This window comes from Brassica napus, chromosome C1 (assembly GCF_020379485.1).
Source record: "Brassica napus cultivar Da-Ae chromosome C1, Da-Ae, whole genome shotgun sequence".
NCBI lineage: Eukaryota > Viridiplantae > Streptophyta > Magnoliopsida > Brassicales > Brassicaceae > Brassica > Brassica napus.
This window is the reverse complement of record NC_063444.1, coordinates 42,678,040-42,748,359: the sequence shown is the minus strand read 5'-3', so window position 1 is coordinate 42,748,359 and position 70,320 is coordinate 42,678,040. Positions and strand designations below refer to the sequence as shown.

The window sequence follows — 70,320 nt, the reverse complement described above, 5'->3', positions numbered from 1 at the left end:
GCCAAAGGAGAGGAAACATCACCAAAAGAAATGAGATGCCTCAAAACCCAATTCTAGAAGTGGAGGTGTTTGATGTGTGGGGTATTGACTTCATGGGACCATTCCCATCATCTTTTGGCAACAAATACATCCTTGTAGCTGTTGACTACGTCTCCAAGTGGGTAGAAGCTGTGGCAAGTCCCACCAATGATTCTAGGGTGGTGATTAAGATGTTCAAAAGCACCATCTTTCCAAGGTTTGGAGTTCCAAGAGCTGTCATCAGTGATGGGGGTTCTCACTTCATCAACAAGCTGTTTGAAAGTCTTCTCAAGAAGAATGGTGTGAAGCATAAGGTTGCTACACCATACCATCCTCAGACAAGTGGACAAGTTGAGATCTCCAACAGAGAAATCAAGTCTATTTTGGAGAAAACAGTGGGGATTACAAGGAAAGATTGGTCCATCAAGCTAGATGATGCACTATGGGCTTATAGGACTGCTTACAAAACTCCCTTAGGAACCACACCTTTCAACCTTGTGTATGGGAAGGCTTGTCATCTACCGGTTGAACTTGAGTACAAAGCATTGTGGGCTGTTAAGTTGCTGAACTTTGACATCAAGAGCGCAAAGGAGAAGAGACTTCTCCAACTCAATGAACTGGAGGAGATCCGACTTGATGCTTTTGAGAACTCAAGGATTTACAAGGAGAAAACCAAAGCTTTTCATGACAAGAAGATCTTGAAGAGAGAGTTCAGTGCTGGAGATCAAGTGCTTCTCTACAACTCTAGACTGAAGTTGTTCCCCGGGAAGCTCAAGTCAAGATGGTCCGGTCCTTTCAAGATCAAAGAAGTTAGGCCACATGGGGCAATTGTGTTATGGAACAAGGATGGTGGAGACTTTATAGTCAATGGACAGAGGGTTAAGCTCTACATGGGAGCCACAACAGAAGAGGAAAGAACTTCGGTTCCACTCTCCGACCCCATTCCCACCTAGCTAAAAAGAAAGGAAGTCAAGCTAGAGACTTAAAACAAGCTCACTTGGGAGGAAGTCCCATGTCTATCCTTGTACATACTTCATTAGAAAAAAAAAAAAAAAAAAAAAAAAAAAAAAAAAAAAAATTTCAGCGCGGGGTGTTCTCGCGGGGTCTGGACGTCGCGCGACGACTCGAGTTTTGGATGGTGTTTGGAGCGGGGTGTGACCGCGAGGTCTTAAGGTCGCGCGTCAATTTGAGAAACGGACACAAAATGTTTAGCGCGGGGTGTGGCCGCGAGGTACCAACGTCGCTCCCGTAACCCAGGTATGATTTTTTGACCCAAAACCCGATGACCCGACCCGACCTACGCCTACCCTACCCCGCGCCCGTTTCTCTCTCTCTCGTTCTCTTCTCTTCTTCCCCAAAACACAAACACACTCTCTCAATTTTCCCAACTCTAAAAACCCCATAACTCACTCAAATCTTCTTCAAATCAACCCATTCTTGTTTCCAAATCCAAGCTTTCGCCCCTGTAGTCTGATTTCTTGAATCAATTCATCTTTTTTCATTCTAATCCAAGCAAGGTATGGTAATTCAAAGATGAATTTCGTGGGTTCATGAACCCTAGAAATTCAAACTCAAATTTAGCTTGGTTTCTTCTTGATTCTTGTGAATTTGGCTAGGGAAAGCATATATATCATGTTGGGTTGTTTATTTTGTGGTAGAAGTGAGTTGAATCCGAAATTGAAAAGCTAGGGTTCTTGCGAATTGGAAATTTTCGAAATTGTCCACATTGGGTTTGAATATTGTTTGGAATGAAGTGCTTGGATGGTTTTAGACTGTGCTAGCTTTACTTAGACCTGATTATTCATTGTAACTCATCTCTTGTGATTCTTGCTAATACTCTACCAAGATTTGACTGCTGTAGGTACAATGGCAAAGACAAACAAGACGGACATGGAAGCTAAGAAGGCAGCAGCTGCAAAACGCGAATTTGAACTGAGGGGAAAGCCTCTAAAACCTGCTGAGCCAGACCAACAAGGAGTGGAAAGGACATCTAGGCAACGAGTTCTGGATGCAAGGAAGGCAGCGGAAAGGGAGAAAAGAGCAGGCAAGGCTGTAGCATCTTCTTATAGAGATGAGGAAGAAGAAGAACCAGCTCCACCAAAGAAAGCCAAGATGTCCAAAGGGAAAGGGATAGCTCTTGAAAGGGACAGAAGTAAGACACCAACAGTTGAAGAGCTACACCATCACTTGGTTAAAGGTGTTTCTTGGGTTCCTACACGCTTTGCTGACCCCAAGATGATGGAGGAGTTAGGAATCGAAAACGATGTTAGGACAATGCTGCAGCACATGAAAATGGAGAGCTTCTACTCCATGGCCTATCCTACTTACGAGGAACCTTCTTCTCAGTTCCTTGCAACTCTTGAAGCATCTTTCTATGAGGCTAACCATGTGAGACAGGGATGGGGCAAAATCAAATTTAAGGTCAATGGAAAGACCTATTTCATGAGTTTCAAGGAAATTGGAGCAATGATGGGGCTTGAGGATAATGAAGATCAAACCCTCCCAAGGTTCAAGAAGCTTCCTACTGGTGTTTGGAGAGTGATAAGTGGAAATCAGCATGCTACTGGTCATGACAAGAACTCAGCCATCAGACATCCCGCAGTGCGTTATCTCCATAGGATACTTGTCCACACACTCTACCCTCGCAAGGAGCCAGGGACAGTCAATGAAGAAGAGCTGCGACTACTCTACCGGGCTGTTAGAGATAATGTCACACCAGAACAGCTTGAGGAGTTTGAGGAGACTGATAAGATGAAGTTTCCCACAACTGACATCTTCGAACGCTTTGGAATGGTTGGTCTCTTTGTGGAACGTCTCATGTACTACAAGGATTGGGTTTGGACTACAGCAGATTCATCGCCTCAGCTTGGTATTGGTGGTATGATAACTCCACTGCTGATAGCAAATGGTGTGAACTTGGGGAATGATCCCAAAGGACCAGCATTCATTGATGCCCCTTATTTGAGGATTGCTACTTACATTAGTGGAAGGTATCAAGAGAAAGTTGTCTACACCTACTTCCGCAAGGGAAAGATGGCTAAGTTGCTACTCCCCAATAGAAGACTCACAAACATAGAAAGGGCGGGGATCACCCACTTCGACATAGATGAATCAGAGCTCTTTGGACCTCTCGGCCCTATAGATCCTGTGACTGTTCCTAAGAGAAGGAGAGGTGGAGCGAGAGGTAATGTAATGACTGGAACAAGTGATGCTACACAAGAAGGATTTGCTACCCCCCTCTATGGTCCACCTCGCTACCACTTTACTCAGAGCTCAACAGCCTTACCCCATGGCCCTCTCCGTGAAGCTCATGAGCACATTGACAAGCTTCAAAGATGGAACAAGGCTCAGGACAGGACAATCTTCAAACTAAAGACCAAGTACAAGGAACTTAAAAAGACAGTAAAGAAGCAAGCTGAAGCTTCAGCTCAATTCATGAAGAAGGTGGCTGATCTTTTGGTTAGAGGAGGAGTAGGAGGATGTAGTTCTGAAGACTTTGTTACTAGAGATACCTCAGTTCCTCAACCTCAGCCCTATGACCCTGTCACTAACCCTTCCTTGGACCTTGGACCTCCCCTTACTACCCGCCAGCTCTTGCGTCTGGCACGAAACCCCCAAGCTCATAAATCCAACTCCGGGAATAAGTCTCCTTCCCTTGCCTCAACCGATGCTGAAACCGACAACGAGGAAGTTGCCAGCGAGCCCCAAGAATACTACACTACCTTCCCGAATGACTCCGGATATGGGGACTCGGGTTTCTTCCCGAACGCTTAGACAGGTACTCCACTACCTTTCCATTGTATATACCAGTTTTTCTTCGCAATTGTTTTCGGTATCTCCTCCAACTTCCTAACACAGAGACTGTGTGAACTAAGTTTGGGGGAGGCATCAAGTATTTAATATGTTTTCTTTGATGATTTGAGTCTCATGCATTGCATTGTACATATATATATGCATAAAAAAAAAAAAAAAAAAAAAATAAAAACACAAAAAGAAACATGTAGTTGCATCACTTGCACTTTTAAGATTGAGTCTAGAGCATATAGGTTGCATTCACTTGCATTGGGAACAATGATTTAAAATGCCTTGCAAAGAACCCTTGTCTAGAACTCAAAATGACACCCTAGTTAAACATATCAAGTAGCTTAAGCGTCTCTTGAAAACCTTGCACGCTTCGAGCCTTGAAAACTCTTCTTGAAACTTGTTTGCTTGCTTGATGTTAGCATTGTTCTTAAGATCAGCTCCAATCTAAACTTGGCTTGAATGAACTTAATTTCTCTTGCATATGGGCATTTGCGTACTTGATCATGGATCTCATACACATTTGGGTTATCTTATTCCTTCATACCTATCTTTGTTAACCCAAATGGCACTCCTTACCCTAAAACCCTAACCATTCCTTGAGACCAAACATTTAATTGCATGAGTGAGGCCTCTTTTGATAGCTTGTCATGTGCAAAATCTTGAGAGTATTGGAGGCGACATAGGTTTATTCTCATCTCTTGCTAGCACAATGAGTTAGCATTTGGGGATGTGAGAGGGGTTTGTGTGTTTTAAATTTCAATATCTTGGGTTTGGAGAGTGAGAAAGATGAGATATATGAAAATGAAGCTCCTAGGGATATATATAAAAAAAAAAAAAAAAAAAAAAAAAGAGATCAAAAAGAAGTTGGGGAAGGAAATGAAAAAAGGGTTAGAGCTTGTGGAAAGTGAAATAAAATCCCTAGCGAGTGGGTCAAATGAAAAGAAAAGAGAGTTGTACATTGGGTGAGTGATGTGAGGGGGTTTAGATTGATTTTGAGATGATGATAAAGAGGGTAGAACTTGTGATCATTTACAACAAAATGGGGTAGAATGATGAGAATGAATCTATGTATGCATGAGTTGCTTCTAATCTTAGATAAATTTTGCATAATGATCAAGCTCCTTGTTTTGAGTGATAACCACCATTAAATAAAAACATTTGAACCCATCTCTTCATTCATATTAAACCATTGCATACCTAGCCAAATGATTGAGATCATGTGCCCATTTGTGAGACTCCACCTTGTGTGTGTGTGTGCGAATCAATGTGAGAGCTGATTGAAAGGACTTGTTGGTAAAGAGTATTGCAACTTGAGAAGAGGAAAAAGAGTATGGATAGGCCTAGAGAAGCTAGAGTATAATAAGGAGAATGCTCATGCTATTTGTTATGTTTCTTTAGGATGTTAAGTTGAGTGCTAGGAAGTGTTACTTTTGGCTATGAGTTCCCACCTTCAACCTCTCTCTCTTATGAGTTCTTACAAGGTCACTTGAGGACAAGTAAGATACAAGTTTGGGGGAGTTGATATCTTGCATAATTACATTGTTTTAACTTTCTATTTCTTGCATGTTTTGATCATCTAGATTAGGTATCACGCGTTTTAGTCTCCTTTTGCATTGCATAAGTCTTTATCAGGTTGTGGAGTTTCCATTGGAGTTCTTAGAGGTACTTAGAAGCATTTGGGATCAAAAAGGGAGTGGGAAATGCTGTTTAGACGAGCAAAGCACCAGAGCGGGGTACGGGAGCGACATGCGACACCCGCTCCAGAAGAGTCGAAGCTGGCGCGACGTCTTGCACCGAGGTGATACACCCGCTCCAAGCCAAACTTCTTGTCGACGACTTTCATGATTTGGAGCGACCTCTTGGAGCGACGTCACGCACCCGCGCGGGGTTTTGGAGAGGTGAAGCAAGTTCTGCGGAGCGACCTATGGGAGCGACCTAGTGTACCCGCGCCAGATGCAGAGCGACCTCTGGAGCGACGTCATCAACCCGCGCGGGGTTTTGGAGAGGTGAAGCAAGTTCTGCGGAGCGACCTATGGGAGCGACCTAGTGTACCCGCGCCGCGTTTTATCTTATGTCGAAAACTTATGTTTTATTTGGGCTTTTGAAGTGATTAAGCAAGCCCATTAGGTTTTAGAAGTCACATAAATACTCTCTAAACCTAATGTCACCAGGATATCTTGTTTTCTATCAAATCACAAAAGGACTTTTAGGAAAGAGATCTTATCTTGATCATTTCTCTCTTGTGATTGCTTGATTTTCTTGATCTCTTATCATGTTGAGCACCAAATCATCTTTGATTCTTGGGCTCATCATGGAGAGTAGTGAATAGTCATTTTTGGATTCATGGGTTAGGGAGATTAAGGGTGATTAAGCTAGATCTAAGGTGTTTAGGGATAGATCAATCTTATTCCTTGCTAGTAGAGGGCTTTTAATGCAATTTTAGAGTTGGCCTCTCTAAAGTTGAGCTCTAGGCATTTCATACCCGGAAGGTGTTTGATGAAATGCCTGAACCAACTCTCCTAAGCTTTTAACATCCTTTGCCAAAGGGATTTGTTGTTAAAGGTGTTAAGATGGCTAGTAGACTTGAGATTAATGATTACTTAGGTAACATTCAACCAAAGGAATTTGATGCTTGAGTTATCTAGGTAAATGAGCATTCATCTAGGGATAGAGTTTGTCTAGTACTGTGTCTAAGCCTAAGGAAGATATAGATTGGTTAAAAGTTGACACCTTTAGGTTGAATCTTGATCACCCAAGATCAATTCCCATAGCCCATGAGTTCTCTCTTCTTATAAGAAAGAAAGTTTTGTCCTTTATTGCAATTTTAGGTAGTAATCTAGTTTACAAACATCTCAAAAACTGGTAGCACTTAGATTAAGCATGGTCTTGCATTCTCTTTGCTTTAGAATCACTTAGAAATGGTTTGACATCCTTTATACTATAACATTTGATTAGGAGCCTTGAAACTCCTATCATCAAGAATAACCGTTTGAAGAAAAAAAAACCATTATCATCAATAGAAATCGTTCTGAGAGCTAGAAATGTTCTAGTGAACTACTTCTAGTGAACTACTTCTTAGATAGTGTTTTGAAAAACGCACTACATATAACTTATGTAGTCATATAGAATATAGATATTCAAAAGTTTAGTTTTCGTATATAGTATACTATATACCTAACAATTGTTTTACATGGCATATTATTAATAACAGTTACAAGGTTTTGTGACATAAATTGTAAATACTTATGAATTGTAAACATCTCACAGCTAACCTTAAAATGTTCATAAGATATCGTGCGACGTTAACAAGCTTTATTTCGCAAGTTATATGTCAACTTCAATGAATTTTAAAAGGAGAGATAACTGTATAGTCAGTGCCGGCCCTGATGAGAAGCACACCAAGCACCAGCTTCCAGCCCATCTAAAAAACTCGAAAAAACCAGCCTTTTAAAACAAATTATTGATGTATATATATGGTACTTTAGTAAATACTATACAAAATAGGCCAAATTTTAGAAAAATGCTCGTGGTCTTTCCAATGACAGGACCGCTACTGTGTATAGTCTGTATGTATGATAACACAATCAGCGGACAGCGGGTGTGATACACACAAATGGCCTGCTATAAACCACGTCTCTTTCTTGTAGTTTTTTTCGTCTTTATCATGTTTACACTATTGTATTGTTATTAATACGTTTCTATTATTTAGTTTAGAGAAAAATGAGATTGTAGATAGTCATCAATGTCGACTAACAACAACAATACCTCAAATCTCAGAGTTGCTTTTGAGTTTCATATCGGATATTGATCACGAACATCACCATACATGTTTAGTCTTGCCGGTAGCTTTATCTATTTGATATTTTTAATGGATTGTAATTGCATTTTTTTTTTTGAAAATATTGAAATTGCACATTATACAGGTAATTATCGGTAACTTTTTTGTGTGAAAGGAAAATGAGTCGACTAGATTATCTTATTGTCGACAAGAATTGATCAGTAATCCCAATTAATAGAATAAGACCCCTATTTATACATCCCCTATATATTAAAAGATAATCATTACAACATTTTTTGTATACACGTATCATCACCAAAATCATTCTTAGAATCCTCAGAAAAATATGTTGGTTCATCTAAATATATAATAAGCTTTTTATTAAACAAAACATAAATTAATTATTAATATTCTTCATTGTTTCTTTAAATAAAAATTACGAAATTGCCTAATATAGCTAAAATATATATGACAATTAATGATTATGAATAATAAAGATTTGATAAAAGTTAGTCTATCCTCTATCATTTTTAATTTTTTTTTTAACTTATTATAATAAATTAAACAAACTCACTAACTATATATAAAAATTTAAATTTTTCCGTTTATATTATATTTTATATTTTTAAAAATGACTATAAATGACTAAAGTTTTTAAAAATCTCACATTGAAATTTTTGTGATCCATTGTTTAAAATTTTTGTTATGACAAGATAAAATTATTACAAAATTATATAAGTACGAAATCTCATTTAATAAATATTAATATATATATATATATATATATAATATAATATATTTATATATATATATATAAAAAAATATATATATATATATATATTAGTATCGTTTAATATAAATTATATACCATATAAAATATATAAATATTTTATTTTCAAAATTTTCTTTGAATTTGTTTTATAAAAGCTTTGAACAAATATTGACAATTTAATATTTAGATTTTAAATTTTGCATTTTTTATCAAAATTATAAATTACTAAAACTATTAAACATTCACAAAAAAAATTGTTATCAGTGAATTAAATTTTTTTTATAAACAAAATACAAATGATCAAAAACAATATAAGCATAAAATATTATTTAACAGATACCAATATTAAAAATGCACTATATATCTATGTTAATACTCCATTCGTTTCAATATACTTGATGTTTTAGAGAAGTTTTGTTGTTTCATAATAGATGAAGTTTGCACAAATCTATGTAATTTTAACTTTATCAAAAACTGTGTAACCAATTAGATTTATTTTTATTTTTATTTATAATTAAATAAACTAATTTTATATTGTAATATAGTGATACTTTTGATAAAAATTTGTTTTTCTTAATATTTGTGCAATAAAGTAAAACATCAAGTAATAAGAAACAGAGAGAATATCATTTATATACCATATAAAATAGAAAAATATTTGTTTGGATTAATAAATTTTATTTATGTGTTCGCACCAATTTATATATATACGTAATAGTTACTGAATATTTTTTATTATTTAATATATATTTATTATTTTATAATAAGTAAAAAATATATAATATGTAAATGTAATTTATATATAATTTTATCCTGGTGCGGGTCTTAAGAGCAGGATTATCGGTAAACTTGTTTTTGGGTTTTTTAATTTTTTTTTTTTATCTGATTAAAAAAAATTAAAAAAAGCAGCCAATAATCGCGGACCGCTACATATATATGGGGTCCGCAAACAGTACAAGAAACATGCAAAAGTCGATCATTCTTTTACAATTTTATTATCGGTTTTTTCTAAAATGGTGGGATCCGCGCACTACTTTTCTTTCTAAAACCATCTTAGAAATCTGCTATAATGTTGGTCTAAGCTAGTCGGTTATTATATCACATTCACTTGGTTATTCTAAATTAAAAATATTAAAACCTCCCAAATCCTCACGTTTAAATAAAAATAAAAATATATATCATTATCGCATATATTGATTTTTCTCTCATCGATTAATGGGCCTACAATAGAGCAGGTATAAATTAAGCCCACCAAGCTCAAACCTTATAATTTTCTTGGCGGGTCGTATCCACATCCGTGAGATAAAACCGCGGCCGTTCGATTCAGATTTAGCAGATTAACCTATTAATTTCCACCGTTCCTTTTCTAATTATTTTAAAATAAAATAATCAATTTCAGGTTCCAAGCCCTCTTCTCAAGCTAAAACTACTGTAGCTCTCACACTTCGTCTACGTTCTTTCCATCAGGAAAAATCTTCTTCATCTCTGTTTCGTTGATTCTCATAGAATCTCTGATCACTAATACGTCGTCGTTGCGTTCGTCTCTCATCGTCAGATTCCGTTTCGAGCTTTCTGAATCTTTCTTATACGATAGTGGTCTCTGATCTATTGCTTCGCCACGTTGAGCTTATATGATCTCGAGGTAGTAATCTCTCTCTCTCTTCTCATCTTCCTTCTCGGATCTGATCGAATTCGCGTTTTCCTCGATCGTGATCTGTGAATTTAGGTTTTGGAGTTTTTGATTTTGGTTTCTCATGGCGTATACTGTCGAATTCGTTGATAGAGTTAGGGTTTTCTCTCAACTGTGGATTTGATGGTTTGATTGATTTGGTCGATTTGGCTCAGTTATATATATATATCTGCAATGGCTGATACTGCTGGAGCAGTGAGAAGAAACTGACTATCAAAGAACTTCGGCGTGAAGAGATTCTCTGATTTTGCACTGAGGGGAGGAAGATGATAAACACGACGCTTGTACTGACTTATATCTACTTACTCATCTACATCATACTCTCTTCAGGTGTCATACTCTACAACAAGGTGAGTGATTCAGTTTCTATTAAGACTTTATTAACGTATCTACGGCGCAGTTGATAGAGATGAAACTGTTGGCAGAGAGAGACCTTTTTATGTAGCAATGTGTGATGAATTGGATTCTTTATTGTTATCTGTCTCTGCATAGGAATGATAGTGTTGTGATGTTGGCTAAACTGTAGGCTATAGATGTATCTTGTTTTAGCTTTTTGTTTCAGTAAAAGGTTAATTGTAAATCATGTTTCTTTTATTGTTTTTAATTTGCAGTGGGTTTTATCCCCAAAGTACTTCAATTTTCCACTTCCTATAACGCTGACGATGATCCATATGGGGTTTTCTGGATTCGTGGCCTTCCTTCTTATTCGCGTCTTCAAGGTATATTCTATACTCAAAAGATTATTACTTTCAGTTGAGGTTATGTTTACTTTGCATTGCATTTGTATGTGTTTTTCTCTTTTAAGATGTGGAGTCTTCCTCGGACTCCTTTTTACTTGTGCGGTGATAAGTTTTGCCTTTGTGTTTTAGGTTGTAGCTCCGGTTAAAATGACATTTGAAATGTAAGCCAGCTTATTCGGTATCTTTTCATTTTCTATTTATCCCGTACGCTAGTTTCCCCACCTCTCATTTTGACACACTTTTTGTGTCCACCAGATACGCAACATGTGTGGTACCTATAAGCGCATTCTTTGCATCGAGCCTCTGGTATGTTCCTGTTCTATACACAGTAAACACAGTTTGTTTTGTTAATGCTCTTATCTTATATCCTCCTTTGTGCAGGTTTGGCAATACCGCATACTTGCACATTTCTGTTGCCTTCATTCAGATGCTCAAGGCTCTAAGTATGTGACGACTTAGCATTTTGGCTACATAATCTACGTTAGTATAGACTTACCTTTCATTTTACAAAGAATATTAATACATGATTTTGGAATTTTCAGTGCCAGTAGCAACATTCATCATGGCAGTTATTTGCGGCACTGACAAACCAAGGTGCGACGTGTTCTCGAACATGTTGTTGGTCAGTGTTGGGGTTGTGATATCTTCTTATGGGGAAATCCATTTCAATATAGTTGGCACAGTCTATCAGGTCACAGGCATCTTTGCTGAAGCACTTAGACTGGTGCTAACTCAAGTTCTTCTCCAGAAGAAGGGGTTGACATTAAACCCTATCAACAGCTTATATTACATAGCTCCCTGCAGGTATTCACTCCCAAATCTTGATTGTGCTTAAACAACTATATTTCTAGATTATGATGCCTCATCACCTAATCTTTGGTTCCGGTTCATAACATGATTTTTTCTCTCATTGTTAATGTCATGTATTATTTATTGCTACTGCTCAAGTAGTACACATAATCTTTTCCTTGAAACGCTATGCTTTAATCTTGTGCAGTTTTGTATTTCTGGCCTTCCCTTGGTATGTGTTGGAGAAACCCACGATGGAAGTTTCACAGATACAATTCAACTTCTGGATTTTTTTCTCCAATGCTCTGTGTGCCCTTGCGTTGAACTTCTCCATATTCTTAGTAATCGGTAGGACAGGTGCGGTAACAATCCGGGTAGCTGGTGTTCTCAAAGACTGGATTCTCATTGCCCTCTCCACAATCATTTTCCCCGAGTCCACGATTACTGGGCTGAACATCATTGGATACGCAATTGGTATGTTTCTTCAACTCACAACAATCTAATTGTTGTAAACATCTGTTTTTCCTTCTTGACTGTCTACTCCACACAGTATTGTGTCGTTTTAAGTATTTATTCTTGCCATGTGTGTTGACACAGCGCTTTGTGGCGTCGTCATGTACAACTACATAAAAGTGAAGGACGTAAAGGCATCTCAACCAACTGCTGACAGTCTCCCAGATCGAATCAATAAGGTCAGTAACTCTTTATAGGGTTGAGGTTATGAGGCCGGTTCATCTCAGGCTTGTTTCAGATTCGTTCAAATCCAGAAATAGGTGCATTGAATCTATAAACTGTTATAGAGACCCGATAGTCTCCCATAGTAATATCATCACGCCTGCGGCATAAAGGGTTCTAAAAGACAAAAAGAATCTCTAGATTTCCAAAATACATGTGGAACCAGTTACCTTTTGTCCTTATATGTGGGTGTTAATATGTAACAAACTGATGAACACGAGCATTATATATAGGAGTGGAAGATGGAGAAGAAGTCTTCAGATAAGTTCAATCCGGATGTTGGTGGAGAGAGCCCAAGAGTAGGAGGCGAGATAAACGACGAAGAAGCCCCTTTGATTACGTCCCGTTTATCTCATATTGGTCGGACGCAGCTCGTAAATCACGCCGCTTAAGATGCCTAGTAAAAACGCATGATAGAGAGGTTTTGCTTCCCAATTCGTTGTTTTTTTCTTTGCTACGTAAAAAGAATCTTTGAAACCAAAAGAGAGGTGCAGCAGCAGCATCCGAGACCGTGTGTCCTCTCGTGTCTCAGGTGAAGAATGGTGTACTTGTCTTCAAAATTTACAACTTTATTAAGAAATAGATAGCTGAGCAAAATAGTAGTATGATCGATGATTAGCTTAAAAAACGTTAAAAAGTCACATATTCGTTTATAATGAATTGACATTAGAGTAATATATATATTCCTGTGGCATTTATTTTTTCCACCATCTTCATTTTCTTTATAAACCAAATAGCTCTGAGTTTTTGATTGCTGACTGCTGAGCATTCTTTTTTAATATATATTCAAATCGGTTTGGATATTGCTATTTGAGTTTCTCTTCCTGGTGGTTATGCTAAGTTTGGTTGGGTGAGGTGAGAATCAACTCTTCAAGAGCTGTCTATTATGAAAGAACAGTTGTAGCTTGTACAACGAATCATAAAACTTGCAACAGTGACTCGAACGTGGTCACGCACGTATTAGGTAGTCTTTTATCACGTTTTTCGTTTTGACCAGGTTATAGAAAGTGAACCATATGGACTGTTTGTGTAATTGGAAATTCCAGATGTGTCCTGACATTTTCTACAGCTGTGATGTCATTACTGAGAACGTGAGAGAGAGAGAGAGAGAGAGAGTATAACATGGTCACTTGGTCTTGGATTTTATACAAAACAAGTGGTTAAGTTACTACCAGAAGATGAAAATATACAAAGCCCTCTCCAATCAAAACCAAGATTCAAATGACTATCAAAGCACACAATCAATCTCTCCTCTCTCTCTCTTTCTCTCTCATGTTGTGTAAACAAATGAATAAGCAAAGAAGATCAAATTACCGAACCTCAAGATGCAATATCCTCAGTCCACGTAAATAAATATACAGACAGAGATTTCTTTCTATCTTTGCAAGTACTCTGGATTCCTCAAGTACAGTAGCTTCCTCGCTGGCGCTGGAGGAGCTAATCCTGGGATGTCCCTAATGTCTTTGTTATTCGGGTGAACAATCTGTAGAGAGTTTATACAACAACAAAAACATAGTTACTACAACTTTCTAATGAGTAATCACAACTTTCATTGGAATGAGCAAAGAACGTACCTTCACTACGATAATGGCTACAACACCACATACAATGAGAAACAAAAACATCATTATGCATTTATCTGTCGCCACCTGAAACATAAAAGTAGACATAAGAGATTCAGGGTTTTTTTTGGCAGTCTAGTAAGAAGAGATATATATGTCAGTATGAAGTTACAAAACCTGTCTTCCTATCTCTTTCACTAGCTGAGAAGCCTTCTTCAGAGAGAACTGAATCGTGTCCAAGTGGTTAACCACGCGCCCCATTTGATCCGTCTGCAGTATTTTGCAGGCTAATTGAGTTGAGTCTGTGCCAACAATGTTTAATAAAAGATGAGATGGGAGGATGCTTTGCATTTACCTGTCCCTTTAAGTTAGCTGCAGTTTGAGTTCCGACTTGGATTGTTTGCTCTACAACCTGAAAAGGAGGAACAAGAGTGTTACCAAAGTTATAGTAAGGAACACCACATGTTTTTTCTGTAACTTACTTGTTTTGAGCGCTCAATGGCCTGATCAGTCTCATCCACTCTTTTCATTCCAGCATCAACAAGCTCCTGGTTTGACATTGCTATCACATAAAAAATGAGTTTAAGCTTCAGACAAGTCAACCTCTTGATGTGTTCATGTCTTGGTAGCATAGAATAGAATAACATTAACAGGCATAGGGACTGACCTGAAGCCACTTGAACATTTTCTTCAGCTGTAGGTTCGCCGCTGGCTCCAGCTCCCATATCAAAAAGTTCAACTTTCTTGTTGCCAAGTGTACTCATATACCTGAACTCACAGAACAAGTTTAACATGTATGAACACTTAAATAGATAACATGTGCTGAACGGATACAATATGTAACTAAACCCACAAAAAGGGAAGGTACGAGGTTCGAATAAACCAGCTTCTAAAAGAGAAATGACAGAAGCACTTACGTTTTTCTCAGTGCAACATAAGAGTTGAGTTCCTTAATCTGTGACATTACACGCAAGGGAGAAATTACAAAGGAGAGCTTTAGATACACAATGACGACACTCAAACCTCATCTGCCTTTAGTATCCAATTGGTTACAAAATGCAACTAAATTGACCAAACAGGAATACGATTGATGCTGCTAAGAAGGAGTGGTAATACTAAAGGAAAGCTTCCATCATAAACTGCATATCACAACAGAATGATGATAGCTGATATCATACTAACTCACCATAGACTGTTTCTCATCGTTCAATTGCTTGTTTACTTCAGGAGAGTTTCGAGTTTCCTCGTCCTTGAGTTCACGGTCGAAGTCCTTAATCAACCTGAGAGATAAAAGTAAAACATTAGATAAACAAAATTTATATTGTCACATCTTATCTCATTCAATTCAAAAAGGAACAAGGTACTTACAACCTTAGTCACAAGACAATGCAAGTAGATCATTCAATCAAGCAAGAGAAAAGAAAATTAAGGGAAAGGGCATATACCTTTTACAGTCTCTCATCTTGTCAGTAAGTTCCTCAAGTTGCTTGCTTTGTCTAGTTGAATCCTTAATCTTATCCAACCTCTGGAAACCATTCCTGAAAAACACATATATATATAATGATATGTGAGAGAAACTTTTGTTTACAACTTTACACTGACCTCTCTCTCTACCATATCTTTTTAACAACGAAAAGAGAATTGAATAAGAAAAAGTATTACGCGAGGGCTCGGAAATGGTCACGGATTTCGCCATGGATCTGTTCCAATTCAGGGCTCATCGGTAGATTCGAACCCATGTCGCCGGAGATACTCAGATCAAATCGGAATTCCCCCTCTCAGCCGGCGAACCCTAAAGTGAAAAAAGCTTCACCACATACCAAGAAAAACCCTAGTTTGACCCCCAAAAAAAAAACTGAAGTTAATCTCCAAAAAAGGAAATTCAAAAAAAGAAAGTATAATTAGATAAAAAGAATCCGACTTTGGAGAAAGAAACAGAGAGCGTTCCAACAGCGGCAAGGGAAAGAGAAGAAGCTGATAGCTGATGTCAGGTGAATTCTTTTTTATTTTAATTTCAAATAATCACTTTTTAAACTCAATTAATTTGAAAAAGACAGATATTCGGTCGTTAAGACAGCGCATCGCCAACTTTTGAAATTTAGTTTTCCGGCCCCCTGCCCCCATATTTGCAATATTATATCAATTTGTTTGAATAGTTAGAAAATTATCTCTCTAACACCAAATCCTATCGAGGGTAGTAGTTAAGCATGGGCATAGAATCCATTACCCGACATTCGAATCGAACCCGAACCGAAAAACCCAATCTGTAACCGGTCCGAAATATAAAAAATATTTGAATGGATCTTCTAAAGTGGTACAAAACATACCCGAATCCAAAGTGCTATTAACCAAACCCGAACGGGTAACCCGAAAAACCAAAAAAATCAAAAAATCTGAAAAGATATCCGAAGAAACCGATCCGAATGTCTAAAATAATATACAATATAATTATATGAAACATGAATATATACTTCAAATATTCAATTTCATATTTATTTTGATATGTTATCTAACAATAAGTATTTAAAATTTAAATAACTACCTTAAATACTTAATTATATATAAATAAGTATATATTTCTTATGTTTTGCTTTTAAATTTTAGATTTTATTTCGGGTATATCCGAACCGATCCAATATAACCTGAATTCGAATGATATATGATTACTTAATGAGTTTTATGATGTAATACAAAACCGACCCGAATCCGATGTGTTATATCCGAACCCGATCCATACTTGTAAATTTACTAAAATGGGACTTAGGAAGAGCTGTTATAAGAAAGAACCGAAATCCAAAAAACCCGATCCGACGGGTAGCCGAACGTCCAGGCCTAGTAGTAGTCAAACAACTACCAACCAACAAAACTGATAAACTTTTTAATTTTATATAGAACGGTCAAATTCAAATTACAACATTGCTTGCTACATGTTAGGGACGCTTTATTAGGCATTAAAGAAAGTACTAATCGTCGTCGCTAAGATCATCGTTGTAAACATCAACATTGTCTTCACCATCACCATAAACGTTATTAGCAGAATCGTCGTAACAATTCTCCTCCTCTTCCTCTTCTTCTTGGTCATCCTTCTCTGCTCCGTCTTCATCTTGCAAACCCTCCTCCTTCACAAAGAAACACACAACCATCATCATCCTCATATCACATTTAGCGTTTGGCGTTTTCAAAATACCTCTTCTTTCTCACAAGTCATGAGCCAGTCCGGGAGCAACCGATCAAGCAAAACATAGTTAAGACTCTGCGGTGGTCCTTCATCATGCATCCGCCGTTTCATCTGTTTCTCTCTGAGCCGTAAGTTGTAATGAACGTAAGCCAGATCTCTCCTTGACTTTCTCGCGAAACGACTCTGACATTCACCGCTGACTTGATCATACACGCTCCACTTAGTCTCACAGCCAACAGAGCAGCACGTGTGGCTCAGTATCCTAACCGCTACTCTCTGAAGTTCCAAACAGCTTATCCCATGCTGTTGCCACCATGCAGCTGGATCAAGCTCCGTTCTTGTCCCAATGGCTAGTTCCGTTCCAAAATCGCCTTTAGCTGAAGTATAATCCGGAATCTAAAAACATTACAACAAACAAAAGATTGGTTTAGCCACGAGTTCCTTTTCTTTTTAATTTATAAATTTCAACTAAATTTGTTATTGTATAAATTTGGGAGTCAAAAAAAAAATTTGGAAGGGCAGATGTTTTTTTTTAGACCGTCAAAATTGTCTGTGTAATTTTCGGGGACCTAAGGGCAACATTTCATTAGACTTTGCCCAAGACCGGTCCAGCCAGGAGGTTGGCCGAAGCCTATAATCTCCCAGGCCCGAAACCACGACATGTAATATTAGTTTCATATCCGGCCACTCGAACCAGGGATTTCTGACGCAATGGACAAGATCCTTTCCGAGATAACGACCTATGGTTAGCCACAAGTTCTAAAGAACAATGTATGATCTGTTTGATTTGTTTCCCACTCACCTGCATCAGTGCTGTGATTCTTCTCGCATTATCAGGCTCAAGCCGAACAATACACTCATTAACTCCACGCACAACCTCAGAATGCTGCAATATTAACAAACAAATATAAGTAACTTGCAGAGAGTTTATGAATCAAAGTTAAACGAATAATAATCAAATCCCCCTACCGCCATAAAATCAGAACGGTATCTGTAAGCAGGGTTGAAGAAATAAGCAGCAACGTAGAGTGGATGATGAAACAACGAGTTCCAATGGTAATCTATCACACGCCAGAACGGTCCGTACTTCCTCGCATCGTCGCTATGAACAGACTTGATCCCCATTTTGGCGCAGCACATGTAGCCATAAGCGTACGGCAAATACAGTCTCTCGCCACCGTCACCACCTCCCATGCGGATCACCTGCATCACAGGATCAACCGACTTCAAAACGTACTGAACCTTCTTCCAGAAGGCAGCGCTCGACACAATCTTCTCCACTTCTCTCCCCTCCTCAGACTTCTGTGACAGAATCCAGCTGTTGGATTGAAACAGGGCTCTCAGATTGGCCTTGTGGTCCATGAGAGTTTGAAGAGTGGCGAAACTGGAAGCGTGGCGGGTGGTTTCGGGTTTAAGAAGATCCATCCCTTGTGTGAACTCGTTCTTCATGAGATTGAGAAGCCAGGTTTGGTTGTAGATGAGCCTCGTGATTCTTTGGCTCTTCTCCAAGCACTCGGAGACGTATTCAAGCTTTGAGATGTCTTCAAGAACCAGTTCCGTGGAGTGCATCGCGCAGGGAGACCAGTAAAGATTCTTTCTCTTCTCTTCAAGTAACTTTCCAGCGCTTCTGCATATCGACGTGTTCTGTGTGATAACCTGAACCACATTCTCCTCACCAATGTCTTCAACTAGCTTGTCTAAGTAGTTGAAAAGGCTTAAAGAATCTTCCGCTACATCGGTGGCATCAATAGAGGAGTGGAAGTAGACACCACGCGGGCACGAGACCAAGAAACCGATCATCGTCTTCCCCTCTGCGTTGGTCCAAGTGTCTGCAAGTATAGAACAGCCGGTGACGATCCAAGAAGATCTGTAATCTCTCAAGTGGCCTTTGATAGTCGACATCTGGTCATGTAAGAGTCTACCAGAAAAGAGCTGGCTCGAGGGGACAACGTATCCCTCTCCGTACAGACCAATCAGTTCAACCATCTTTTGAAAGTAGAGAGAGTTGGCTGCTTCTAAGGGAACTCCAACGTGGTGGAAGAACTTGGAGATGGAGGAAGTGACTTCTCTTCTCGACACGGTGGCTCTGCTTGAGCAGCCAGTGTACTGAAACGAGTTCATCCTCGTTCTCTTGGGTCTTGCCTCAGAGACTAATCTGGTGTTGGTTGAATCAAAGCTTCTTCTCTTGTCTTTGCTAAACCTTCCATAGAAGTCATCCTCCTCCTCTCCATCTTCTTCTTGCTCAGGATCATGATAGACCGTTAAAGCTCTCACGTGGCAGCCATCATCATCAGGAACGTTCTGTCTCTTCCCAGCTCGATGCCACTTCATATTCTCTTTAATCTTCACAAAAACCTCCTCAGGAGCGGCTTTGCACGGCGCAACCTCTCCAGGTATCCTCGCCAGATGCTGCTTAAAACGGTTGATACCGCCACTCACAACCTTGCCACAGTAATTACACTTGACCTTCTTCTTCCTCTCGTCCTGAGCAACACCGTGTTCCCATCCAGGATCAACGTACCCTGAAGACCGTAGAAGACTAAAAGATTGCTGCTTCTTCTTACCTTTGCTTCTTCTAGACAAACCCTCCTCCTCCTCCTCCACATCATCAACATGATGATGATGACAAGAGGGTCCATTTGCATTGTAATCATCATCATCAGGCTGCCTCAGCTTTCTAGCGGAACGGCAACGTTGCAGAATCTGCTTCATCCTAAGAGATACATCCTCAGGAGACTTATCGCAATAGGTGACTTCTCCTGAGATTCGAGCCAAGTGTTGCTTGAGTCTGTATATCCCTCCGCTAACAATCTTCCCACAGTAGTTGCATTTGACCTTCTTCTTACGGTCGTCTAGTGCAACGCCGTGCTCCCATCCAGGGTCCACTGCTCCCGTTGTTCCAGGTGGTGCCATTTGCAAAAGCTTCAAACTTTATGACAAGAAAAACTGTTAAGCCTCACAAAGAAGTCTAACAAAAACAAGAACTTGATGAGAAACTAGGTGATTACCTTACCCCCTCCCCCCTTCCCCTTCCCTTTATGGTCGGAGATTTTGAGAAGATGAATCCAAGTTGAAACACATTGCAGGCGGCGGGCGAGTCAGGAGGTGGCGAATTAACTCGACTCGGGCGATTTCTAGGGTTTCTCGGCTGACTCGTCCGTTTTAACTAATTTTCGAAATGAGGGTTTATATTTTAAGACAATTACAGAAGAGTCGCTATATAATTAAAAATTGCGTAATTAACCCTCTCCTCGCCTCTCAGATCTTTTTCATCCATCTCTCAACCTTATCTTTGGAAATGAGACTGAGCTTGCTTGCTTGCTGGAGAAACAGATTTAACATATAGTACTACTAACCAATCCAAAATAAGAAATTGATTTATCTTAGAACAAAAGAAGCAAAAACAGTGTCCAAGCCAAAACATCATCAAATGCAATATCACTTCCTTCCATGTGTTTGTTCCAACTCATCAACCAAAATCTTCTTCTTCCGTCAAACCAGTAAACAATACAACAAAAGACGAAATCTTCTTATAGGTTTGAATTATCACTCACACACACACACACACACGCACGCCATTATACAAAAAGAAAGTCCTAATCTAATCTAAACCCTAAACTCTCTCACAGTCTCCAGCACCCATCTATCATACAAATCCCCTATAAATGCAATGATCTTGCAGAGAGAGATTTGTGAATCAACGACGGTCACTGTGCTTCCTCTTGTTAGAGTTCTTCTTCTCCGAAGCTTTTTGCTTGAGAACAAGGTCCTGAAGATTCCCCAAAGCTTCCTTAGCTCTCCTCTTGGCCTCTTTGGCTGCGAAGATCTTCTTATGAGCTTCCTTCTTTAACTCAGCCGCCTCGTTGTTCATCAAAGCCGCCGAGATTTTGGCCGCTGCCACGAGAGCGTCGGCTGATTCTTGGTCAGGTTTAGATTTGGGGAAGAAGGAGAAATTGGGGTCAGAGCACGGCGGGCATGTGAAGGGAGACGGCGGAGGAGGAGGGCAAGCGAGGTGGGCGGCGGAAGGGCAATTGAGGCAGACGATGCTCTCTTCTGGAGGAGGAGGGACGGTGGCGGCGTAGACGTCGAGACAAACAGGGCAGAAGAGGTGACGATGCTCCTTGAGTAAACAGTCGGTGCAGAGTCGCCGGTTTTGCCTGACGGCGTAGGTGAGGAAGGCTTCTTGCTCCCCGCAGGCTGCGCATTGGCGTGAGGGGTTTTGCTCCGGATTCATGGGTGGCTAACCGAGATTAGGAACTCTCTCTCTCTCTCTCTCTCTCAAGAAGCGTTTGTGTTGTCACAAGTTTCAAGATCTTGTGATAGATAGACAAGAAGAGATGACAAGGCAAACTGTATGCTTTATATATATATATAGAGAGAGAGAGAGACCTAAAAAATTGGATCTTGATTCTTTTTGTTGACTTAGTGAAAAACAAATGAGATTGTAAGTTCTCTGTCTCTTCATTGCTTATTGCAAACTCTTTAAGCATCTGAGATTCAACAAATGCGCCAGAGACTCAATTTCTCTCTGTTCATCGTTTTCAGTTTCATACAACTTAAAAAGAAAATTAGTACAATTTTTCCAAGCTTTAGCTCTGTCACGTCCTCAGCTTCTTGTCTTGCACAAACGTTGTTTTTTTTTTTGGAACACTGTCTTGCACAAACGTTTAAAAAAGTGAAAAAAAGGCTAAGATCCTCATGTTACTTGTCCTCTCCACCCAAATGAGGTTCCTGACAGGATCAATCTAGTTTACTTAGGTTAGTAGTATATTTTTTTGGTCCAGATCAACAATAAGTCACAAAAATAGTTTGTTCAAAATATTATAATTATTTATTTTATATAACCCCTTCTTTTGTATTGGTTTCATTCAGCGAGTTCACCATGTAAACCTCCACGGCGTTGAGCAAAGGTTTCTAGTTTATAAGCTCATGTAGTCCGTGCAGAGTTTATGTTTTGTGTGGGGTTGATGCGAGCTGTCTTGAGCTCTGGCTATGGCATCGTCAAGAGTCGGACGGTGGGTTGTTTTAGAGAAAGGGGAAGAGAATGTAAAAAAAGAAAAGAAATAGTTTCTCTGAATATTAAACATCAAGTTGTGATATCTATTGTAAGTTCTTTCATCTAAGAATTTTTTACATTTTCACATTCAAATTACACTACAAAACACTTATCACTTGAGACATATTTTCTTTTGTCAAAAAATTTTTTATGACCCTAAACTAAAAAGAATCTCTTTCCTCTTGTTATTTCATTTTATTATTTTTTCTTATTCTACTTTATGTATTTATTTACTTTTATCTCAAGTCCTAAAATATATTAAATATAAATAATTATCATAATAAACTATATATAAAATTATCTATCTTTTAAGATTCATGTTTATATATATATTATATATATTAATGTGTAAACAAAATGTAGACGTGGATACGAAAGCGTAGATAACAGAATTATAAATTAGTTGTGGACATGAACATCTTAACAAAATTATAAACTAGTTGTGGACATGGACAATATTTCTTCGATTTCATTCATCATCTCGAGATCTAAATTCAACTCTAATCAAAATTACATTCATCCACATTATGACAAAGCGCAAATTCCTTAGATCAGAAATCTCTGACATGCAAGATATATTACTCTCCGACAAAAGGTAAACACTTCTTCGATTTTTCTCTCCGCTCATACTCACAATATCATCTCTTTCTCATCTTGATTGAAGTTTAATTGCAGATAATTTATCAATTGAACTGAAGAAGCCAAGTGTTTGTATTGGAGATAACATAGTCTGTGTCTACGTTTTATGGTATAATTTTAGTAACATGAGTCCATATAGTTTATGGAATCAAAACAGAGAGTTTGTCCATCTTATCTACTATAAACACATTAACATCAAATATCCACACATTACTCATCACTCATCCACACATCACCTGTCTACAAATCACCCAACCACGCATCACTCGTTCACAAATCATTCATCCACAAGTGTCTTTTCCATTAAGAGCAAAACTGTCCATAATATGTTGCTGACCCACAACAAAGTGTATCACATGTAAAAAGTGTCTCTATGTGTAATAGAAAGTAAAAAAGTATCTTTCAGTAGTGTAATCAACTCTTAATCTAAATGGTTTTCCAAGAAAAATATTGATAAACTCTCGATATAACAAATGAGAACACCTTGCAAGGGCATTCTTGACATCGTCGGAATAAAAATATGCGTATAAAACACTATTGGTCAGTTTCCATTCACGTGGCTTGGATAAAAATGTGTATATGTTTCTTTTATTTGGGTCTCCTACGTCTCAGATTTGATGCAGAAGGAGCCTGATGAGCTCTGACCATTGTCACTGGTCAAATCGCTGCTACCAAATGTCTGGCTTTCAAGTACCAATCTCTTGAATTTCTTCACGTCTTCTTTGTACTCCATTGAGGTATAATCTGAGCTCCCGTCTAAGTTGTAACTAGTGGTGTCTCCTAGAGCAACCCCTTGGATTAGGTCATCTAGAGATATGCTCTTGTCAAATGCTCGAACTATCTGAAATGACTCCCAAGTTTCAGAGGAATTCACAAAGTTTCTGTTTTTTTTTCTTTTCAAAATCCATGTTTTCAATCTGATTGTACCTGGCTCATTTTTGGTCGGTGCTTTGCTGAATGTTGGACACAAGCATCAGCGCAGAGAACCATTCTCTTGATTTCGCTAATATCAAAATCTTTCTCCAGTCTCGGGTCAACAAGACCATGGTAATTTCCAGTGTTTAAGGCTTGTAACATAAGAGGCTTTGCCTAGTGCAAGAGGTAAAATTTTAGAACCGTGCCCAAAAAAAAAATTGATAGTAAGGGAAAACGAAAATTACTCACCCAATCAACGATGTTTTCTTCATCGGCAAACGGATGTGATTTACCAACAGGCCTGCGTCCAGTTATCAGTTCCAGAAGCATAACTCCGAATGAGAAGACGTCTGATTTGTCGCTGAGTATCCCAGAAGATGCATATTCAGGGGCTAAGTATCTGCATCCACATCACAAGAAACAAGTTTAAAGATTGTCACTGCAGGACAGGTTGCATATAGAAAAATGTTTCCATACCCGCATGTTCCCATGATCCGAGTAGAAACATGAGTATCATTGTCTAAACAACACTTGGCAAGTCCAAAATCTGCTAACTGATGAATCAATCATGTTTATTTAGTCGTACGTTTCAAATAAACCTTGACAGGTTATTAAAAGTTAATTTTTTAGAATACCTTTGCCTCGTAGCTATCATCGATAAGAACATTAGCAGCCTTTACATCACGGTGTATAGTTTTAGGGTTACCTGATGAAAAATAAAGACAGAAAAAAAAACACTATTAAGAGTTTGAAAAACATGTGTTCAATACAACTTAAAGACAAGACCATTTTACTCACAATCTTCATGAGTATGCCAATCCTCTAGCTGCTCCTGAAGCAATCTTCATCCTCTTTGACCAATCAAATGGTCTCCTTTTTTCTGCAAATCTTTTATATATATATATAAAGTAGGCTTGTGCTCTGTCCACAACCATCCATGTCCACAGCCATCCACGTCATCACATTGCATAGGGCAATCTGTGACACCTGTCCTTTTATTTTTAATTGGCTTAAACTTCTCAAAAACCAAAGCAACCTCTCTTCCTAGATCTAGAAACCATCGTATATTTTATCAATTTAAATGTTCAGGACGTTTCTAATTCTCATCTCTTTGTTGTAACGAAGATTCATGTCCTTTATATTAGTTGGATCATGTATTTACCCTTCAAATCAGTTATTCTTCTGAGTATCATTCTTTTTTTTTCTCTGTAATCTCCTTCGATAAATAGAGTCGGGAAGAGGGATATGATTTTTGGATTGAATTCAGTGATTACTTTGAGTGTCTTCACCAAAGAGGTATCCTACTACTTCTTTATTCTCCTCTTTCCTGGTCTTCTATTGATTTTGTGGTGATTGTTAGGTTATGGTGCAAGCCACTGTTTCTGATTTAAGAAAACGCTAGACCAGACTGATGAATCATGTCTAGATCACGGAAACTCAAAATTCTGTGTTGTTAGTCGTCAAGGTTTGTGTCTTCAAAATTCAAAATTCTCACTTTAATAAAAACCGTGGGGGGGGGGGGGGGAGCCGGAGAGGTCAAAGTTCACATTGGTTATGTGGCTCAGATCTCTTCTCTTTCTGATCCTATACACACGAAAGATGTGATTGTTGAGACCGAGACCGAGCTATAGAAAATTTGAGGTTAGGTCTTTAGAGAAATGTGTTACACTGCCCCATATCCAATTGTCTCACATGAAGGCAGTCCGGTGCAGGTAGGTGGTACAGATGCGACTCCTCCGTTTTTGGAGGTTCTGAATGTCAATAAAGTAAAGAGGCCAGTTTATGGGGGTTGATATGCTGCTGCTTTATTCCAAGGTAATCTGACCACCGCTTTTAAAATCGAATGTTTCATAATTCCATTACCTATTTTGGAGTCCTTTGTAGAAAAAGTGGTCACTCTAATTTGAACTAGAAAGCGACGATGCAGGCTATGTGCGGCGGAGCAGTTGGTGCTCGACATCTGCAACCCCGAACTCAGGGAGAACACAAGAAAACAGCGGTATTCTGACGGACATTCCGACGGAAAATGAAATCCTCGGAATACCCCGAAGAATTTCTGAGGATATTCCGAGGAAACACAATATTTGGTTTCCTCGGAATATACCGACGGAATTCCGAGGAAATATCAATCCGTCGGAATATTCTTATGGAATACCGAGGAAAAATAAATTCCTCGGAAAAAACCGATGAATTCCGAGGATATATTATAGCTGTTAGAGAGCCGTTGGGGGATTTTAAAAATTCCGAGGAAATTTCGACGAACTAGCCGTTGGCGTCGGAATTCCGTCGGAATTTCCTCGGTCTGTCGGCAGGATTTCAACTATAAATACTCTCTTTACACACAAATTTGATTCATAAAAAACATGTCTTCTTCAAATTATTATCGTTCTTGGATCGATCGACCTCATTTGGATCCAAACACGAGATTGCTTACGGAAGAATACCAACGAGGTATAACCGAATTCATGGGGTTAGTTCACAGACAACCGGAAGCAAAAATAGGTATGTTAAGATGTCCTTGCTCTAATTGTAAAAATAGAAAGGTTATTAAAGAGTGGGATGTTTGGACTCATCTATATTTGAGTGGGTTTACACGAAGTTACAAAATTTGGTATTATCATAGGGAAACTGATTATGAACATGGTAGTACTAGCGAACCTCAGCCAGCGGTTAGATTAGAAGAACCAATTAGAACGGATGTAGATTATGGTGTAGGTACTGAGCAGATGGTAAATGATCATTTTAGAGGGGAAGATTTACCCAATGCAGAAGCTAGGAGATTTTATGATATGTTGGATGCTGGAAAGCAACCATTGTACGAAGGTTGCAGAGATGGTCATTCAGCTTTATCATCTGCTACAAGATTGATGGGCGTTAAAACAAATTATAATTTGGCTGAAGACTGTGTGGATGCGATTGCTGATTTTGTAAAAGGTATTCTACCCGAGGATAATGTAGCTCCTGGTTCATACTACGAGGTTCAGAAACTCGTAGCTGGTCTTGGTTTATCGTGTCAGGTAATAGATGTATGCAGCGACAACTGCATGATTTATTGGAGGGCGGATGAACAGCGGGTTACATGCAAATTTTGTGGGAAGCCTCGTTATAAAGATACGAGTGGAAGAGTTCCAGTGCCATATAAAAGGATGTGGTATTTGCCTTTGACGGAAAGGTTGCAGGGGTTGTATCTGTCTAAACGCACAGCGCAACCAATGAGATGGCATGCGGAGCACTCAACAGATGGTGAGATCAGACATCCTTCAGATGCAAAAGTGTGGAAGCATTTCCAATCAAAGTATCCCGACTTTGCGTATGAGAGAAGAAATGTCTACCTTGGATTATGTACTGATGGTTTCAGCCCGTTTGGCAAGAGTGGAATACAATATTCTCTATGGCCAGTCATTCTTACGCCATACAACCTACCCCCAAACTTGTGCTTGCGACGAGAGTTTTTGTTTCTCTCGATTCTCGTTCCCGGACCAGAGCATCCTAAGAGATCACTTGATGTGTTTCTTCAGCCACTAATATATGAGTTGCAACAACTATGGGCTCAAGGTGCTGAAACATACGATGTTTCGTGTAAATAAAACTTTCAAATGCGGGCAGTACTAATGTGGACAATAAGTGATTTTCCAGCATATGGTATGTTATCTGGATGGACAACACATGGAAGGCTATCATGTCCATATTGTCAAGATAACACTGATGCTTTCTAACTAAAACACGGAAGGAAAACGTGTTGGTTTGACTGTCACAGGAGATTCCTACCACCTGATCATCCATACCGTAGGAGTAAGAATTTGTTTACGAAGAGCAAGAGGGTGTTTAACAGTCCACCTCTGGAAATTTGTGGGAAAGATTTGAAGACACAACTAAGAGATTTTGGTGCAGAAAGGACGCCAGACGTCGGTGGACATGAGCGTTTTCCGGTAGATGCTGTTGGAGACCTATATAACTGGCACAAAAAAAATATTTTCTGGGATCTGCCATACTGGGAGGATCATCTGCTAAGGCATAATTTAGATGTCATGCATATTGAAAAGAACTTTTTTGACAATCTCATGAACACGATCCTTAATGTTCAAGGTAAAACAAAGGATAATTTGAAGTCAAGACTGGATTTAGTCGATATATGTGCTCGTTCAGAACTTCATGTTGATGAGAATGGTAGGGCTCCTTTTCCCATATACCGACTTGATGCAGAGGGAAAAGATTGGATTTCAAACGATGTGGAATTTCCAGACTGTTACGCAACTAATTTGCGTAATTGTATCGACAAAAAGGAAGGAAAGTTTACTGGCTTGAAAAGCCACGATTGCCATGTAATGATGCAGCGCCTCCTTCCGTTTGCCTTCAAGGAACTATTACCATGAAATGTTCATGAAGCAATTGAAGGGATAAGTGGTTTCTTCCGCGATTTATGCACGAGATCAGTAACTCTTGAAGGTATTGAAAATTTGAAGACTAACATAGCCGTGATTCAGTGCAACCTTGAGAAGATATTTCCTCCCTCATTTTTTGATGTTATGGAGCATCTTGTTATTCACCTGGCAAGAGAATTGGAACTTGGTAGTCCTGTGCAGTATAGATGGATGTATCTGTATGAGCGGTATATGTTCCATTTGAAGAAGATGGTGAAAAATTTAAGTAGGGTGGAAGGTTCTATAGTCGCACAGATGATCAATGAAGAAACTTCAAACTTTGCCGAGTACTACTTTCCAACAGAAGTTCAGACCAAAAACAGAAGACCTGCTCGGCATGATGATAGAGGCGAACGAGCAACATATCATGTTACGGTTCCAGACATTTTCACAAACGTTGGACGACTTAGCGGAAAACCAAAGAACCGTCGACTTACTGAGCAGGAGCGCAGTCATTTGCAAACATATTTGCTCACCAACTGCGAATATGTTCTTCAATATGAGAGGTAAATAAATTAGCTTACAAATTTTTATTTTAACAAGTTGAAATTTAAATCTTAATTAATTACATTATTGTCATCATATGTACATGATTTTCATGGCAGAAAAGCGGTTCGAGTAAAGATACACCACAGAGGACGAACTAGAAGAAATGAAGCAGAGAGAATTTGCTGGATGGATGTTTACGTATGTGAGTGCTTTAAAGAAATTAAAATATCATTTATCACATATTTATACTAATTCACATTTATTGATATAACATATATATGTGCTATTAATAGGTGTCTGCTGGTTTGGCCAGAGGTGAAACATTTGACGATTGGATACGCGAGATGGTCGTTGGACCAAACTTTGTTGTGAAGTCATATCCGAGATTTTGTACTCGAGGATATGCATTCACAACTCAGAAGAGGAGACGTTCGAGTACGACTTATGATGTTGGCGTTTGTTCTGCATCAGGAGATGATGTATACTACGGACACGTACATGAGATTTTGGAAATCAAGCATTTGGGCATGGTTGGATTGCGCTGTACTGTTTTCTATTGTGATTGGCACGACAACACTCCAGATCGAGGTGTGAGAACAGATGCATTTGGTGTTACATCAGTAAATTCGAGGCGAAAGCTGCAATATTATGATCCTTTCATTCTTGCTTCTCAGGCCGATCAGGTAATTAAATGTTAATTATTCAGAATGATTCATGAGCATGTGTATTAATTTATAATTTTACTAATAATTTTTAAAATGTTACAGGTTTGTTATATCAAGTACCCCCGGGTAAGGAACAGAGATGATCCATGGATTACTGTTACAAGACTCAACCCGAGAGGCCGAGTTCAGGGAAGTTCTGAGCTGGAAGACCCACTACAACCAAGCACATCCGACAACTTAATTGCAGCAGAAGATTTAGCTGGAGTTGGCGTTGTAGTCGATTTAACCGACTTCGGAGAGGAAGCCGTCGTTCACGTAGAGGATGAACCAGTGATTGGAGAGTTTCACCAAAATCCAGATTTAGATTCATCTGGTGATGATGACTCGGAAACAGACTAGCATCGACTTTTTTTTTAACAGAAATACCGAGGAAATTCCGAGGAACCATCGAACTTTTTTTTAACAGAAATACCGAGGAAATTCCGAGGAAGCATCGAATTTTTTTTTTAACAGAAATACCGAGAAAATTCCGAGGAAGCATCGATTTTTTTTTTTTAAACAGAAATCCCGAGGAAATACCGAGGAAGCATCAATTCAGGGCTTTGCTTATAGGGTTTCTGTTTCCTCGGAAAAGCCTCGGAATATTCCGAGGAAATTCTGAGGAACACATGTTTTTCTTCGGAATTTCCTCGGAATATTTCAAGGCTTTTCCGAGGAAGTAGGGTTTTTAAACCGAAAACAACGTTTTGCGGTTTGAATAACACTTATATAACCCTTATTAAGTGTCTTAGACTGATTATGAAGTCAAAAATTTGTTTCTTACCCTATAATAAACACTTTTCCGATTGTATGAACGAAATCCCCACAACATAAGAGAAACACTTATACATTTTAATGAACGGTAAAGGGAATACTTACAATTCGTTTTGAAATTTTGTTATTTCTTGGTTTATGATCATCTATACAAAGATTCCTCAATGGTATGCATTGCATTTGTATAAGAAATGATATAGGGCAAAAAAATTTGATGTTTTGAAACCCCAAACATGTGTTCCTCGGAATTTCTTCGGAATAGTCCGAGGAAATTCCGAGGAACAATATAAACCAAAAGATATTCTTTTTCCTCGAATTAATGAAAATATTCCAAGGAAATTCCGACGGATATTTAAGTGGTCGTCGGAATTTCCTCGGAATATGTTCATTTAACCGGACAAATATTTTGCGAAAATTGAAAAGGAAAATACCGAGGAAATTCCGACGGATTGTTTCCGTCGGACGCTAGGTTTAATAAACACGAAACACTTCTTCCTCCCCATTTCTCTCTTCTTCCTCTCCGGCTTGGCGAACTTCTTCTGGCGAATCTCGCGAACTTCTTCCGGCGAATCTCGCGAACTTCTTCCGGCGAATCCTCTCTATTCCTATACAAATCATGTAAGAACCCTATCACACTCTCTTAGGTTCAATTTGTTAGGTTTTTAAGTAGATTTGATGATTTTAGAAGTTTTTTGATAGATTATTGTTATGGTGATTGGTTAGGATTGTGATTTGGTTGTATAATAGGTTTAAAATTGTGATTTGGTTGGATAATTTGTTGTGTTGAATTGATTTAGAACTTTATTATAATTTTTTTTTTTTGTATTTATAAAATCGATTTTGGATTTTACAAAATGTTTTTTGTATATAAATTCGATTTTTGGATTTATAAAAGATGATTTCATATTTATAAAAATATTTATATTTATAAAACTAATTTTATATTTATAAAACATTTTTTTGATTTATAAACACTATTTTATTATTTTTTGTATTTATAAAAACTATTTTGTATTTAAAAAAAGATGATTTCATATTTATAAAAATATTTATATTTATAAAACTAATTTTGTATTTATAAAACATTTTTTTTATTTGTAAACACTATTTTATAAACTATTTTTTATTTATTAAAACTATATTTTTTTGTAATTATTAAACTATTTTTATTTATTAAAACTATTTTTTGTAATTATTAAACTATTTTTTTATTAAAACTATTTTTTTGTAATTATTAAACTATTTTTTATATATTAAAACTATTTTTGGTAATAATTAAACTATTTATATTTTTGTGATTAAAAACTAATTTTTAAATATGTTTTTTTAAATTTACAGGTCTTATGATGATCAGATCCGGCCTCGACAGCGTCGTGGTCGTGGTGGTACGGGGAGCCAGTCTGGGGGTTCGTACAGCCATATTCCGGATTCTGCTTCGCCCCACAGCTCCTACCATATATCTCCCTCTCCATTTCCCGCTCATGCTCCTCTCGCTCCCGCTCCTGCTCCTCTCGCTCCCGCTCCTGCTCCTCCGGGTCCTCCGGAAGTGATGCATGTTGCGGAGTTGGTTCGACAGCCCGGTCGTGACCATCTTCCCGATCTCACTCAGTATCCACATGGGCGGGGTCAAACATGGTAATTAAACGTATTTTTTTTCATTAAAATTTGATTCATTATTAATAATTTGTTCTTTTTATTAGGTTCAACCGATCCGGGAACGGAATCAGCGCATGGATCAACCGTATGATGTACTCGGCCCTCGACAAGGGACATCCGACTTTCACTGACTTCCCTACCGACAAGCAGCATCTGTGGTTTCGTCAGTTTGCGGTAAGTATTCTAATTTTTTACTTATATTTTTAATCTTTAATATATTTTCTACTAATTGTGTTTTTTTTCAGCAAGAATTCAACTGGAATTCCGATGATACGTTCTTTATCTATCACAACTTCGTCCACAAATTTATGGACAACTATGGGAAGCAGATCCACGAGTGGAAGAAGAAGTGGGAAATAAACAAGGTTAATTTTAATTTATTAAACAAATTTTTAATTTATTATACTATTTTATTATTTATTTAACTATTTTTTTTAATTAAAAGGTCTCAAAGTCGATGAACAACACGGTCTGGAAGGAGTTGTGTGTGCATTGGGATAAGGAAGAGACGAAAGAAACTTCTTCCACCAACTCCACCAACCGCAGGAGCGACCGTAAAAGGAAGGGCGTCTTCAAGCATAACTTGGGTGCTCAATCTATTGCCACTCTCGGGGATCGCATGGTAAGTTCAGCCGCTTTTTTCAATTATTTAAGTTTTGAAATTTTATTTTTTATGCATTTCTTCTAATTTCTAATGTTTGTTTAATTTATGTTTTTTTCAAGGCGGAAGAAAATGATGGCGAGCCGGTTGATGATCTCGCCCTAATGAAGATGGTGTATACCAACAAGAAGACCGGCCAGATTGATGATGATCTTGTGAGGGAAGTGGTCACCCTGGTCCAAACTCAGGTGCAAGACGAAGTGTCTCAACTTCAAACCGAGGATGACGATTCGACGAGTTCGACCAACTTGTCCCGGGATCGAATCAACAAAATCGTTGAATCGGTAAGTTCTTTTTTTAAAAGTTATTCATTTATTTCTTGATTTTTATTTTATCATCTTTTTATATTATTTAAATTTGGCTATTTTCTATTTCAGTCGGTTCCAAAGAAGAAGGGACGTTTGGTCGGTTTGGGTCGTCGCTCCTGGAAGGTTCCTCCTTTTTCTGCACCACCACCCTTTGTTGATCCAGAAGTACTTACGGCTCAGTTGAAGGACAAGGATGATCGCATATCTGCGTTGGAGACTCAGATGGCGGCTCAACAGACGGGCTATGAGGCACATATGAGGCTGAACCAGCAAATGATGGAGATGATGAGGAGGATGCCCGGACGAGGTGTTCTCGAACGTGCAAGACCCGAACGTGCAAAACCCGTAGGGTTTTATTTTTATTTAAAAACTCGGAATGTTTTATTTTTATTTGTACAACTTTGAATATTATCCAATATGTTTTCAATTTTAATTTTAATTTTATATTTTCGAATTTAAATTTCAAAAATTTTATTTTTTAAAAAAAAATTATTTTTTTTTAAATTCCGAGGAAATGAACCCTCGGAAATTTCCGACGAACATTTCTTCGGAATAAGTCGTCGGAATATACCGAGGGACTCCTTCCTCGAAATTCCCGATGAAAATCCCGAGGAAGATTTCGTCGGAACTTTCGAGGGTTGGACCATCGGAAACTCCATCGAAATATCCCGAGGATGTTTTCTCCCTCGGTATATTCCGAGGACCTTTCCGACGAACTGGTGGTCCTCAGAGCTTCCTCGGAAATTTATTTCCTCGGAATTCCGTCGGAAATTTCCGAGGGATTTCCGAGGAAAAATGAATTTCCGAGGAGTTATTTCCGAGGACTTGTTTCGTCGATATGTCGTCGGAATAACGTTATTCCGACGACATACCGACGATTTTTTCCCTCGGTATGCCGCTGTTTTCTTGTAGTGGAATGCTCTTCACGAGTTTTCTAAGGTCGTTCATTATCTCTCTCTATGCAGTTAATTAAACTTCTCTTGCTTAGTGTTGCTTATGAATTCTGATTGTCTTGGTTTTTGCATTGACAATCAAAATTTTTTTTACTAGGTCTTGGTTTGTTTTGCTCGGTAAATCTACGGTTAATCTAGGACAAGCTTTCAGATTTGTAGGATGATATCGTTGAAACTCTAGACAATTAAAAAGTTAAATGGTTTTGATGTTCTATAATAATATAACATGTGGTCGTGTGTTTTTAATTTACTATCATTTTTGAGAAGAGAGATCTTTCATGATTTGACTCTCCTGCTGTGGCCCTCTGCTGGTACCATTCCTGCTCTTCCACATGTGCTCTTCGTCCATTAAAGCTGAGTGAAACCTTCACATGGTGAAATAAAGTCGAACTATCACAATTACACTTCAGCGGTTGGGAGTGGGAAGAAGGCGATGCGAGAAGTTATCTTGAACTGGTATAATCAAATCTCAAAAATTCATAACATATACCGTCCCAAGAACTGGGCTTTACATCAATCTCAAAAGTTCTTAGCATCAATTTTCTGAAATTTTTGAGAAGGATAATTTTAACTCGGATAAAGCATTGATGATTGCACATCAATGGAGGAAAGCTCAAGAATTACTGGTCAGTCACTTATCACTTCAATATCTTAAACATAGGAGGAATATATGCGAATGAAAACCGAAGCTCTCAGTACTCATCCGCTGTATCATCCTCTCTTGATGTTGCTAACACCAGCCTTCTTACTTCCGTTAATCGTGAGATAACTAATTCCTTTAAATTTGCATATTTGGATCAAATTTTATTCGTTGTTTTGCTGAAAATTTACCCTTTTTTCTCAGATTCGCTGAAACCCAGTAATGATGCATGTTCTAAGATCAACTCCATGATCATCCCCTGCTGTGAAGACTTGATAGAACCCAAGAGTGATCACAGTCACAAGATTGTAGAGATCACAAACAACACAGGGAAATATCTTCTTGATGAAAACTTAGTAAGTTTCATGATTTCAATCTGCATTAAACAAACCCAGAAAAATGCAAGGTACCAGACATTATAGCTGGTTTTACATGACGATGGGAATGTTGACTTTGGTGCAAACAGGTGGATGAACCTTCGTGTTCAACGCCCAGGAAAAGACCAAACGACATACCAAGCATTGAGTCCATTGAGGCACTTAGAATTCCAGTATCTGAGATTTACTGAGAGCGTTTCAAGATGGGAAACTGTTGAAGCACGCCAATGGTGATGCAAAGGAGCAGCAACACCTTATACGTGCTTCCTCTGTTTATGTAGCAGCTGTGTCGGACTCCAGATCTCCTCTCTCTGCTGTTAACTGATACCCAAAGAGGATTAGTCTTACATAAGCCAAGAAAAGAAGGTTATTAACTTATTATTGTGTCACACTCTGCAGAAAGAGTATTGTTGCATACATGTCAACTTATTTTTTTCGTGGAACTGGTTTGAGGATTTTTACAAAACACTTTTCTTAGTATTCTTTATTTGTTTAGTTAAGATTTGTATTGTTTATTAGTTGGAACAAAATAAAAGTTTTATCTTCTGAATCAGTATATTATGAGTCCTGATAATTTTAATTACAAGCCTATTAGGTTTACGGTGTTAGATACGCCATGAGCTTGAGATTAGCGATTTCTAATGGTATAGTTCCAGTTAAAAATTGTTGCCGAGTTCAAGGTAATTTAAACGGGGCAAGATGGATTCTGAATCTGGTAATGGACCAGTACATTGGTTTCCTCTAACCGAAATTGTTTTTATGTTGTAAGTATGCCTGTGTTGGACGGACAAGGACCATGGAGACGGAGACCACTGAGGCTAAAGGACTGCAGATTTGGCCATGGCGAAATAAATGGTTGGAAAGGTCCGGTCATGTTTTTAAGATTGATAAAGGTAAGCATTTCTAAATACTGGACTTTTGGCAGCGACAGGGAGATAATGCCGGTAAGAACGAATCTGGGATTAACCGAATCTATGTGGACAGTGTGTTCGATAACTCTGTGATCACCCTTATAGCAACAAAAACGTCCCACAAGGAATAATCAGTACCTTTCTTTCAGTTACTTAAAACTACTAAAGAGTCTTGGGTTATACTATATTGCAAAGCGAAAAGACCCGCCTCATCATCGGGATGTGACGCTGCAGTTCCCGTTGGATTTAGATATGGACAAAAGATAGTGGCGCTAAGATGACGAGATGGAAAGAACAAGAGTTCAGGGTGTTGTTGTTTTAAATATAACTAATGATGTGAACAAATATTTGGCATGCGTAAAAGGAAAATACAAAGAGATAGATGCAACAAGGTTTGATCAGAAGTTTAATATCCAATGAAAGTCATTAAAATAAAACGAAGATAAAAAATTCTAATGTTGATGTCCATCAAAATTGTGTTATTGTTTTCATCAAAATTGTGGGTTCTATCTGCAAACAAAATGTTAGTATCTATGTTAGTACTTATTATCTATGTAAATACATACAACACACATGAACAATCGTTAGAAGAAGAAGCAACCAAGTTTCATGAAGCAATCTATACTGTAAAAATAATTTGTTTATTGTTCTGTAAAACTATCCACGTAGTCATGGAAATTAAGAAAAAGATTGACCCAGTTAAACGTCGAAATATAACATGTCACCTTTAAAGCACACAATTCTCTTTTGTCTATCCCATGAGTGGCTCAATCCATTCATCTTCATTTTTTCTTATCTACTTTAAAAATCATATTTTCATGCAGATATTTTTGAATATTTTTTACGTCACATTATACTTCTAGAACACTTTTAGTTTTTTCTTTAACATTTTCTCACATTTTTTATATTGAAATTTTTTTACCGAGAAGACTCACACGCTTTTTGGTTTACACAATTAATCATCATCCAATTGGTACAATTAGTTCTTCTATTACTGTAAAACCGTCTCCGATGATCTATGTTTTTTAATAGATTTGGATTCTACTCCAATGTTACTCTATTTTAGAATGATAAATATAGTGATAAACAAAAATAAATGTTTTATTTTTTATATAAATTAAACTCATTTTCTATTTTACTAAAAGTGAGAAATAGAGTAGAGTTGAATATCTTTTACTCTAATTTTTTTGATGAACAATATAGTGGAGTTAGAGATGCTCCGAAACGAAAATGAAAAATCTAAAAAATTAAAGAGAATGCAGAACAATAATTTACATAAAAAGTATAACAAAACATAGATTAAAAATATAAATCAACAACAAACAAATGTTTAGTAACGGCTGTAAAATACCTCTAACAACACTATAATTCTAGAAAAACAATTAGGAATCTAGGAAACCAAAATCTGCAAAGATATATCATATAGAAACATAATTCACAATGTGAAAGTAAACCTACCACTAATCATAAAATAAACACATAAAATACAAGTATATTTGAATTAAGAGACACAAAAATAAAAAAAAATAGAATGGAAATTAACATGTCACTATACTAAACATAAATAGTAAGTTCTACAGTCCACAAAATCTTGTGTACTCTCGAAACATTACATTTCACATATTGGCTCATGTTTTCATATTTTAGACTTTATTTTTAATTGTCGGTCTACTAATTTGACATCCAGTAAATGAATTGGTCTGATCTGACCGCACATTGCCTTACTCCTACTCGCTTCCAACGATCTAACATTGTTGAAGTTATAACGCTAAACCTAAATTACATTATTTTGTAAAGCCAGCTTCGTAACGCCCCAAATCCTCATTTAGTTGATATTGCTGATATTCTCTTTAGCATTCCAAAAAACTAATCTTTCTACTATGAAAAAATAAACAAACCAACTGATTATTATAATAATTAAACTAAACATACATTACTTTTAATTCAACTTTTCGATTGATAATTGTCAACCGTAGTAGATGATTATGATTTGTTTGTATTAACAACCTGAGCACATCACTATGAAAATGAAGTAGCTAAAAAATCATTATGAAAACAAATGTTTAACAATAAATTATTACAAATCACACCAATATTAATACAAAATTCAAATATTATATTTTAGAATAAATTCTAAAATATTTACAAACTATAATTAGTAAAACACTAAAAACAAAAGAAAAGTTCTTTACAAATTGAAAATCTAATACAAAATGAAAAAACATATATTATAAAACATCATTTGTTGTTACATAATACTCAATATGTTTCATTATAAGTGTCATTTTAGGTTTCTGCACACAGATTAAGGAAATAATTAATGTTGTGCATTTCCTATAAAAAAACACTATTACCTATATACCTAACCATATTTCAACCAATTGAAAAACAAATTTTGCATAAAATTAATAAATTTTGCATTGAAAACCGAAAACGATACTTATTTTGTAACGAAAAACAATCTCTAAAACGACACTTAATATGAAACGGAGGGAGTGTATACTAATTATTATTTATTACATTATTGAAATTTTTTATATATTACTTTGAAGTATAACATTTTATAATTTTATCACATTACATTTGATATTCAATTGGTTTAGCTTGGAGGTGGGTATATTAATTTATTATCGTGAAAATTAGTTATTATAATAATATTCCAATCTGATAATTTTAGAAAAAAAATATTAGTTATTTTTAATTTAGATTTTTTCAACTATATCAAATTGAAATAGAAATAAAATAGAAAAACATAGAAATCATTACATTTTCTTTCATTTTTTAATTTAATAATTTTGTGTTCTCTTACAAAAACATTGTTAGTGATCTTTCAGCTCAAACCAACAAAATTTAATTAAACCTACTATATAATTTTAGAATAAAAACAGATTACGTTTATTATTTTCAGTATAAAGTAAAATTTCAAATATTTTATAAAATTAAAATATATTCTAATATAAAATAGTTTTAGTGTAAACTCATCTGCCCGTACGACGGACCAACCCCTAGTTTTACCATATAGTGTAACGCAAGGTGGCGAAATTAATTCTCGGAAACCATTAATCGCACGTACCATGCAAATGAAACTCCAGTGTTTTATTGGGCAAAAACTCATAGACAAGCAATCTTTGAGTTCCGGTTACGCAGTAACCAAGGAGGGACACAAGATGCCTGTGATGGACTCTACTTATAATCTATATCTCTACCCGAAACTTCCGTTCCCCTTGTCTTCTTCCAGCTTTAAGCTGCTTAATCGCAACCTCCGTTCCATCGGGAAGAACTCCTTTATGAACATAACCAAACCCGCCTTGGCCAATGAGGTTGACATTGGAGAAGTTATCGGTCGCTTGCGCCAAGTCTTCATACGTGAACATGTTGTTTGCCATTTCTGAGAAGCTACTTTGATTGTTGCACTGCTGAAGATTATTATCATCATCATCTATAAAATCATTATCAGAATATTAATAGTTGATTGATTCTCTTACTTTTAATTTAGTCAAAAGCGCATAATTTGGTACGTACCTGAATTGGGATAACGACCAAGCTTGGCTCTCCTCTTGAGGATAACTAAAAAAATGACTAAGATCAAAAATATTGATGCAGCAACTGATGCAATAACCATGGTTTTCGTCTTCGTCTTCTTCTTGTTTGTGGTTGCGCATGAAGCAGAGGAACATATTCCAGGATTTCCTTCGATGCTAGAGTTTTTTCACGGAGGTAAATATTGTAAAACACATTTGACCAGAAAGGTTTGAAGATTTAATTAGTTACCTCAGTGAAACCAATCCTCTTTGCACTTTATCTAGGAGACTAGTAGGAATTGAACCATATAGCAAATTGCTTGACAGATTTCTGCAAGAAGCGGAGTCAAAAACAGAGGTTATTACATGTTAGTTTTTGTCTTGTGTATAAACGATAAATTTTACATTCTAACAACTTACATGACTTTTAAACTTGTCATATGAGCTAGGAATTCCGGGACCGGACCAATCAGGCTGTTGTTAGAAAAATCACTGCAATAAAAAACATAAAAATTCCAAACCCATGACAATATTTTCTCAAATAACAACTTCTCCTGCTATGTACATTATACTTACAGAACTTGTAAAGTACTTAGGTTTGATATGGATTCCTGTATCTCCCCGGTTAAGCCATGGGTAGTCAAGTTCCTATTTCCATATGCCAAAGATTTTTAAAACCTTTTTTTGTGAAGAACAAATCATATTCAGTTCTAGAAACAGAACAAACTCAACACTTACAATGAAATGATCTTTGGTTGCTCACTGTCAATGTAACTGCAGTTAACACCAGACCACATGTAATCCCGCGGTACGCATGGATCTCCTTGCCAGTCAACCTTACTGATGCCGCAACTCAACTTGATGTTTATCATCGTATCAACTGATTACCATTTTGCTTAGGTTAGTATATTTTTTTGGTCCAGATCATAAAAATAGTTTGTTCAAAAAATTATAATTATTTATATAACCTTCTTTTGTATCGGTTTCATTCTGCGATAACGAGTTCACCATGTAAACCTCCATGGCGTTGAGCAGAGGAGGCAGTGTGGAACTCGCAGTCTTTTGAAGCGAAAATGTGCACTGTCCATTTGCGTTCGGACCGAGTTCATCTCCGATAAAGGAACTAGTATAGAAACTTATTGGCTTAAAGGGATCTATGATGAGCCTTCCGTTGTACATCACCTTAAACTCTCTGGTGTCATTGGGACCGAGCTCTTGGATCTCTGAGAAGTGTAGGCAGACGTAGAACCGTGATGTCTGGTGCAAACCGGTTAGCGAAATGTTCATATGAGCGTCGGGGTCTGTTGGAACAGAGGCCGTGGCCATAACATTTTCTGGCACCTTAAATCCATTATCGTTGTCTACACTATTATCGGTTCTAATCTGTGACCAGTTTTCGGAGTTGTATGGCAGCCAAATACGATCAAAGACATCTGCTCCATAGACACCAGATCCGTACCTAAAACAATATATAAGGGCATGTTTAGTACTTGTTCGTTTCATTGTTTTTTAACATGAACTTGAAACTAAAACCTTAAAGATTGTTTAGAGAAGGAGCCAATGTCTGCTCTCAAGAAAGTCTGCAAGGACCCGACTCGTTCGCGTACGCTTTGCTGGTGAGTTTACGCAGCTCTATAGCGGAGATGAATGGCGTTGAATCCTCTGTTTTGACGAGACAGACTTGTAACCTGCTAGTGGCCAATATGTGTATGATTTCAAAGGTTTCAGATTTGGTCTCCTCGGCGGTTGAAACTGTCGCCCATTTGTTAGGCCCGAGGTGGAGATCGAACTTAGTAGAGGGTCTTGTGTCATAACCACCATGGAAGAAAATGGCCCTGATCAGATACTTATCGCCTGTGGTCAGGTTGAAGGTATAGCAGCTTCTAGAGCTCTGTGGAAAACTCCGGAGGTACCTTGCGGAAGAAGTTAAACAATTAGTTACCTATACCTAGTTTGATCTTGATAATGTTTTCTATACTCTCTATATACCATGTTTGTTGCTCTGATTTGCTCTGGTACGATGATTTGATGCTCCTGCCAATGCCGGTATCGATGTAAGGCGCATCAGAGCTGTATGTTATATTTGTTGCTTTTTCTAGGAAGCTAGTTCCCATCGGAGCACCACAAGTTAAACTGGTGAATCCTGTAAGAATAAAAACCAAGAAGAATTGTTTGAAAAAAACTAAACCGACTTTGTTTAGATATCTTTTTTGGTTTCAAATTAAATTAGCTTCTTCTTTTTTTTTTTTTACCTGACGGATTTTGTGCAAGACCAAAACCTAAGACAAGAAGAACAAAAAGATACATGGAAAACCCCATCATTCTCATAATTCTCTGACAATTCTAAGAAAAGGAAAAAAGCGGATGAATAGAAATGAACACAGATTTGGTTTATATTACGGTTATTATTGCGACCTCAGAGTCAAATTTAGTGATCAATTCTGATCTAATTATTTGTCTACTTTCGTGTTTTGTTTATGAATGTAGACTATCCTGTACAACATTACAAGTGGTCTAAGACATGTTTTTAAAACCTAAACAGGGCCTAGTAAAAACAAGTGAGGTGTACATAATTTATCCGACCACGTGAGGTTTTTTTTGTTGTTGTTATTTTTCACTGTGTTTGGTTAGAATGCAATTACATTTTCAAGTAACAATCTAGGGCCAAAAATCATTCAAGATAACCTTTAAAAAAAGATGGGTGAATCATCATTTGTTTGAAGATAACCGTTGGAGTAGTCTTCAAGCCTGCAGGAGTTTCTATCCTTCCAACCATATAGAAAAGTGCATGGACTTCTTAAAGCATCTCTGTTGATGATTTATCTATGGAATTTTCGCACAAAAAAAATAATAAAAAATTAAAAAAGTATAAAAAGAGTATGGAGAAGGGGTTCTCATTTAACATGAGGTCTTAATGGGAAACTTATAACACCCGTTATTTCTTTATTGGTGGTACAGTTATTATTAACACTAGGATTTGGACCCTGCGGTTTGCAGGGGGAGTGATATTCATTTTAAATGCAATTTAAAAATACTAATTATATATTTAAATTGTGGATAATGACTGAATCACATCGAGTTTATTTTTGTTCAAGAGCATTTCGACTATACTCGAAGCTTTCGGTTTACACGTATCATTTTGTATGATAAAACAATCAAAATCTCTTTTTTTTTGTAAGGTAGGATAGAATATTAACAAATAGAGTTTTAGTGTATATGTGTTTCTTCAAAAATATTTGACTATCTTTGAATGATGAACATTCTATTTATCTAACCGATAGTTTCTGATTTCTTATTGTTATTAAGTTATGATTTACCAAAACCCACAACTTTTTAAATAAATTATAAAGGGTTGCAATGATTAGTATTAACAATTATAGTGGTTAGAGTTACAATTATTATCACCAAGAATTACAATTCTTAACACCAACAGCTGGAACAGTTAACCAAAAGGTCACAATGTTAATCATAATGGCTCAAAACATCCACATTTGCAATGGTTTATCACCAAAAATTGTAACATTTTATGACTAATAGTTACAAGCACAAAAAATTGCAATTGATCTTAATCTAAAAAATTGCAATGCTTAACTCAAGCGGTTGCAAGAATTTACTTAAATTTCCAACAATCTTTTTCTTATTTAACTGGAATCACATATTCAATAAACAATTAATACATATATTAAACTCGTGCATAAATAAAAATTTCTAAGATTTTTTTTGAAACAATATTCTAATACTTGTTTACTCGATACTATTATAAGTCATTTTGGGCACATGAAGATAATACACACGTATTTCCACACTACGCTAAGTGTTTACTCGACACTATTATAAGTCATGTGTATTATCCATTCATGAATGTATACAAAGCCAAGTCCCAACTTATTGAAGCATCATCACTTCACACTCATATTTGTAAATACTTTTAATCATGCAAATGCAATTTTTCATGGTATCTATTAAGAATAACATTTCAACATACATGTCCAAACACGTACCTTGGGATGATATAAACGTATGCTTCATATATGGTTTCCACATTGAATTCAGCCTCTAATGTTGTATTAGAAGGAAATTGGGTATTCCACAATTAAAAATTTAAATGGATTTTTTGAACTAATTTATTTAACACACTTAGCTACCAACCTTCTAACTCATTTCGTCAACTGATCTAGTACATTACATTCAGACCAAACAAACTTTATGGTAATCACCCGGTGAATGATCAACTCACATACAACACAATATTTAATGTCAAGGTGTCGCAACTGGGCTTTTGCATGCATGTGATTTAAATTTCAAGAATCACATCCACCTCCCTTATGTCTTTCATTGCAAAACTTGATGACAATAATATGTTTTTGTAAGCTTTACTTTTATGAAGTCAGTATCAAAGATAAACATGTCATCAACATACAAACAAACGATATTTCATTAATGGACTCGTCAATTTTCTACATAAACACATGGCATACTAGTTAACTTGAAATCACTTGATAAGGCAACCTCATCAAATCTGTGATGTCACTTCTTATGTTCTTGCTTAAGCCCATACAATGATTTTATCAACTTATACTCTCTCAGTGAAATTATGCTTGCAGCCTTTCTGTAACATTACTTTTGCATATTTTGGTAACTTCGCTAACTTTACATTGGTTAGTGAAGAGTTGTGATTGTTAACACACAATTGCAATGATTAGTAAAAAGTTACAGATGCATTGAAAGGGTGTATCCAAAAAGAAACGTTCATTGGTAAAATATTTTGATGATGTCATGTTTATATATAAAAAAGATCGTATCTGTTGGATTATCATTTTTTTCCTATAAAAATGATGATGTTAGTAAAAAAATAAAAATTAGGTTTTCTATTATACATAGATTTTTGTTTAAACTGTGAGTATCGTAAACATATGAAAGGGTTTAGATTAATCCCCAAATAAAGGTAAAATCTACGGATAGGCTCTTTACGGGTATTCAAATGGTTTGTTAGCAATAGGCCCATACCACGTGATCACATGATGGAATATAGTGGAGTACCTTCGAATCAGATTGCTTAGCAACCCAAGTCGGCTGTTAGTAGACCACCATCACGTGGTTTTGGTTCAATTATTTTCAAAAACTAGATTTAATTACATTAAAATATGTTATAAATATTAATTTTGATTGGTTGAGAACCTTTTGAATATCAAAACCAATCTAAGTGCTCTAAGCTCCTTAGGATTTTATGTGGGTGAGTAGATGTTCTCGAGATAGGTTTGGTGGATGAGTTCTCCTTGTCCCGAGATAGGTTTCGTGTTTTTTTATTTTATTTTGTTTCCACATATTTTAAATAGTGAGATTCATATTTTAAAAAAAAACTATTATCCTCTAAACTAAGTCACCAATGAAAAATTATATTTTACTTTAATTGTGGGGTTGAAAAAAACCAAAAAAGTAGTTGTAATTTTTTTTTTAAAACAAATATTAGAAAAACCAGAAATCAATGGTGAGCGACATCTGTCAAACCAAAATTTAAGGAGGTATATAAATTAAATTAGATGTATAAAAGATGATATACGTTTAAGTTTTCTTAATATAATAGTTTTTTCTAACCCCAAAAATCATTATCAATTTGGTCAAAGCACTTGAGATGAAGAAACTCTTTCAAATCGCGAGTCCCATTATAGCTACCTTCTACATCATTGCAATAGGTTTGAATATTTAATTTTACGCAAACTATGCATTTTGACAGTAATATTTATACAAATCGTCACAGTTTTTAGACCAAAAAAAATCATCACAATTTAACGTTAAATTCAAACCTGGATAGTGACATAAGGACACTAACATAAAAAATAGGCTTACAAATCTTTTCATAGTTTAATGTTTTCGTTTTGGTTTACTTATTGAATCTACTAAGAGAAAGCAAACTCTATTATTACATTGATCCTCGTTATTCTAGTAAAAATGATAGGACAATGTAAAAATTATAAGTGTATTTTTATTTAAAATTTAAAGTAGTTAATTTTCTTCGACTATAATTTATTTTTGTTAATTAAAAGCAGCTTTGAAATATAATATTATATAACTGAACCAATATATATATATATATATATATATGTAATATATTTCACAAAATAGATATTTTTAGTTATTCTAACCATTATATTTGTTTTGATTAGTAACTTTTTACTGTTTCAGTAAGTTGTACAATTTTCATTGTTACCAAACACAAAAAAATATCAAAAGCTACAATTAAAATGATTTTCTTAGTTTTTTTAACCACTTTATCTTATTACTTCTTCTTGCTTTCTGGTTGAACTATTATGTAACCACTTACCTCTTAAAGTCTTGTTATGCTTTTATTCACTGATCCAACCTATCATATATTTATAAATATATAATACTCCTACACTTTATTTTGTTCAATATATATAAACTAATATTTTTATGTCTTCGTTATATTCTATCAGGTTTAATGGCGAATGAAACATATGTAAACAAAAATTGTACTGAAATTCTAAATACCAAGGAACATACGATTCCTGGAGGTTATGTTTCACATAGTGCTACATGTTCCGGTTCAAGTTGTGTCTATTTGTGCAAGAGAAAAAATGTCAACGGAGTTGGTACTTGTATTGGGCCAAAAAATAGGAAAAATGTCGCTGCGTTTATAAATGTCCTTAATAATCAGATTATATGCTGAATGAGAAATTATTAAAATAATATTTAATAAAAATAAATAAGTAGACTAGAATATGAAGCCTAGTTGATTGTAGTGATTTCTTAATTTTGTAATAATGAGGATTCAGATCGGTATAATATATGTTCATAAAGAACAAGTTTAAAAAATATTTATGAATATTAACATATACTATGTGCATTTCCAGTTAATTTTTCTTTTTGATTATGTTAAGCTTGTTATTTTAGAGTTTAGATCCAATATCTCATAAGTAATAAACTATGAAATGTGAGTTAAGAAAAAAAATATATTTAGAAAAAAACATACCATCATTAAAATTTAAAGGGTTTTCAAAAAACAATTTTTTTACGGGAGTACCTATATATATATATATATATTATTTTTTTTTGTCATCAACGTATACAGACTCGTACTGACTTTGTAAACCAAACCGGGTGATCTGCATCCATGTGAACGACAAAAGACGATTGCATCTTAACACTGCGTACTAGTCTATCCGCCATTGAATTTTGCGTCCTTGGTACATAGATAATCGCTGATCGGGTGAAACTCTCTTTCAGGATCTTGACATCTTCTAAATAATTTGCAAAAACTGGTCATTCTTCTGGTTCTGAAACCATCTTCACCAATTGAGAACAATCCGTTGCAAACGTAACCTGAAATTAACGTAAATTTCTCATACATTCCATTGCCCAGGGTAGCGCTTACATCTCCGCATGAAGGGGAGAGAGACTAACCCTAACATTCCTCGCCCCCAACAATCCATCAAATCCTTCTAAGGTGATGAACCAACCTTGTCCTGAAAAGGTATCACCCTCTTTTCATGAGCCATCTGTAAAACACCATCTTCCTGGAATTGACGGTAGGATCGTATCCACTATTTGTGGTATTGTCCTCTGTTCATTCAATATTTGTGCCTCAGCCCACAGTGTTGATTCAGTTTTTGCCAATTTAAACGTATCCATAGGATCCATATCCAGATTACTGAAAACTTTATTATTCCTAGCTTTCCAGATGTACCATAGTATCCATGCAAACTGATGATTTTCCATCTTCGGGAAAACTCTTCATAAAAGATGATCCATGTTTGTGAAAAGAGAACTTGTTGGAAAAATATCTGGATTTGATGGTATCTTCGAGAGAGCCCAAACATGAATTGCTGGAGGGCATTCAAAAAACACATGGTTTATCGATACCTCGTTGGCTCCACATCTTACACAACAAATATCTCCTTTCATCCCCCTCGCTTGTAAATTCTTCTTTACTGCTATACACCATGTCACTAATTGTCATAGGAAATGTTTAAACTTTGGTGGACACCGTATTTTCCAACAGAAAGCCTTCAGAACATCAACTGTGGGGCCAATCAGTAATGGTGGTCTTTCCCTATCTGGATAGATCCATTCTACCTGATAAATTGATTTGACTGTATATTTTCCATTTTTTGTGAAGTGCCATCCATCTCTATCTACCCTCTGAGACCCTGTTCAGTGGTATACTTTCTATAAGTTTTGCATCCTGTGGATCCACCAAAGCCCAAATTGCATGTGAATTCCAAGTGCATGAGGTAGAGTAAATGAGAGACTTCACTGTAATGTCCGGGTATAAATTGTGTTGGTTTTATTAGCTGGTCTCGGGCGAGTGGTTGGGAGCCATAGATCATTCCATACATATATAGAAGAATCTGATCCCACCTGTTTGATTAGTCCTTTGCTTACCAGAGATCTAGCAGAGACAAAACTCCGCCAGCCATATGACGGAGAATATAAACGAATCGGTTCCAAAGGTGCGGCATACCTGTAATACCGCCCTTTGAAAACTCGAGAGAATAAAGTATTTGACCTCTCTATTAGACGCCATAACTACTTACCAAGCATCACTGTGTTGAAATCAATGATGTCTTTAAAGCCCAAACCTCCTTCATCCTTATCTACACATACTTTGTCCCATGATTTACAGTGCATGCCTCTTGTACTTCTCCCTGGACTCCACCAGAATTGTGATACTGCGCTTGTCAGTTTTTTCACAGTTGCCTTAGGTAAACGATAGCAGGACATCGTATGATTTGGTAATGCCGTAACCACTGATTTAATGATCACTTCCTTTCTTCCTTTTGTGAAAAACTTGAAAGTTCACCCATTGACTCAATTATTTAAACGATAATGTACAAAGCTAAAAACTTGGATCTTTGATCCCCCCAGATTTTCTGGTAAACCAAGGTAGGATCCCATTCCTCCAAGATTTTGAATTTTCAAAATATCCCTTAATTCATGTCTGACGGATTCTTCAATCCTAAGTCCAAATTGAATGAAAGACTTATCAAAATTTATTAGATGCCCTGAAACTGCCTCATATTCCTTTAAAATCTTAAGAATGGTTTGACACTCTTCTTTTTGAGCTTTACAAAAGAAGAGACTATCATCCGCAAAAAGCAAATGAGATATCGATGGGCAAGCTCTAGCTACCTTCATTCCCGTAAGTTATTGCCCTCTTTCTGCCTTTTTTTATATTTGCAATTAAAACCTCAGTGCATAGAATAAATAAATAAGGCGATAAAGGATCTCCTTGACGTAAGCTCTTATGTGGAACAATGAGGCCAGGTGGTTGTCCATTTATGAGAACCCGATATTGAACCGATGTAATACATTCGATCATCAATTTAATCCAATGAAGGTCAAAACCCATTTTCTGCAATAAGGCCTTAATAAACTCCCATTCCACTCTACATACGCATTTTAATTGTCATATAATTTCCTAGACATGCTTTATTGGTCCGCAATCCGTGGAACATTTCCTGGGCGATAAGAATATTATCAGAAATCAACCTACCTGCCACGAATTCCGATTGAGTTTCGGATAAGAGTAAGGGAAGATAGATTTTCAATCGCTGACACAAAACCTTTGAAATAATTTTATATCCTACATTACAGAGACTGATTGGCCTCAATTCCGTCATCCTTGTAGGTCTCTCAGTTTTTGGGATCATACAAATATTAGTAATATTTAATCGTGCATCCATTTCTCCCAAAACCAAGAAATTATTCACCATTCCTACCAAATAATTCTTAATAATATACCCAGAGTGTTGGAAAAATAGAGCTGTTATGACGTCCAGTCCTAGCGCCTTTTCTGGGTGCATCATAAACAAAGCTTCTTTAACCTCCTCCTCTGTCGCTAGCCTCAACAAACGTTGATTCATCTGAGGAGTGATACCCGGTGTAACCTCTGTCAAGAAACTATCGAATTCCAATGGGGAGGTGGTACTAAATACATCTTCGAAATAATCTATTGCCACCTTTTCCACACCATTATCCTCTGTAATCTAATTATCATCAGCATCATGTAGTCCAACAATTCTGTTACGAACCCGCCGTTGCTTAGTTAAAGCGTGAAAAAATTTTGTGTTAAGATCCCTAGATGAATACCACATGTTCCTGCTTTTCTGGTGCCAGTAATCTTTTTCATCCTTATATGCATCTTGTAATTTTCTAAACACCTCCAAAATATCCTCTTGAGACCTGGTATTATCTGTTTGTACCTCTTCAAGTGCTTGTTGTAACACATTTATTTTTTCTTTTCCATAAGGTGGATTATTTTTACCCCATTTAGCAATTTCATGACGACAATTACTAATTTTTGCCACTATACTCTCTGCTCCCCCTTCTACTTTTCCTTTGTTATAGTCTATCCAACCCATTGTAATTGATTCCAGAAGACCCGCTTGTCCAATCCACCTCTTATCGAACCGAAATTGTCCTTTCCTCCTGGGAACTTTATCTTCTAGATAAGCCAACACTGGCCGATGATCAGAAGCCACCATCCCAAGATATTCTGTAAAAGAACATGAAAATAGAGTATGCCACTCTTCATTTGCTAAAGGACGGTCTAAACGACATCTAACCATCACTGCCCCTTTCCCTTTTCCTCTTCTCCCTTGCCATGACATTTTGTTTCCCCTAGCCGGAAATTCTAATCAACCACTATTTCTTATCATGTTATTAAAAGGAATAAAAGAATCTGCACCCCTCATAGATCCTCCATCTTTTTCATGATTTCCAGTAATCTCATTGAGATCACCAATAATGAACCAGGGTTCGAATCGCGACAGTCCATATCTAGTTAACCGTTCCCACACTTGTTCCCGCATTTTTTGAACTGGATCCCCATACACAAAAGTAAGATAAGCCGTTTTGCCCAGAGCCTCCGCTTCCACATCAATCATTCAGTTGCTAGAATATAATACCTTAACCTGATACTCATTATTATAGAAAAACGCTAATCCCCCACTTCTTCCCACTAGGTCTACTATGAACAGATTATCAAATCCAAAGTGAGCTTGAAAGTTTTGGACAAACTCTGAATCTTGCTTTGTTTCTGCAAAAAATAAAAAAATCCGGTTTATGTTTATGCCTTATCTCGCTCAAATAGCTTATAGTCCACTTACTTCCCATTCTTCGGCAATTCCAACTTCAGTAAAAACAATTGTTCTTTATTTGCTCCGGAGAGCCAAGTCGACGGGTGTAATGATACCTTATTTCCAGAGTCCGACTATTTTCCTTTCTTTGTGACCTGAACCATCTCATAAAAATCCAAAATGATTCTAATGGTACTATCCGATTTGTATCACTTAGCCTCCAGATCAATGAAAACCGCTTCCATAATTTAAAGGAAATCGACAATCTCATAAACAGCAAAAGCCAAACATTATATACCATAAATAAAGATACAACTCTATCGTCACAGTTAATAGCTACATCAAACCAGCTTGTTTCACCAAAACACCAATTCCCACTATCTCCTTGCTTTGAGAAAAAACTGTCATCTCTCATCTCACGGGTATCATAATTTGATCCTCTCCATCCAGATTGTATCTGATCATGGTTTGATGATACCAAAGACAAACAACGCTCCCACACCGTTGCACATATAAGAGGATAGTCCATACTCCCCAAGATATCCCTAAAAAAGAAACCTGCAAAGCCATATCCAGTAAACCAAAATCTCTCCGAGCATTGAGCGAATATAAGCAAAATAGGTCTTACTCTACCAAGATGACAACATACCAAAACTAACACATTCCACTTCGTGCCAACAATATAATGATAGAAAAATAACAACTGGTTAATGGGGCAGTCATTGATCACAGTTTCCGAAATAACAAAACCAAGAACCCCTAATTGCATTTGCCACCACTAGACAAGAACATTCTTGATTCTAACGAACTTAACATACGGCTCCTTCTTACCACTTGCACTATATCTCTGATTCCATCCATACCAATTCTCTTCCTTCCGTTTTCTTCTCTGGACTCTTCTCGGTGTTCTTCGTATCTAAGGGACATACTTCGTCTTTAACAAAGACTGCCGCAAACTTGACAATATCCAAATAGCTTCTCGTAACGCAACGATACCGGAACTTCCTGATCACCATCATAGAACTCCCCGCCTGTGAAGTCTACTTTGGTTTCGAAACAAATCTCTTTGAAAGCATCGACCACCACCTGAACACGAGAATGATCCAAATCGACAGCCACCGCCCTTCCAATCGCCTCACCAATGCTCTCAAAAGTGGGTACTGTTTTGAACTCCACCGGAACTCCTATAACTCGAACCCAAAAGGTTATCTCCGACGGGTAGAGCGAGGACTTCTTAGGTTGCCAGCGCGCCAAGGAAAACATCCAGTAATCAAAATGAAAGGATTGAAGCTTAAGAACCCCCTCTATGTCCTCCTCCTTATCGAAGTCAAACTGAAACTTACCAAAACCCAAATCTGAACCAACTACCCTCTCTTCCAATTTCCATATTTTCGAGAGATTCGAAATCAGAGCCTTCATCTCCTGCTCCTCCGGATTCATACATCTTCCAGTCAGTGTTTTGGAAAAGGTCTTGATGATAGCTGAGTTATCGAAATGGGGCACCGAGATCTTCAAACGTTTGCGAGTTCTTCTCCGTTCTTCACCTCCCCCGCATTGCTCAGAATCTGACTCTGCGTCATAGCCAAACGAATAAGAGCAAAAATTTGATCTTTGTCTAGAGCAAAAGAAAAAGTTTCGAAGTATATGATCCAAGCATAGTGAAACGCCTTATTCCTTTTATACTGATCCCAAATCCTCATCCTACGACTCCCAAGATTTTCCTTATTTTCTCCATATCTTCTATGATTTATGTAAACAAAATCAATCTCCCTGAATAATCCCATTAACTGCAATCTCATACTCCAATCCCATATTTCTTGTATTATCGCATCATCAATTCCATTTTAATGCTCTTTTCGGGATGTCTCCTTATCCGCAAAACGCTTGATCAAAACAATGTCTGGAAATACGAAAGACAAAATCGCAGTTCGCAACAACGCTGGTAAGAAAACTCGAGCTGCCATTACGCATATGGCCAACGCTTACGCAAACGCCACAGTTCTAGAGAAAATTGAAAACCTAGCCGCTAATTTTCGCCACAGGAAGTGCAATGAAACGAGCTTGCGATTTCTATGTCTAAACATAAAGGGAAACGATAAAATTTTATCAAACTCCGTAAGTTTGGCTCATTACCAAAATAAAGAAGTCTTAACGTGTGAGGGTTTTTACTAAAACATGTTTTCCGAAAACTTTTCGGAAAAGAAAACCTTGCTCTCCCCAAAACCGCAGAAAAACCCTAGGTTAATCGCGGAAAAAGGAAACACAGCAAATCTGATACATAACTCACCGATGTACTTCTTCCGAACATCTTGCGGAAAAAAAAACCCTAGGTTAGCCGCAGAGAAAAAAAGGGAAGCACAACAAATTGGGTACTTAACTCGCTGATGTACTTCTTCCAAATATCTTTCAGAAAAACCCTAGATTAATCGTAGAAAAAGGAAAGCACAACCAATCGGTTACGAAACCCCCACGGCTGTACTGCTTCCAAATAACATTCAGAGAAACGAAGTTGATTTCCATAGAATCACTTGAAACCTAAAACGACTGACGAAGACTAAATAAAGCAAAACAGGAGATCGTATTCCCACCGCTAAAACGTTTTCTGAAACCTAAGATTTCGTAAGAATTCAAGTATCACTTCCATAGTAACAAATTCCGCGAGTTGTCGATGTTTGTCACCTAAGTCTTACTTTGGAAAAAATTACTCGAAAATTCCACGGATCAATCCCACGGATAAGAGAAAAACTTCTGACTAAGTTTGGTTGCAATAATTAACCTTGTCACAGCTCTCGTATAGCCAAAACTTGAAAACCTCTTTACGGAACAAATCTCGTAAAAATTAAGCTTGACAACATTTTACGAAACATCTTTCGAAAAATTAAAATCGATAAAATTTTGCGAAATAACTGTCGTAAAATTAAACTCGATATTATTTTTCGGAAGAACTTTCGTAAAATTAAAATTGGCAACATATGACAAGCTACGAAAATCTAACGACGATCTTAGAAAAAGAGTCTCGGATAAGAAAAGAGATGGAGCGAAATCCTAGAATCAAAATTCGCCCATCCACCTCTCTCCACGGTCTCACCATCCTTCCTCTCTCGCCTTAATCTGTGGCCAAAACCTCATCACCTATATTGGCAGCAGCCAAAACGCGGCCAGGAAAGCAGAGAAGTCCAGGAAGAATTAATATTCTTGTTATTCGAATTGGGCAGACAGACACAAAAAGAGAAGGGCAATTGAGCAAGTAAAACGGAGAAGAGGCTAACCCAAATTTTCGAGAGAACTAAGGTATTTCCGACTTGAAAGTTTTGAAATCAGACTTGGAAGTTTCGTAGAAAATTACTAAGAAATAAAAACGCCTTTGAGACTGCTATAGAACTTTAGGGAACTTAAAACCTAGGTGGATAGTATAGCGAACTAAGTCTTATGCAAATTTTCCTGTCTCGACATATCGTTCCATAACTATTCAGCCAGATCTTGCAAACTGATCTAAACTCTCGAAAAATTGAGAAACGATCACCACACGTATCCAGCTCACTTCCTAAAGAGAGAAAAAAACTAGAGACATGAACGTCGTCTTAAAACCGATTCGTTTCTAGCAATTTTATCAAAACCAAATCACAGTCCCAGCGACGTCTTTAAATCGACCCAGATTGTTGATCAGTCTAAACCACGGAAGAAGAAATGTACACAACCCTTCAATGTATCGGTTCAAACGTTTTCTTTCGTAAAAAAAAAAGGGAGGAGTAGGTACATATACTATACTTGTATACTCCCAAACTTCAAAATCCTTTGCCTTGTCATCAAGAAAACGCTTTCGTCAAACGCTAAGACGACTTAAGGGCAGAAGAGGAAAAAAACGTAAACCGACCTAGGAGCGAGTATATAAGGAGTCCTAGGCGAGAGGCACGAAGGACAACATTTTAGACTCAGAATTCTCGGCACTTAGAAACTTTAGGCTTTATTCTCGACAAGTTCGGTTTCTATGACTGGCACTCAATTACTAGACGAACTCGCCCAGGCAGTTTGATCTCTTGTTCATCTCTATCAATTGAACTACGTTTGGCTTGATCCTCGAAAGGGGTACATAGGTAGCCTTTAACAAGGTTCAGTCTGAATCAATCAAAAACCTTTTATGTACCTTTTTCGTCTTTTGTTATCGAGCTGCGACTCAACTAGGTTTGAGCTTTTAGGCTGCTAGAACTAGGTAAATCGCTGACAGCCTTTGCGGCCAAAGCTTTTATGATCTCTTGTAATGATCGCAACGCTCTCACGCGGATTCAAAATAAGATCTACTATTTTCTCTAAACTCATTTATTATCTCTTCGTGATTTCTGCATCTATTTGGTCACTTGTCGTTGGCTCTCCAGAGATCCGGGACCTCTAGGAAATTAGGGTTTTTCTTAGTTTCCTAATTTAAACGTAAATTGACAGTGCGTATTTCGGTTCCCACAATGACCATCAATTTTCTGGGATATTATGGTATATATGGAAGGTCGGAATAATAAAGTATTTAGTAATCTTGATACTGGCCCAAGGGAAATACTTAAATTAGCAGAATTGGAATCAACACTTTGGGCTGATGCACAAATACTCACTGATCAAAAGAAGGAACTTCACAGAATCCCATTAGTAACGTCAGGACGTTGGTGCTTTATTGATGGTTCATGGAAAGATAATGAATTATTTTCAGGACAAGGCTGTTATAGTACCCTACCGGGTTTTGATGGTTTATTAGGGGCAAGGAATGTAAGGGTATGTCTTTCACCTCTTCATTTGGAGGTGGAGGCTTTGATTTGGACAATGGAATGTATGAAGAATTTAAGACAGATTCAGGTTACGTTTGCCATGGATTGTTCTCAATTGGTGAATATGGTTTCGAACCAGAAGAATGGCCAGCATTTGAAAGTTATCTGAAAGATATCAAGTTTTTACAAGGAAGTTTCCTCAACTCAGATATCGTTCATGTACCTCGAACGGAGAACCAATAGGCGGATAGCTTAGCACGCAGTGCTAGGTAACAACCTTCGTCGTTCACATGGATGCGGAGTTACCACTTTAGTTTATAGAGTCAATATAAACCTGTGAATGTCTTGTTATCAAAAGAAAAATTGTTTTTAAGAGATTTATTTTATATTTCAATACATATTATATGAGTTAATAATGGAAAATTTTAATCTTTTAAAAATAATTGTATTTTTGAATTATAATTGTTCCAAAATATTAAAATAGTTAATTATATTAAATAATGTATTATTATCAGATGGAATATGTTTTAATATGCATAAAACATAACTATTTATTTTTCTAGAAAAAGAGAAAACAGATTAAAAATATTTGTAATTCAAGATTGATATTTATAAACAAAACAAAGCTGATCAAATTAGACATACATAACTAATATAACAAGAAACGATAAAAATAAAAATATGAGAATGAAAACTAATCATGAGACACGTAAACATAACAATAACAACATAAATAAAATAAAAGATGAGAGAAAAATATGGTCACACGTAAGAGGATGTAGCACTATTGTCCCAATTTAACCAAATATGCTAGATTCCTTTATTCAAAATTTTGTTACAAACAAAAATTTATAAAATTACTATAGGGCAAGTGCCCCACCTTCTATGTAAGTAGATCCGCCCCTGCTAAGCTCCTTTGGGTTTTCTGTGGGTGGGTAGATGTTCTCAAGATAGGTTTGGTGTATTAACCAATAAAGGAGAGAAACATGTCGTTTTATCCAATTTGGTGAATGAGTACTCCTTTTTTCGAGATAGGTTTGGTGTTTCCTTATTTTATTTTGTTATCACATATTTTAAATGGCGAGATTCATATTTTAGCATGTTCAACATGTTTTAATTTTTTTTAGAAAACTTTTATCCTCTAGACTAAGTCACCAATGAAAAATTGTATTGTGCTTTAATTGTGGGGTTGAAAAAAAACAAAAATGTAGTTGTAAATCTTAAAAAAATAATTTTAGAAAAAACAGAAATCAATGGAGAGCCACATCCGTCAAACCAAAATTTAAGGATGTATATAAATTAAATTAGATGTATAAAAGGTGATATACGTTTAAGTTTTCTTAATATACTAGTTTTTTATAGACCCAAAAATCATTATTAATTTGTTGAAAGCACTTGAGATGAAGAAACTCTTTCAAATATCGAGTCCCATTATAGCTACATTCATCATCATCGCAATAGGTTTGAATATTTAATTTTACACAAAATATACAGTTTTATAGTAATATTTGTACAAATCATAACAGTTTTAGACCCAAAAAAAATCATCACAGTTTAATGTTAAATTCAAACCTTGATAGTGACATAAGGACACTAACATAAACAATAGGCTTACAAATCTTTTCATAGTTTAATATTTTCGTTTTGGTTTACTTATTGAATCTACCAAGAGAAAGCAAACTCTATTATTTCATTGATCGTCGTTGTTCTAGTATAACTGATAGGGGAATGTAAACAATTATAAAATATATTTTTATTTAAAAATTAAAGTTGTTTGTTTTCTTCGATTATAATTTATTTTTGCTAATTAATAGAAGTTTTGAAATATAATATTATATACCGTAACAAATATATATATATATATATGTTTCACAAAAATAGATGTTTTTAGTTTTTTTTTTACCTTTATAATTGTTTTGATTAGTAACTTTTTACTATTTAAGTAAAAATTGTATCATTTTCATTGTTACCAATCAAAAAAACAGGATCAAAAGCTAAAATTAAAATGATTTTCTTAGTTTTTTTAACCACTTTCTCTTATTGCTTCTTCTTGCTTTCTTTTTGAACGATTATGTAACCACTTACCGGTAAAAGTCTTGTTATGAGTTTATTCACCAGTCCAACCTATCATAAAATATATAATACTCGTACACTTTATCTTGTTAAAGATATATAAACTAATATTTTTATGTCTTCGTTATATTCTATCAGGGTTAATGGCGAATGAAACATATGGAAACAAAAATTGTACTGAAATTCTAAATACCAAGGAACATACGATTCCTGGAGGTTATGTTTCACATAGTGCTCCATGTTCCGGTTCAAGTTGTGTCTATTTGTGCAAGAGAAAAAATGCCAACGGAGTTGGTACTTGTATTGGGCCAAAAAAACAGGAAAAATGTCGCTGCGTTTATAAATGTCCTTAATAATATATTATATGCTGAATGAAAAATTATAAAAATAATATTTAATAAAAATAAATAAGTAGACTAGGATATGAAGCCTAGTTGATTGTAATGATGTCTTAATTTTGTAATAACGAGGATTCAGATTGGTATAATATATGTTCATGAAAGAACAAGTTAAAAAAATATTTATGAATAGTAACAAATACTATGTGTATTTTTAGTTAATTTTTATTTTTATTATGTTAAGCTTGTTATTTTAGAGTTTAGATCCAGTATCTCATAAGTAAAAAAAATATGAAATGTGAGTTAAGAAAAAAAAATATTTAGAAAAAAGCATCTCATCATTAAAATTTAAAGGGTTTTCTAAAAACAAAAACTTTTTTTTACGGGAGTAACTTTCATTATAAAAACACAAAAAATATCATAAGTGCCTTTTGGTAATAAAGAGTTTTAACAGGTAGAATAAAAAAAAACTAAGTTTGAAACTAACAAGTTGGAGCACAAAGAAAAAAGGACGTGTGATATTATATGACATTTCTATGTCGATGAACGGCTTTTTCTTCTTGGCAATATCATCGAGACAAATTTAATTCAACACTTCTCGGCCCCATGCACCATTTTCTCGACATCAATGTTACGCCTAATAACTCTTATTTGTTTCTTTATTAGCAGAACTACTCAGCCGATTGTGAAACTTGTTTTTAGAGTCTTAGGTTCTAAAGATTAATTCATTCTTCCGGTTTCCGTCATATTGATGATAAAGATAGAACAAAAGAAAACAGCAAGCGAAACAGCAATGCAATGTGTCTCCTATCTCAGTTTCCAAACGAAAACAGCAATGCAGTATCATATTTTCTTGGATGTGTTTACTATTCTTCATCTCCGAAGCTTTTTTGCTTGAGAACAAGGTCCTGAAGATTTGCCAAAGCTTCCTTAGCTCTCCTCTTGGCCTCTTTTGTTAGGAAATATGCGGTCAAATTTTGCGGAAAACCAGAATTTGCAGAATTTGTGGGAGCGGGAAAACACACACAAAATTGTTAACGGAGTTCGGCCAACTTTTGCCTACGTCTCCGGACCTGCTACAGATCTTTTATTATCAACCCGGGAAATTTTTACAAGCTCTCAACTCACACCCCGATCCCAAATACACTCAGAAATTACTCGTAATTTCTTAAAGAAGATTTTTTGTAAAAAAAAAAAAAAAAAAAAAAAAAAAGGTTTTTTTTTTTTTTTTTTTTTTCTCTCTCTCACGTTTTTTCTCTTCTTCTTCTCTTCTTCTTCTCTCTGTTTTTCTTGTTTTTTTGGGATGATCTTCTTCTTCTCCTTGTGTGGTTATTTATAGGAGATTATGGGGAGTTGGTGAAACTTCTTGTTGCACCTACCAAAAGAACACAAAAGAAATGTGTTGTTGAATTAATCAACAAACACCTTCTTGATACAACTTATTGTTGTACCTACCATTCAAAAACGTGTTTCTTTACATCTTTGGCTGCGAAGATCTTCTTATGTGCTTCCTTCTTTAACTCAGCCGCCTCGTTGTTCATCAAAAATGCCGAGATTATGGCCGCTGCCACGAGAGCGTCGGCTGATTCTTGGTCAAGAACCGTCGAGTGAGAAGATTTGGGGAAGAAGGAGAAATTGGGTTCAGAGCACGGCGGGCATGTGAAGGGAGAAGCGGAGGAAGACGGCCGAGGAGGGCAATCGAGGTGGGTGATGGAAGGGCAATTGAGGCAGACGATGCTCTCTTCTGGAGGAGGGACGTCGAGACAAATTGGGCAGAAGAGGTTACGATGCTCCCTGAGTAAACAGTCGGTGCAGAGTCGCCGGAGATTCTTGTTTTTTCTGACGGCGTAGGTGAAGAAGGCTTCTTGTTCCCCGCAGGCTGCGCATTGACGTAGGTTCTGTTCTTGATTCATGGCTAAGTCAACGAGATTAGGAACGCAAACTGTATTCTATTGGGAGTTGTTTACTTTATATAGAGAGAGAGGCCTTACAAAATTGGATCATAAGATGAAATGTAAAGTCCTTTTTGTCTCTTTCATTGCTTATTGCAAACTCTTAAAAGCATCTAAGATTGAACAAATGCGCGAGAGACTCAATTTCTCTCTCTTCATGTTTTCAGTTTCATACATCCAAACAACTAAAATAAGAGAAATAGTACAATTTTTCCCAGCTTTAGCTCTGTGACTGGACTGACTGACTCTCCACGTCCTCAGCTTCTTGTCTTGCACAAACGTTAAAAAAAAAAAAAAATGAAAACGACATCACTCTGCCAACATAAATGGGTCGACTTCTCCTAGATCTGCCACCAAGGGTTCTAATTCTGATGGATCCTCGTCTTCTGGTGCTAAGTACGTTGGGAATGGAAGCTTTGAGATGTCTGGCTTCTTGTAGCACGCATCGTTAATAAACACAAAGTTCCCTTCTGCGCCAGGAACCTGCAATAGCAACGATGATTAACAATCTTATTCACCTACCCAGTGACCAGGACTGGCATTTGAGGGATACTTACTTGTCCTCTCACCCAGATGAGGTTCCTGGCAGGATCAATCTAGTTTATAAGATCATGTACTCCATGGAGAGTTTATGTTTTGTACTGTGGGGTTGATGCGAGCTGTCTTGGCTCTGGCCAATAACATCGTCAAGAGTGACCCATAAACCACAAATGAAAAAGATAAGGCCGAGATAAAGATCCATGGCTTTGATGGCGTGAGTGTCTACCATGTGCTGCATGCATCTCCGTGTGATTAGCGACAAACCAATTATTGCCGTGAGCTTTGCCGTCACAATTCCAGTAGAGACTCATCTGATGTGAATCGTGATAGATGGGAGTGACTGCAATTGATAATTTTGTGACTGTTTTATGTGATTCAAATCGTGATGCTAATTTCGTTATACACACTCAAAACTTAATTGCATGTAACAAACATTAAATTTCGCGATATGCAAATTATTATAACCGGCTTATTTCATAGTGAATAATTTTTTTAGTTTTACATAAACAGCTAATAATAGAGATATCCAAGATGCCATTTCGGTATGAAAAGGTTACTAAGTTTATGTATTCGAGTAAACATAAGTCTCGGTGACATCTGAAATATCAAATCGTCAATTGTTTAAATATCCAGTAAACAAAATTAAATACCGGCTAACATACAAAATATTTGTATAAGTCAAAGTATAACCATTCTAACTTATAAATCGGCCAATTGAGTTGTGTTTAGCAAAAGAAAATCGTTAGCCCCGTGAATATCGAAAACAACAGTATTAACAAGGTAATGTTACTTAGAATAAAGATTATAAAGATAAATATAGAAAAAGTCATACACTAATAATATTTTTAGCTAACAAAACTGTTATCCGGCTTTTACAATGTTTGTTGTAGAAAAGATAGACTAACATCTGTCAAATCATGTTAAACACCAGCTTCTAAAATCATGTTAAACACCAGCTTCTAAAATGTTTGTAAAAATTTCCATAAGATAAAACACTCAAAATTCAATTGCTTATAAGCCAACATCAAATTTAGCTATATAAAAAACTATTTTAACCGGCTAGTTATATAGTCAATAATGTTTTCAGTTTTACATAAACAACTAATAATAGAGATATCCACACAGTCTTCTCTTTCTCAGACTCGTTGTGAAAAGTTGTCACTAACACGGTGGAGGAACAGAAAAATTTGCAGTTAACTATATCAAAGACATACAAACATTCTCATTATTGATATACCATGGATTTCACCCATTATTAGCCATGATATATAGGTGTTTTAGTAACTAATTCCAATTATACAGTCTTTTTAAAGTATTTAAGGGTTCAGATACGTTCTGGAGAAATATGAGTGATTTTGGAGTCTTTTGAGGTGCAGAACTGCACATGCGCATCAGATGTCTAGCTTTGTATGGAGACCTTCTGACGGTTAGATTGAGCTCATCGTTGGATACAAGATAGATATTTGAGTTAGCTTTCTAATTCCACCGGTTTGAGGTCAATCAGCATCTTTTAGCAGAAGTTATGCATGTTTTACTGAACAGTGGTCAGTCTGCCTCGCGAGAGGAAGCTGCGAGGAGATGAAGGACTGTCGATCGATGTAACAACATTGGTGTCGGTCGACAGTGATGCCAGAATATGGGCTGAGCATATTTTATGACCGCTGAAGTCCAGAAGCAAACCCAAATTACCACAATATCCTTGGACGACCAGAAACCTTATTTATGTTATTTATAAGCCATTGTTGACGGCTACACGCTATCTATGCTTTCTATTATTCATTGTTCTTAGTTAGGAGAGAAAGGAGGAACTCCTTCAGAGTCCTCCTGGAACTCCATTGTCTTTGGTTTTAATATCTATTGTTTTTAATATCTATTCATCTATGATTTCTGTGACAAACTTCATGTCTGAATAGATCCACATGTTAGGTTTAGGGTTCAAATAGGATGAAGGATTAGTCCCAACTATAGATTGCTGAGTTGTGATAATCATCTTTAGGATTGTTCATTAATGCATGTGTCTAGATTAGCTACCTAGAACATGCCCTTGGATAGTTTGATAAAAGCGAGAGCTTTATTCTCATCCTGAAAACATTCTAATATAACTATATTTCTTGCTATGAGCAAGGCGAGAGCTGATCTAGTGAGCTTAGTAAGCTATTATTTAACCTGCACATAAAGCTTGACTAGAGCGCGTCGATCGATATCACACTTGAATAATCGATCGATGCAGCAAAAGGTGTGTCGATCGATATCCCTAGAGGATTATCGATCGACACTTTCTATTGATCAAAATATGACAGTTGAGATCAATAGATCTAGTTAATAGATAATTCAATACATGCGAGAGCTGATTGACTTGTTGATCAAGTAGTTGAGCTTTACATTATCATGCATGCAACTCATTAGGCATCTGTAGGATTATAATCTTGATCTCTTGAATAGAAACCCTAGATCTAGCAACCATCCTTCCATCAAACAACTCCTTGCCAAGCTGAACAATTGTCTTGTTCAACTTGTTTACTGTTTTATCTATTGCTTTGCATTAATTATTTACTGCTTTATAAACTATTAGCCTAGTTTAATCAAACTTATTTGATTTATTTGGTTCCCTAGCTCCCTGTGAATTCGATCCCTAAGTACTACAACTCGACCTCTTATTTGAGAGAGTATAAATCACTCCTTAGGATAATTTGAGTGATATCAAATTTGGCGCCGTTGTTGGGGAGCTTTGATCGCCATTAGATCTTGTCTAGTGAGATTTAGTCTAGGTTTTTCTACTGTTCACAGAAAAACTGATAAATTTTTTTTTCTTGTGTTTCAGGTACATCCATATGAGTAACAGAAGCAACAAGGGGATATGGTTCTTACTAGTAGAGCCACTGGATTCGGAACGCGTGATCCATAAGTTGCAGTCGACACCCTTCAAGCAGCGATTGGCAGCGTAGAAATCCAAGCGTTGATCGCCACTATTCATCATGCGTCGATCGACACTGTTTACCCAATGTCGATCGACCACTGTTCAACCTACGTCGATCGACACTATTCAACCTGTGTCGGAAAACACTGTTCATCCTGGCACTGGTCATCGAGGTACTGTTCATCCTGGTACTGTTCAACGAGGTATTGTTCACCTCAACACTGTTCATCCAACGTCGATCGATACTGTTCATCTGATGTCGATTGATACTGTTCATCCCGCATCGGTCGACACTGTTCGCCGCGACTGTTCACCGTGACACTGTTCATCCCGACATTGTTCATCTAGTGAAAAACGACACCACTTGCGGAGAGACAGAGAAGATCGAAGTGTTCATACTTAAGGTCAATTAGAATGGGCTGTTAAGAGACGAAAAAGGTCGCACCCGCAACATCGCATGACAATTGATTAATGCTCAGGGTGCTGTGATCCCTAATGTGATTGTTGTTGCTGAGATGAATGACTTTGACTTTAGCCGAGAGTGGTATGATTGGGTAGGTCAAGACCCCTTCCAGGGTCTTCCTCACCAAGATCCCAGAAACCACATCGAAGAGCTGGAGGATCTCGTGTCAAGGAGTGAGCAGAATGAAGTGTCTGAATACCACATGCTCTGTAAGATCTTCCCTAGTCTATCTTTGGGGATGCATTTAGCTGGTTCAGTCAACTACAACCAAGATCTCTAACCAGCTGGTATGACATTGAAAGAACCTTATTTTACAAATTTCTTGATGATGCTAAAGCAACTCGAGAAAAGGAGAAAAATGATAAATGGGACATGTTCTTGGCATTGTTAGATGAGGAGTATATGATTCCAATACAACTGCTCGACAAAATTATGGCAAAAAGGGATGAACAACATGGATTTGGAGAGTCGAGCAAAAGAGAAGAAGATGAGACAAGTTATCCGACCTCAACATCAAATGACACCAGCACCTCAACATCGATCGACAGTAAGACCTTAATGTCGACCGATGACAAGACCTCAACATCGATCGATGGGTCGACACAGAAGAGCACCGATGTATCAAGTTGTGATCTTGTCCCAGATGTAGATAGAGAGATTACAATGGAAGATTTCTTGGAGCTAGAGGATGAGGCACAACAAGAGAATCTAGATCACAACTTGGAGAAGAAGCTTGATGACCATCAACACACTTCAGAAAAGGATCTGAAAACTTCACTAGAGGCTAGCATCGATCGATACCCACCCGATTGCATCTATCGACACCCACCCTACATCATCGATCAACAAACGCCCTACATCATCAATCACCACGCACCAGATAGCATTGAGCTACACCCACCCGATTGCATCGATCGACACCCATGGTTGGATGAACTGCCAGGATACATAGTCGAGCTGGAACAAGTTGAGGAAATGATTTACATGTCTAAGGCCTCACACCTTGTTGTACCTAAATATCGGAGACCACCTATCTGGACAGAAGACGCTGATGGGTTTCACAAAAGGGTGAAGAGGATACATGATCCTATGAAGGTTGTGGTTCCATGCGCTGTATTTGAAGCTGAGTCTCCTATTCCACCTGATGGAAGTATGCAGTTCAGTTACAATGAGGTATTGGATGATCATAAGCACGTAGAAGCTTCTCATAGAGGGTTGCAATTTAGGGATGAAGTCGATAAGGGCCCAACAGAAGCAGCATCGATCGACACCGACCGGATACCATCGATCGACACTACCACTTCACCATCGATCGACACTACCACTTCATCGTCGATCGACAGTGGGCGCGTATCCGAGCAGAAGGAGTTTGATGTGCGTGAAAAATCTTAGGGATGGAGATACCACCATGCGATCATACAAGTCTGGGGGAAAGAAGAGAAAAAGAATCACGGGTGATTCTCAGTTATCATTTATCCCTCGCTTCTCAGATGGTGTCAAGAAATCCAGAGTGCACAGCAAATTCTTCTCAAAGCCATTTGCAAAGGTTCGAGCACTCCTTATTGCTGAGATGACAGACAAAAGAGAAGAGTCTGTGGAGGAGGCTTTCACACAAGAATGATAAAGCTTCAAAGAGCATACATTGAGACTTGTTTTGGAACATGTTCTCATTCTCATCCGGACTAAATCAGATCTCTAAAGTCAAGCTAAATGACTATAATAAAGCGCTGAGTGGGAGGCAACCCACTATTTGATCAAAAAAAGAAGAAGAGAACCAAGTAGACGATCGCCGTATCAACCGACTAAACACTGCCGACATCGATCGACAGAACATCTCCTGCCGCGACCGATATCAACACCTTTACATCGGTCGACATCCATTCCGGTCTGGTATATCGCTCTTACTTGTTAAAATTATGTACTTATGATTATTTATCACCATAACTCCGACTAGATATACACTGGGGACAATGTAATTTAAGTTTGGGGGGGGAGGTTTACTGATACTTAGTTTATTGTGAGTCTTATCAAATGTTTTCAAAAAAGTTTTATTGAGTCAAGAAGGGGATAATGAACTTATTAGATTTTGCTTGTTATCTAACGACTCTTTAGCACCATTCTAGACTTACTGATTGCGGATAGTACTAAAGATACTAAAGTGGATCAAAATGTCAACTATTCACACTTTCTGAGATTGTTTGAAGGAACCAAAGCTCACCACTACAAGAAAACAGCGGCATACCGAGGGAAAAAATCGTCGGTATGTCGTCGGAATAACGTTATTCCGACGACATACCGACGATACAGGTCCTCGGAAATAACTCCTCGGAAATTCATTTTTCCTCGGAAATCCCTCAGAAATTTCCGACGGAATTCCGAGGAAATGAATTTCCGAGGACACTCCGAGGACCACCAATTCGTCGGAAAGGTCCTCGGAATATACTGAGGGAGAACTTCCTCGGGATATTTCGATGTCCGACGAAATGTTCCTCGGAAGTTCCGACGAAATGTTCCTCGGAATATTCATCGGGAATTTCCGAGGAACGGAGCCCTCGGAAAATTCCGAGGAAGGAGTCCCTTAGTATATTCCGACGACTTATTCCGAGGAAATGTTCGTCGGAAATTTCTGAGGGTTCATTTCCTCGGAATTTCAAAAAAAATTAATTTTTTTTTAGAAAATAAAATTTTTGATATTTAAATTCGAAAATATAAAATTAAAATTAAAATTGAAAACATATTAGATAATATTCAAAGTTCTACAAATAAAAATAAAATATTCCGAGTTTTTGAAAAAACAAAACTACGGGTTTTGCACGTTAGGGTCTTGCACGTTCGGGAACACCTCGTTCGGGTACATCCTCTTCATCATCTCCATCATTTGCTGGTTCAGCCTCATCTGTGCCTCATAGCCCGCCTGTTGAGCCGCCATCTGGGACTCCAACACAGATATGCGATCATCCTTGTCCTTCAACTGAGCCGTAAGTACTTCTGGATCAACAAAGGGCGGTGGTACAGAAAAAGGAGGAACCGACCGGGAGCGACGACCCAAACCGACCAAACGTCCCTTCTTCTTTGGAACCGACTGAAATAGAAAATAGCCAAATTTAAATAATATAAAAAGATGATAAAATAAAAATCAAGAAATAAATGAACTGAACTTAAAAAAAAAAGAACTTACCGATTCAACGATTTCGTTGATTCGAACGCGGGACAAGTTGGTCGAAGCCGTCGAATCGTCATCCTCGGTTTGAAGCTGAGACACTTCGTCTTGCACCTGAGTTTGGACCAGGGTGACCACTTCCCTCACAAGACCATCATCAATCTGGCCGGTCTTCTTGTTGGTATACGCCCTCTTCATTAGGGCGAGATCATCAACCGGCTCGCCATCATTTTCTTCCGCCTTGAAAAAAACATAAATTAAACAAACATTAGAAATTAGAAGAAATGCACAAAAAATAAAATTTCAAAACTTAAATAATTGAAGAAAAAGCGGCTGAACTTACCATGCGATCCTCCAGAGTGGCAATAGATTGAGCACCCAAGTTATGCTTGTAGACGTCCTTCCCTTTACGGTCGCTCCTGCGGTTGGTGGAGTTGGTGGAAGAAGTTTCTTTCGTCGCTTCCTTATCCCAATGCACACACAACTCCTTCCAGACCGTACTATTCATCGACTTTGGGACCTTTTAATAAAATAAAATAAAATAGTGAAATAAATTAAAAAATAGTATAATAAATTAAAAAATTGTTTAATAAATTAAAATTAACCTTGTTTATTTCTCACTTCTTCTTCCACACGTGTATCTGCTTCCCATAGTTGTCCATAACTTTATGGACGAAGTGGTGATAGATAAAGAGCTTATCATCGGAATTCCAGTTGAATTCTTGCTGAAAAAAAAACACAATTAGTAGAAAATATATTAAAGATTAAAAATATAAGTAAAAAATTAGAATACTTACCGCAAACTGACGAAACCACAAATGCTGCTTATCGGTAGGGAAGTCAGTGAAAGTCGGATGTCCCTTGTCGAGGGCCGAGTACATCATACGGTTGATCCATGCGCTGATCCCGTTCCCGGATCGGTTGAACCTAATAAAAAGAACAAATTATTAATAATGAATCAAATTTTAATGAAAAAAAAATACGTTTAATTACCACGTTTGACCCTGTCCATGTGGATACGGAGTGAGATAGGGAAGATAGTCACGACCGGGCTGTCGAACCAACTCCGCAACAGTCATCACTCCCGGAGGACCCGGAGGAGCAGGAGCGGGTGCAGCAGCGGGAGAGAGAGGAGCAGGAGCGGGAAATGTAGAGGGAGATGTATGGTTGGAGCTGTGGGGCGAAGCGGAATCCGGAATATGGCTGGACGAACCCCCAGATTGGCTCCCCGTACCACCACGACCACGACGCTGTCGAGGCCGGATCTGATCATCATAAGAATTAGTTTTTAATCACAAAAATATAAATAGTTTAATTATTACAAAAAATAGTTTTAATATATAAAAAATAGTTTAATAATTACAAAAAATATTTTTAATAAATAAAAAATAGTTTAATAATTACAAAAAATAGTTTTAATAAATAAAAAATAGTTTAATAATTACAAAAAAATAGTTTTAATAAATAAAAAATAGTTTATAAAATAGTGTTTATAAATCAAAAAACTGTTTTATAAATACAAAATTAGTTTTATAAATATAAATATTTTTATAAATATGAAATCATCTTTTTATAAATACAAAATAGTTGTTATAAATACAAAAAATAATAAAATAGTGTTTATAAATAAAAAAAATGTTTTATAAATACAAAATTAGTTTTAATAAATATAAATATTTTTATAAATATGAAACAATCTTTTATAAATCCAAAAATCGAATTTATATACAAAAAACGTTTTGTAAAATCCAAAATCGATTTTATAAATACAAAAATAATAAAAAATTTATAATAAAGTTCTAAATCATTTCAACACAACAAATTATCCAACCAAATCACAATTCTAAACCTATTATACAACCAAATCACAATCCTAACCAATCACCCTAACAATAATCTATCAAAAAACTTCTAAAATCATCAAATCTACTTAAAAACCTAACAAATTGAACCTAAGAGAGTGAGATAGGGTCCTTACATGATTTGTGTAGGAATAGAGAGGATTCGCCGGAGAGATCGTCGCGAGAGAAGGGGTTTTTCGCCGGAAAAATAGAGAGATCCCCGGAGAGGAAGAAGAAAGAAATGGGGAAGAAGAAGTGTTTCGTATTTATAAAACCTAGGGTCCGACGGAAACTATCTGTCGGAATTTCCTCGGTATTTTAAATTTCAATTTTCGCGAAATATTTGCCCGGTTAAATGAACAAATTCCGAGGAAATTCCGACGGCCACTTAAATATCCGTCGGAATTTCCTCGGAATATTTTCATTAATTCGAGGAAAAAGAATATCTTTTGGTTTATATTGTTCCTCGGAATTTCCTCGGACTATTCCGAGGAAATTCCGAGGAACATATGTTTGGGGTTTCAAAACATCAATTTTTTTTGCCCTATATCATTTCTTATACAAATGCAATGCATACCATTGAGGAATCTTTGTATAGATGATCATAAACCATGAAATAACAAAATTTCAAAACGAATTGTAAGTATTCCCTTTACCTTTCATTAAAGTGTATAAGTGTTTCTCTTATGTTGTGGGGATTTCGTTCATACCATCGGAAAAATGTTTATTATAGGGTAAGAAACAAATTTTTGACTTCATAATCAGTCTAAGACACTTAATAAGGGTTATATAAGTGTTATTCAAACCACAAAACGTTGTTTTCGGTTTAAAAACCCTACTTCCTCGGAAAAGCCTCGGAATATTCCGAGGAAATTCCGAGGAAAAACATGTGTTCCTCGGAATTTCCTCGAAATATTCCGAGCCTTTTCCGAGGAAACAGAAACCCTAAAAGCAAAGCCCTGAATCGACAAGGTCTATTCCGAGGAAATTCCGAGGAAAACCTATCTTCCCTCAAAATTTCCTCGGTATTTGTGTTAAAACAAAAAAAGTCGATGCTAGTCTGTTTCCGAGTCATCATCACCAGATGAATCTGAATCTAGATCTTGGTGAAACTCTCCAATCACTAGTTTATCCTCTACGTGAACGACGGCTTCCTCTCCGAAGTCGGTTAAATCGACTACAAGGCCAACTCCAGCTAAATCTTCTGCTGCACTTAAGTTGCCGGATGTGCTTGGTTGTAGTGGGTCTTCCAACTCAGAACTTCCCTGAACTCGGCCTCTCGGGTTGAGTCTTGTAACAGTAACCCATGGATCATCTAAGTTCCTTACCCGGGGGTACTTGATATAACAAACCTGTAATATTTAAAAAATTATTAGTAAAATTATAAATTAATACACATGATGATGAATCATTCTGAATAATTAACATTTAATTACCTGATCGGCCTGAGAAGCAAGAATGAAAGGATCATAATATTGCAGTTTTCGCCTCGAATTTACTGATGTAACACCAAATGCATCTGTTCTCACACCTCGATCTGGAGTGTTGTCGTGCCAATCACAATAGAAAACAGTACAGCGCAATCCAACCATGCCCAAATACTTGATTTCCAAAATCTCATGTATGTGTCCGTAGTATACATCATCTCCTGATGCAGAACAAACGCCAGCATCATAAGTCGTACTCGAACGTCTCCTCTTCTGAGTTGTGAATGCATATCCTCGAGTACAAAATCTCGGATATGACTTCACAACAAAGTTTGGTCCAACGACCATCTCGCGTATCCAATCGTCAAATGTTTCACCTCTGGCCAAACCAGCAGACACCTATTAATAGCACATATATATGTTATATCAATAAATGTGAATTAGTATAAATATGTGATAAATGATATTTTAATTTGTTTAAAGCACTCACATAAGTAAACATCCATCCAGCAAATTCTCTCTGCTTCATTTCTTCTAGTTCGTCCCCTGTGGCGTATCTATATTCGAACTGCTTTTCTGCCATGAAAATCCTGTACATATGATGACAATAATGTAATTAATTAAGATTTAAATTTCAACTTGTTAAAATAAAAATTTGTAAGCTAATT

The 70,320-nt window shown here is 36.8% G+C and overlaps 8 protein-coding genes and 2 long non-coding RNA genes across 12 annotated transcripts in view; 3 read left to right on the top strand and 7 right to left on the bottom strand.

Moving 5' to 3' along the window:
• LOC125580285 overlaps window positions 1–1,040 on the top strand; it is a 7,780-nt gene extending 6,740 nt beyond the window's left edge. The window contains exon 1 of the mRNA XM_048744584.1: window positions 1–1,040. This exon is cut by the window's left edge and continues 6,740 nt beyond it. Within this exon, the coding sequence (XP_048600541.1) occupies window positions 1–971 (971 nt within the window). The 3' untranslated portion in view covers window positions 972–1,040.
• Window positions 1,041–9,754: 8,714 nt separating this feature from the next.
• Window positions 9,755–13,020, top strand: LOC106390982 (probable sugar phosphate/phosphate translocator At3g17430). Of its 2 annotated transcripts, XM_013831544.3 has the most exons (10): window positions 9,755–10,014; window positions 10,218–10,412; window positions 10,674–10,781; window positions 10,932–10,963; window positions 11,058–11,108; window positions 11,184–11,245; window positions 11,345–11,606; window positions 11,800–12,065; window positions 12,189–12,283; window positions 12,560–13,020. In XM_013831544.3, the coding sequence occupies exons 2-10, from the start codon at window positions 10,329–10,331 to the stop codon at window positions 12,716–12,718; spliced, it is 1,119 nt and encodes a 372-aa protein (XP_013686998.1). In that variant the 5' UTR covers window positions 9,755–10,014; window positions 10,218–10,328; the 3' UTR covers window positions 12,719–13,020. The 2 variants fall into 2 exon arrangements, with proteins under 2 accessions (XP_013686998.1, XP_048600544.1); XM_048744587.1 differs by having other exon boundaries at window positions 9,760–10,014; window positions 11,058–11,245.
• Window positions 13,021–13,439: 419 nt separating this feature from the next.
• On the bottom strand, window positions 13,440–15,946 carry LOC111198488 (novel plant SNARE 13). The gene is made up of 11 exons (XM_048744590.1): window positions 15,810–15,946; window positions 15,551–15,719; window positions 15,334–15,426; window positions 15,075–15,168; window positions 14,806–14,843; window positions 14,556–14,656; window positions 14,371–14,450; window positions 14,244–14,300; window positions 14,066–14,158; window positions 13,901–13,975; window positions 13,440–13,809 (listed from the first exon to the last, which is right to left on the bottom strand). The coding sequence occupies exons 2-11, from the start codon at window positions 15,625–15,627 to the stop codon at window positions 13,702–13,704; spliced, it is 816 nt and encodes a 271-aa protein (XP_048600547.1). The 5' UTR covers window positions 15,628–15,719; window positions 15,810–15,946; the 3' UTR covers window positions 13,440–13,701.
• An 809-nt stretch (window positions 15,947–16,755) lies between these two features.
• Window positions 16,756–20,700, bottom strand: LOC106390984. 2 transcript variants are annotated; one of them, XM_022696202.2, is made up of 5 exons: window positions 20,075–20,700; window positions 18,036–19,995; window positions 17,869–17,952; window positions 17,076–17,462; window positions 16,756–17,007 (listed from the first exon to the last, which is right to left on the bottom strand). In XM_022696202.2, exons 2-5 carry the CDS (start codon window positions 19,977–19,979, stop codon window positions 16,852–16,854), a joined length of 2,571 nt encoding a protein of 856 aa, XP_022551923.2. In that variant the 5' UTR covers window positions 19,980–19,995; window positions 20,075–20,700; the 3' UTR covers window positions 16,756–16,851. The 2 variants fall into 2 exon arrangements, with proteins under 2 accessions (XP_022551923.2, XP_048600543.1); XM_048744586.1 differs by having other exon boundaries at window positions 20,080–20,205.
• On the bottom strand, window positions 20,490–23,036 carry LOC111202934. Its single transcript, XM_022696203.2, has one exon. The coding sequence runs from the start codon at window positions 21,298–21,300 to the stop codon at window positions 20,764–20,766; it is 537 nt and encodes a 178-aa protein (XP_022551924.1). The 5' UTR covers window positions 21,301–23,036; the 3' UTR covers window positions 20,490–20,763.
• Window positions 23,037–23,276: 240 nt separating this feature from the next.
• Window positions 23,277–24,417, bottom strand: LOC106393853 (proline-rich receptor-like protein kinase PERK15). Its single transcript, XM_048744591.1, has 2 exons — window positions 23,689–24,417; window positions 23,277–23,602 (listed from the first exon to the last, which is right to left on the bottom strand). Exons 1-2 carry the CDS (start codon window positions 23,836–23,838, stop codon window positions 23,363–23,365), a joined length of 390 nt encoding a protein of 129 aa, XP_048600548.1. The 5' UTR covers window positions 23,839–24,417; the 3' UTR covers window positions 23,277–23,362.
• Window positions 24,418–38,616: 14,199 nt separating this feature from the next.
• LOC111212048 (LRR receptor-like serine/threonine-protein kinase IOS1) lies at window positions 38,617–41,737 on the bottom strand. Its single transcript, XM_048744588.1, has 10 exons — window positions 41,344–41,737; window positions 41,081–41,234; window positions 40,625–41,004; window positions 40,060–40,550; window positions 39,830–39,971; window positions 39,668–39,739; window positions 39,512–39,583; window positions 39,342–39,422; window positions 39,093–39,268; window positions 38,617–39,009 (listed from the first exon to the last, which is right to left on the bottom strand). The coding sequence occupies exons 4-10, from the start codon at window positions 40,415–40,417 to the stop codon at window positions 38,765–38,767; spliced, it is 1,146 nt and encodes a 381-aa protein (XP_048600545.1). The 5' UTR covers window positions 40,418–40,550; window positions 40,625–41,004; window positions 41,081–41,234; window positions 41,344–41,737; the 3' UTR covers window positions 38,617–38,764.
• A 9,389-nt stretch (window positions 41,738–51,126) lies between these two features.
• LOC125580044 lies at window positions 51,127–51,890 on the bottom strand. Its single transcript, XM_048743994.1, has 2 exons — window positions 51,874–51,890; window positions 51,127–51,805 (listed from the first exon to the last, which is right to left on the bottom strand). Exons 1-2 carry the CDS (start codon window positions 51,888–51,890, stop codon window positions 51,127–51,129), a joined length of 696 nt encoding a protein of 231 aa, XP_048599951.1.
• Window positions 51,891–54,360: 2,470 nt separating this feature from the next.
• Window positions 54,361–57,214, top strand: LOC125580283. The gene is made up of 2 exons (XR_007318052.1): window positions 54,361–56,402; window positions 57,153–57,214. It is a non-coding gene; the product is annotated as an uncharacterized LOC125580283 (long non-coding RNA).
• Window positions 57,215–58,066: 852 nt separating this feature from the next.
• LOC125580284 lies at window positions 58,067–60,381 on the bottom strand. Its single transcript, XR_007318053.1, has 2 exons — window positions 59,862–60,381; window positions 58,067–59,787 (listed from the first exon to the last, which is right to left on the bottom strand). It is a non-coding gene; the product is annotated as an uncharacterized LOC125580284 (long non-coding RNA).
• Window positions 60,382–70,320: the final 9,939 nt, after the last annotated feature.

What these genes read in the sequence shown, in the direction of transcription:
- LOC111212048 (XM_048744588.1), bottom strand. Translation starts at nt 40,417, where the DNA reads ATGGCCACGGCCTCTGTTCCAACAGACCCCGACGCTCATATGAACATT. An exon ending in TGAAACCGATACAAAAGAAG is followed by an intron (nt 39,972 to 40,059) that starts GTTATATAAATA and finishes AATGGTAATCAG; the next exon opens with TTGATACGATGATAAACATC. An exon ending in TGGTCGTTATCCCAATTCAG is followed by an intron (nt 39,010 to 39,092) that starts GTACGTACCAAA and finishes ATGATTTTATAG; the next exon opens with ATGATGATGATAATAATCTT.
- LOC106390982 (XM_048744587.1), top strand. Translation starts at nt 10,329, where the DNA reads ATGATAAACACGACGCTTGTACTGACTTATATCTACTTACTCATCTAC. An exon ending in TTCTTATTCGCGTCTTCAAG is followed by an intron (nt 10,782 to 10,931) that starts GTATATTCTATA and finishes TTTGTGTTTTAG; the next exon opens with GTTGTAGCTCCGGTTAAAAT. An exon ending in TATTACATAGCTCCCTGCAG is followed by an intron (nt 11,607 to 11,799) that starts GTATTCACTCCC and finishes AATCTTGTGCAG; the next exon opens with TTTTGTATTTCTGGCCTTCC.
- LOC111198488 (XM_048744590.1), bottom strand. Translation starts at nt 15,627, where the DNA reads ATGGGTTCGAATCTACCGATGAGCCCTGAATTGGAACAGATCCATGGC. An exon ending in TATGTTGCACTGAGAAAAAC is followed by an intron (nt 14,657 to 14,805) that starts GTAAGTGCTTCT and finishes CTGTGAGTTCAG; the next exon opens with GTATATGAGTACACTTGGCA. An exon ending in TGAAAGAGATAGGAAGACAG is followed by an intron (nt 13,976 to 14,065) that starts GTTTTGTAACTT and finishes TTTATGTTTCAG; the next exon opens with GTGGCGACAGATAAATGCAT.
- LOC106390984 (XM_022696202.2), bottom strand. Translation starts at nt 19,979, where the DNA reads ATGGCACCACCTGGAACAACGGGAGCAGTGGACCCTGGATGGGAGCAC. An exon ending in ACCGTTCTGATTTTATGGCG is followed by an intron (nt 17,953 to 18,035) that starts GTAGGGGGATTT and finishes TTAATATTGCAG; the next exon opens with CATTCTGAGGTTGTGCGTGG. An exon ending in GAATCACAGCACTGATGCAG is followed by an intron (nt 17,463 to 17,868) that starts GTGAGTGGGAAA and finishes TAATGTTTTTAG; the next exon opens with ATTCCGGATTATACTTCAGC.
- LOC111202934 (XM_022696203.2), bottom strand. Translation starts at nt 21,300, where the DNA reads ATGAATCCGGAGCAAAACCCCTCACGCCAATGCGCAGCCTGCGGGGAG.
- LOC106393853 (XM_048744591.1), bottom strand. Translation starts at nt 23,838, where the DNA reads ATGTTACAAGCCTTAAACACTGGAAATTACCATGGTCTTGTTGACCCG. An exon ending in ACCGACCAAAAATGAGCCAG is followed by an intron (nt 23,603 to 23,688) that starts GTACAATCAGAT and finishes GAGTCATTTCAG; the next exon opens with ATAGTTCGAGCATTTGACAA.